This window comes from Symphodus melops (genome assembly GCF_947650265.1).
Source record: "Symphodus melops genome assembly, chromosome: 5".
Classification (NCBI taxonomy): domain Eukaryota; kingdom Metazoa; phylum Chordata; class Actinopteri; order Labriformes; family Labridae; genus Symphodus; species Symphodus melops.
Window position 1 is genome coordinate 8,752,881 of NC_136695.1, and position 72,089 is coordinate 8,824,969.

The following is a 72,089-nucleotide window of genomic DNA, read 5'->3' on the forward strand; positions in this document are numbered from 1 at the left end:
ACCACGTGGATCAGCCTTCGCGGTCCACGGAGGACGTGCCTTCGTGGACCGCGAAGGCCACGCCCTCCGAAGGCTGCAACCTCTGGAATGGGACACAGCTAAAGTGTGGTGAATTATCTTATTTTGGTAACTTTATAAAAGTTTAAGAGCGCTCTGTGGACACCTGCTGGACATGCTTCATACAGATATTATAGACAAGTTGAGTCAAATATCCTGAACATTTCAACCAAAAATGGAAATAAAGAAAAAAAAACAAAAGAAAACTTTTTTGTCTGATAAATCATTTATCACACGTCCTGAATCGAGGATTCAAGAAAGGCTAACACACTACATGAACCCTCAGAGTCTTTACTTTCTCCTGATGATATGAACATGTGTCTGCCTTGTAACATCCAATCAGCATAAACAAACTAAAACTGTTACATCGAGAGGCAAAAATATATGGTAATGTAAAGAATGTCAACATGTTAAGATGCACTCTGAAAGAAAAAAGAAAATATATAAAGTTAGAGAATGTGTGTGATGTTATTAGCATGACATATAGAGCAGATATGCTTCATGTTCAGACTATGAAAGTAACATTTTATCCAGTAATATTAAATCATCTAAAATCTGAATACAAAGCTTCAGTCTCTGACTTTATAAACCAGCTGAAGCTGCAGCAGGAGAGAGGAGACTTGTTTGTAATAAGAGTCAAAGAGTCGGATGCTGGTGGACAAGTGGTTAGTTTGAACTCCACATGTACACAGGCTTTAGTCCTTGAAGCAGGTGGACCAGATTCAAACCCAACCTGTGGCATCTTTCCTCTCTCTCTGTCTGTCTGTCTCTCTCTCTCTCCCCAATGTTCCCTTAAAAACTGGTCTGGATGTTCTCCTTGGTGCTGAGGGAACACGGTAACACAGCATAACTGTCTTCTTTCACCGTCATTTGAACTGAAACACAAACATGAGAGTGAATCAGTTCGTTTCCATGAAAACAGTAAAGTCAGTGAATGGAGCATCAACATGTTGTAGTGCTGGGTATACAGTCTTGATATGCGTTTAGTTGAGAGAGCTGTCCTCCACAGTTAGTAGAAGCTGAAAGTAGTCCAGGTTTGATGAGGAGCTGATGTTTCTAGAGACCCTTGTGCCAATGAGAAGTCAACGCTATGACAAAGCCCAAAGCAATCAATTTGACTGCCTGAGCATATCAGAGCATGTACGGAAGTTAACCGTTACGTAACGTGAGCAACAGTGGGACATAAACGAATCACAAAAACTTGATTTAAATATTTGTAGAGGTGTAAGTAATTTATAAAAACTGTATAAAATGTATTTAAATTACAAACATTTATTTTTAAAGGCAGAATCAAAGACTTTCACACATTTTAAATCACTTTTTGTTGATTCAAAGGCTGTGTCCCATTCCAGAGGTTGCAGCCTTCGTGGGCTGCATTTTTTTATTTTTACAGTCTATGTTTAAGACCGATTACGTCACATCGGCGCGACAACTGCTGTCCCAATTCAGCTTCACTCTGACCTGAGTCTGAGCACGCTAAAACAAAGACACATTTAATTATTATGAAGGAGAATCTCACCTTGGATGTACACATATACTCAACAAAAATATAAACGCAACACTTTTGTTTTTGCTCCCATTTGTCATGAGATGGACTCAAAGATCTAAAATTCATTCCAGATACACAATATTACCATTTCTCTCAAACATTGTTCATAAATCTGTCTAAATGTGTGATAGTGAGCACTTTTGCTTTGCTGAGACAATCCATCCCACCTCACAGGTGTGCCACATCAAGATGCTCATCAGACACCATGATTAGTGCATAGGTGTACCTTAGACTGTCCACAATAAAAGGCCACCCTGAAATGTGCAGTTTTGTCTCACAGCAAAATGCCACAGATGGCGCAAGCATTGAGGGAGCGTGCAATTGGCATGCTGACAGCAGGAATGTCAACCAGATCTGTTGCTCGGGCATTGAATGTTCATTTCTCCACCATAAGCCGTCTCCAAAGGCGTTTCAGAGAATATGGCAGTACATCCAACCGGCCTCACAACCGCAGACCACGTGTAACCACACCAGCCCAGGACCTCCACATCCAGCAGGTTCACCTCCAAGATCGTCTGAGACCAGCTACTCAGACAGCTGCTGAAACAATTGGTTTGCATAACCAAAGAATTTCTGCACAAACTGTCAGAAACCGTCTCAGGGAAGCTCAACTGCATGCTCGTCGTCCTCATCGGGGTCTTAACCTGACTCCAGATCGTCGCCGTAACAGACTTGAGTGGGCAAATGCTCACATTCGATGGCGTCTGGCACGTTGGAGAGGTGTTCTCTTCACGGATGAATCTCGGTTTACATTGTTCAGGGCAGATGGCAGACAGCGTGTGTGGCGTCGTGTGGGTGAGCGCTTTGCTGATGTCAATGTTGTGGATCGAGTGGCCCATGGTGGTGGTGGGGTTATGGTATGGGCAGGCATCTGTTATGGACGAAGAACACAGGTGCATTTTATTGATGGCATTTTGAATGCACAGAGATACCGTGATGAGATCCTGAGGCCCATTGTTGTGCCATACATCCATGAACATCACCTCATGTTTCAGCAAGATAATGCACGGCCCCATGTTGCAAGGATCTGTACACAATTCTTGGAAGCTGAAAATGTCCCAGTTCTTGCATGGCCAGCATACTCACCGGACATGTCACCCATTGAGCATGTTTGGGATGTGCTTGACCGGCGTATACGACAGCGCGTACCAGTTCCCACTAATATCCAGCAACTTCGCACAGCCATTGAAGAGGAGTGGACCAACATTCCACAGGCCACAATTGACAATCTGATAAACTCTATGCGAAGAAGATGTGTTGCACTGCATGAGGCAAATGGTGGTCACACCAGATACTGACTGGTTCTGAGTCCCCAGACCCTCAATAAAGCAAAAACTGCACATTTCAGGGTGGCCTTTTATTGTGGACAGTCTAAGGTACACCTATGCACTAATCATGGTGTCTGATGAGCATCTTGATGTGGCACACCTGTGAGGTGGGATGGATTGTCTCAGCAAAGCAAAAGTGCTCACTATCACACATTTAGACAGATTTATGAACAATGTTTGAGAGAAATGGTAATATTGTGTATCTGGAATGAATTTTAGATCTTTGAGTCCATCTCATGACAAATGGGAGCAAAAACAAAAGTGTTGCGTTTATATTTTTGTTGAGTGTAGTTGCTAGAGTTGATCTGATGACAGATGGCGTCCTGTGTGACCACACAGCTGTAGGTGTCGGTCTTGGTCACAGTCGTTTGGAGGATGATGTGGTAGCTGCCATCTTCATTTTTAGTGACTTGTGGTTCTTCAGCATGAAGGATGTTTCCAGAACTGTCCCTCCACTCCACTTTAGGTTCAGGAGAAGCTCCTGAACGGCTCGGCTCTCGACATGCAACTGTGAACAGGGAATAAATAAGAAATTATTCAGGTTCTTTACAGCATCAGAAATGTAATCATGTGAATCCTCTGGTCATCACATATCTGATTAAAGAGGTTTATAAAAGGAGGAATAGAGAAGCTAAATTCATGTCTCAATGATATATCAGATTATTTGTCCCAGCAGGCTGACATGTTGAAGGACCCTGTAGACCACCTGACCTGAACCCCCTTCATCAGAGCTGCTAGGTGTGGTGGTTATATTAACGTACAAAAAGCTTTGATTGATTCCTTTAAACTGACGTGTTGCGAGTCTTTACGTCACAAACTGAAGAATAATGTCCACTGAAGTGAATTAGAAATACTTTAAATATTCCTGAGTGGCATCAGGTCTGTGGGGTCAACCTGAGCGCGTGACAGGCAGAGGGTGACATCATCAGGACTCACCTGGTTCCTCCGATGTTCTGTCCTTTAAGATGCACTCTGAAAGAAAAAAGAAAATATATAAAGTTAGAGAATGTGTGTGATGTTATTAACATGACATATAGAGCAGATATGCTTCATGTTCAGACTATGAAAGTAACATTTTATCCAGTTATATTAAATCATCTAAAATCTGAATACAAAGCTTCAGTCTCTGACTTTATGAACCAGCTGAAGCTGCAGCAGGAGAGAGGAGACTTGTTTGTAATAAGAGTCAAAGAGCCGGATGCTGGTGGATAAGTGGTTAGTTTGAACTCCACATGTACACAGGCTTTAGTCCTTGAAGCAGGTGGACCAGATTCAAACCCGACCTGTGGCATCTGTCCTCTCTCTGTCTGTCTGTCTGTCTGTCTGTCTGTCTGTCTGTCTGTCTGTCTGTCTGTCTGTCTGTCTGTCTGTCTCTCTCTCTCTCCCCAATGTTCCCTTAAAAACTCCCTGAATCACGTCACATCTCGTTTGTGCAGAAAATAAATAAAGTTCATCAGTGACTCTTAAACCTGTCATCTTACTAACAATGCTTTTAAATATAATAAAAAAATAAAAATAAAAAAAACTCACCAACAACCAGCTCAATGGTGAACTGCTGAGGAGGATGAGATGAGATCAGATGACGAAAAATACAGGTGTAGACTCCACTGTCGGCCACCTTCGTCTTCCTGATCTTGAGGCGTTACCGTTCTTCAGCTCCTCGTTAAAATGTGACACTCGACCTTCAAGCTGACTGTTAAAATCTCTTCCATTGTAAAAGAACACATCCTGACCGCCTTTCTTCCAGTCAAAGACCGTGGTCTGGATGTTCTCTTTGGTGCTGAGGGAACACGGTAACACAGCATAACTGTCTTCTTTCACCGTCACTTGAACTGAAACACAAACATGAGAGTGAATCAGTTCGTTTCCATGAAAACAGTAAAGTCAGTGAATGGAGCATCAACATGTTGTAGTGCTGGGTATACAGTCTTGATATGTGTTTAATTGAGAGAGCTGTCCTCCACAGTGAGTAGAAGCTGAAAGTAGTCCAGGTTTGATGAGGAGCTGATGTTTCTAAAGACCCTTTTCCATCAAAGATCCCCAGAACTAAAAGGTTCAGGGACTTCTCTTCAGGAACTAAAAGGTTCAGGGACATCTCTTCAGGAACTAAAAGGTTCAGGGACTTCTCTTCCAAGAACTAAAAGGTTCAGGGACTTCTCTTCCAAGAACTAAAAGGTTCAGGGACTTCTCTTCATAGAACTAAAAGGTTCAGGGACTTCTCTTCATAGAACTAAAAGGTTCAGGGACTTCTCTTCATAGAACTAAAAGGTTCAGGGACATGATGGAGAGCATTTTGTCCAGAGTCCTCCTCTCTACCACTGTCACCAGTGAGTCCAGCTCTGTACCCACCACAGAGCCGGCCCTCCTCACCAGTCTGTCCAGGCGTGCTGCGTCCCTCTTCTTGCAGCTTCCTCCCCAGCACACCACGGCGTAGAAGAGGACGCTGGACACCACAGACTGGTAGAACATCTGCAGCAGCTTTTTGCAGATGTTGAAGGACCCCAGCCTTCTCAGGAAGTACAGACGACTCTGTCCCTTCCTGCAGGTAGTGTCCATGTTAGGCGACCAGTCCAGCTTGTCATCCAGTTGCAGCCCCAGATACCCGTAGGTCCTGACCACCTCCACGTCGACCCCCCCGATGGAAACAGGTTCTAGATGTGGTTTGTTCCTTCGGAAGTCCACCACCATCTCTTTGGTCTTGGAGGTGTTTAGTTGCAGATGGTTGGCACTGCACCACGTCACAAAGTCCTCGATCAGGCTCCTGTACTCCTCCTCCTGTCCATCCCTGACACAACCAACTATCGCAGTGTCGTCCGAGTATTTCTGCATGTGGCAGAGCTCAGAGTTATACTGGAAGTCAGAGGTATACAGGGTGAACAGGACAGCGGAGGGAAAGGCGCCATCAAACAAATAAAATATATTACCGTAAATTCCGGACTATAAGCCGCTACTTTTTTGTCACGTTTTGAACACTGCGGCTTTTACAACGATGCGGCTTATTTATGGATTTTTCTTGCGGGACAATGAGCTCCTGCCGCAAAAACATTTGACCTCGTCACATCGGATCTTAATATCAGTCATTTTGCGCTTCATGCACGCACCCTCATCATGGAAAACACACGGAGAAATACATATGATGCAGCTTTCACGTTAAAGGCGATCGACCTGGCTGTCAAAGAAGCTCATAGAGCTGCTGCACGTAGAGTTAACACTTACAGCGACAACAGAGACTGAGGAAGTGAGTGATGAAGTCATTCTTTGTCACTGAATGGATGGACTTTTTCTTGTGAAATGTATTACTGTATTACGGTAATCTTTTTCATCAGCCGTGTTACAGACACTGTTTGATAAAGGCTTTGTATTTGCGGATGTTACCGGTAGCCTACGTATTTAATTAAAAGTTAAAACAATGTTTTTGTGTCACGTCTTTCCGTGTAAATAGCTCTTGTTATAACGTGAACACCTGCGGCTTATAATCAAGTGCGGCTTATATATGTACAAATACATTTATTTACTTATTTTTAGCCGGTGCGGCTTATATCCAGGTGCGCTCAATAGTCCGGAATTTACGGTATTTTTTTCTATAAAAAGTATTTACAGTTTTCATTAAAAACAGATTTGGATCTGGTTACGTTTCATACAAACTGTCTTGTGTGAAGCTCGATTCTCAAACATTCAGCAGTGAATCGTCTGTAGCCAATCAGACGTTTCTGTTCTATTCAGACAAGATCTGTGAACCTAATTGATGTGAGGTTTTTTTTTTTATTGATATGAAATAATTACTATTGTGCAACATATTTTGTAGACAGTCATTTATATATATACCGTAAATTCCGGACTATTGAGCGCACCTGGATATAAGCCGCACCGGCTAATAATAAGTAAATAAATGTATTTGAACATATATAAGCTGCACTTGATTATAAGCCGAAGGTGTCCACATTGTAACAGAGCTATTTACACGGAAAGACGTGACACAAAAACATTGTTTTAACTTTTAATTAAATACATAGGCTAACGGTAACATCTGCAAATACGAAGCCTACTGGACATCCTTTATCGAACATGTCTGTAACACGGCTGACGAAAAAGATTACCTTAATACAGTAATACATTTCACAAGAAAAAGTCCATCCATTCACTGCCTCAGAATGACTTCATTACTCACTTCCTCAGTCTCTTTTTTGTTGTCGCTGTCAATGTCAACTTTACGTGCAGCAGCTCTATTTCCTTTGACAGCCAGGTCAATCGCCTTTAACTTGAAAGCTGCATCATATGTATTTCTCCATGTGTTTTCCATGATGATGGTGCGTGCATGAACGCAAAATGACTGATATTAAGATCCGACGTGACGAAGTGAAATGTTCTTGCGGCAGAAGCTCATTGTCCCCCAACAAAAATCCATAAATAAGCCGCATCCTTGTAAAAGCTGCAGTGTTCAAAATGTGACAAAAAAGTAGCGGCTTATAGTCCGGAATTTACGGTATATATAGATATATTCACTACAGCTCACTGGGACTTTGGTGATTTCTCAATGGTCCCAGTTCATTATCTCTCCTGTCACTGGTGATTCATCAAACAGAGTCCCAGTTTAGATTTGAACGTTGCTCTCAGGTGGACACATTTACCTGATGGCTCAATGGGACTGAATCCCTGTATACACTGCTTTGAGCTGAATCACTCTGACCTGAGTCTGAGCACGCTAAAACAAAGACACATTTAATTATTATGAAGGAGAATCTCACCTTGGATGTACACATAGTTGCTAGAGTTGATCTGATGACAGATGGCGTCCTGTGTGACCACACAGCTGTAGGTGTCGGTCTTGGTCACAGTCGTTTGGAGGATGATGTCGTAGCTGCCATCTTCATTTTTAGTGACTTGTGGTTCTTCAGCATGAAGGATGTTTCCAGAACTGTCCCTCCACTCCACTTTAGGTTCAGGAGAAGCTCCTGAACGGCTCGGCTCGGCTCTCGACATGCAACTGTGAACAGGGAATAAATAAGAAATTATTCAGGTTCTTTACAGCATCAGAAATGTAATCATGTGAATCCTCTGGTCATCACATATCTGATTAAAGAGGTTTATAAAAGCAGGAATAGAGAAGCTAAATTCATGTCTCAATGATAAATCCGATTATTTGTCCCAGCAGGCTGACATGTTGAAGGACCCTGTAGACCACCTGACCTGAACCCCCTTCATCAGAGCTGCTAGGTGTGGTGGTTATATTAACGTACAAAAAGCTTTGATTGATTCCTTTAAACTGACGTGTTGTGAGTCTTTACGTCACAAACTGAAGAATAATGTCCACTGAAGTGAATTAGAAATACTTTAAATATTCCTGAGTGGTATCAGGTCTGTGGGGTCAACCTGAGCGCGTGACAGGCAGAGGGTGACATCATCAGGACTCACCTGGTTCCTCCGATGTTCTGTCCTTTAAGATGCACTCTGAAAGAAAAAAGAAAATATATAAAGTTAGAGAATGTGTGTGATGTTATTAACATGACATATAGAGCAGATATGCTTCATGTTCAGACTATGAAAGTAACATTTTATCCAGTTATATTAAATCATCTAAAATCTGAATACAAAGCTTCAGTCTCTGACTTTATAAACCAGCTGAAGCTGCAGCAGGAGAGAGGAGACTTGTTTGTAATAAGAGTCAAAGAGCCGGATGCTGGTGGACAAGTGGTTAGTTTGAACTCCACATGTACACAGGCTTTAGTCCTTGAAGCAGGTGGACCAGATTCAAACCCGACCTGTGGCATCTTTCCTCTCTCTCTGTCTGTCTGTCTGTCTCTCTCTCTCTCCCCAATGTTCCCTTAAAAACTCCCTGAATCACGTCACATCTCGTTTGTGCAGAAAATAAATAAAGTTCATCAGTGACTCTTAAACCTGTCATCTTACTAACAATGCTTTTAAATATAATAAAAAAATAAAAATAAAAAAAACTCACCAACAACCAGCTCAATGGTGAACTGCTGAGGAGGATGAGATGAGATCAGATGACGAAAAATACAGGTGTAGACTCCACTGTCGGCCACCTTCGTCTTCCTGATCTTTATGGAGGCGTTACCGTTCTTCAGCTCCTCGTTAAAATGTGACACTCGACCTTCAAGCTGACTGTTAAAATCTCTTCCATTGTAAAAGAACACATCCTGACCGCCTTTCTTCCAGTCAAAGACCGTGGTCTGGATGTTCTCCTTGGTGCTGAGGGAACACGGTAACACAGCATAACTGTCTTCTTTCACCGTCACTTGAAATGAAACACAAACATGAGAGTGAATCAGTTCGTTTCCATGAAAACAGTAAAGTCAGTGAATGGAGCATCAACATGTTGTAGTGCTGGGTATACAGTCTTGATATGTGTTTAGTTGGGAGAGCTGTCCTCCACAGTGAGTAGAAGCTGAAAGTAGTCCAGGTTTGATGAGGAGCTGATGTTTCTAAAGACCCTTTTCCATCAAAGATCCCCAGAACTAAAAGGTTCAGGGACTTCTCTTCAGGAACTAAAAGGTTCAGGGACATCTCTTCAGGAACTAAAAGGTTCAGGGACTTCTCTTCCAAGAACTAAAAGGTTCAGGGACTTCTCTTCCAAGAACTAAAAGGTTCAGGGACTTCTCTTCATAGAACTAAAAGGTTCAGGGACTTCTCTTCATAGAACTAAAAGGTTCAGGGACTTCTCTTCATAGAACTAAAAGGTTCAGGGACGTGATGGAGAGCATTTTGTCCAGAGTCCTCCTCTCTACCACTGTCACCAGTGAGTCCAGCTCTGTACCCACCACAGAGCCGGCCCTCCTCACCAGTCTGTCCAGGCGTGCTGCGTCCCTCTTCTTGCAGCTTCCTCCCCAGCACACCACGGCGTAGAAGAGGACGCTGGACACCACAGACTGGTAGAACATCTGCAGCAGCTTTTTGCAGATGTTGAAGGACCCCAGCCTTCTCAGGAAGTACAGACGACTCTGTCCCTTCCTGCAGGTAGTGTCCATGTTAGGCGACCAGTCCAGCTTGTCATCCAGTTGCAGCCCCAGATACCCGTAGGTTCTGACCACCTCCACGTCGAACCCCCCGATGGAAACAGGTTCTAGATGTGGTTTGTTCCTTCGGAAGTCCACCACCATCTCTTTGGTCTTGGAGGTGTTTAGTTGCAGATGGTTGGCACTGCACCACGTCACAAAGTCCTCGATCAGGCTCCTGTACTCCTCCTCCTGTCCATCCCTGACACAACCAACTATCGCAGTGTCGTCCGAGTATTTCTGCATGTGGCAGAGCTCAGAGTTATACTGGAAGTCAGAGGTATACAGGGTGAACAGGACAGGGGAGGGAAAGGCGCCATCAAACAAATAAAATATATTATTTTTTTCTATAAAAAGTATTTACAGTTTTCATTAAAAACAGATTTGGATCTGGTTACGTTTCATACAAACTGTCTTGTGTGAAGCTCGATTCTCAAACATTCAGCAGTGAATCGTCTGTAGCCAATCAGACGTTTCTGTTCTATTCAGACAAGATCTGTGAACCTAATTGATGTGAGGTTTTTTTTTTATTGATATGAAATAATTAATATTGTGCAACATATTTTGTAGACAGTCATTTATATATATACCGTAAATTCCAGACTATTGAGCGCACCTGGATATAAGCCGCACCGGCTAATAATAAGTAAATAAATGTATTTGAACATATATAAGCTGCACTTGATTATAAGCCGAAGGTGTCCACATTGTAACAGAGCTATTTACACGGAAAGACGTGACACAAAAACATTGTTTTAACTTTTAATTAAATACATAGGCTAACGGTAACATCTGCAAATACGAAGCCTACTGGAAATCCTTTATCGAACATGTCTGTAACACGGCTGACGAAAAAGATTACCTTAATACAGTAATACATTTCACAAGAAAAAGTCCATCCATTCACTGCCTCAGAATGACTTCATTACTCACTTCCTCAGTCTCTTTTTTGTTGTCGCTGTCAATGTCAACTTTACGTGCAGCAGCTCTATTTCCTTTGACAGCCAGGTCAATCGCCTTTAACTTGAAAGCTGCATCATATGTATTTCTCCATGTGTTTTCCATGATGATGGTGCGTGCATGAACGCAAAATGACTGATATTAAGATCCGACGTGACGAAGTGAAATGTTCTTGCGGCAGAAGCTCATTGTCCCCCAACAAAAATCCATAAATAAGCCGCATCCTTGTAAAAGCTGCAGTGTTCAAAATGTGACAAAAAAGTAGCGGCTTATAGTCCGGAATTTACGGTATATATAGATATATTCACTACAGCTCACTGGGACTTTGGTGATTTCTCAATGGTCCCAGTTCATTATCTCTCCTGTCACTGGTGATTCATCAAACAGAGTCCCAGTTTAGATTTGAACGTTGCTCTCAGGTGGACACATTTACCTGATGGCTCAATGGGACTGAATCCCTGTATACACTGCTTTGAGCTGAATCACTCTGACCTGAGTCTGAGCACGCTAAAACAAAGACACATTTAATTATTATGAAGGAGAATCTCACCTTGGATGTACACATAGTTGCTAGAGTTGATCTGATGACAGATGGCGTCCTGTGTGACCACACAGCTGTAGGTGTCGGTCTTGGTCACAGTCGTTTGGAGGATGATGTGGTAGCTGCCATCTTCATTTTTAGTGACTTGTGGTTCTTCAGCATGAAGGATGTTTCCAGAACTGTCCCTCCACTCCACTTTAGGTTCAGGAGAAGCTCCTGAACGGCTCGGCTCGGCTCTCGACATGCAACTGTGAACAGGGAATAAATAAGAAATTATTCAGGTTCTTTACAGCATCAGAAATGTAATCATGTGAATCCTCTGGTCATCACATATCTGATTAAAGAGGTTTATAAAAGGAGGAATAGAGAAGCTAAATTCATGTCTCAATGATAAATCCGATTATTTGTCCCAGCAGGCTGACATATTGAAGGACCCTGTAGACCACCTGACCTGAACCCCCTTCATCAGAGCTGCTAGGTGTGGTGGTTATATTAACGTACAAAAAGCTTTGATTGATTCCTTTAAACTGACGTGTTGTGAGTCTTTACGTCACAAACTGAAGAATAATGTCCACTGAAGTGAATTAGAAATACTTTAAATATTCCTGAGTGGTATCAGGTCTGTGGGGTCAACCTGAGCGCGTGACAGGCAGAGGGTGACATCATCAGGACTCACCTGGTTCCTCCGATGTTCTGTCCTTTAAGATGCACTCTGAAAGAAAAAAGAAAATATATAAAGTTAGAGAATGTGTGTGATGTTATTAACATGACATATAGAGCAGATATGCTTCATGTTCAGACTATGAAAGTAACATTTTATCCAGTTATATTAAATCATCTAAAATCTGAATACAAAGCTTCAGTCTCTGACTTTATAAACCAGCTGAAGCTGCAGCAGGAGAGAGGAGACTTGTTTGTAATAAGAGTCAAAGAGCCGGATGCTGGTGGACAAGTGGTTAGTTTGAACTCCACATGTACACAGGCTTTAGTCCTTGAAGCAGGTGGACCAGATTCAAACCCGACCTGTGGCATCTTTCCTCTCTCTCTGTCTGTCTGTCTGTCTCTCTCTCTCTCCCCAATGTTCCCTTAAAAACTCCCTGAATCACGTCACATCTCGTTTGTGCAGAAAATAAATAAAGTTCATCAGTGACTCTTAAACCTGTCATCTTACTAACAATGCTTTTAAATATAATAAAAAAATAAAAATAAAAAAAACTCACCAACAACCAGCTCAATGGTGAACTGCTGAGGAGGATGAGATGAGATCAGATGACGAAAAATACAGGTGTAGACTCCACTGTCGGCCACCTTCGTCTTCCTGATCTTTATGGAGGCGTTACCGTTCTTCAGCTCCTCGTTAAAATGTGACACTCGACCTTCAAGCTGACTGTTAAAATCTCTTCCATTGTAAAAGAACACATCCTGACCACCTTTCTTCCAGTCAAAGACCGTGGTCTGGATGTTCTCCTTGGTGCTGAGGGAACACGGTAACACAGCATAACTGTCTTCTTTCACCGTCACTTGAAATGAAACACAAACATGAGAGTGAATCAGTTCGTTTCCATGAAAACAGTAAAGTCAGTGAATGGAGCATCAACATGTTGTAGTGCTGGGTATACAGTCTTGATATGTGTTTAGTTGGGAGAGCTGTCCTCCACAGTGAGTAGAAGCTGAAAGTAGTCCAGGTTTGATGAGGAGCTGGTGTTTCTAAAGACCCTTTTCCATCAAAGATCCCCAGAACTAAAAGGTTCAGGGACTTCTCTTCAGGAACTAAAAGGTTCAGGGACATCTCTTCAGGAACTAAAAGGTTCAGGGACTTCTCTTCCAAGAACTAAAAGGTTCAGGGACTTCTCTTCCAAGAACTAAAAGGTTCAGGGACTTCTCTTCATAGAACTAAAAGGTTCAGGGACTTCTCTTCATAGAACTAAAAGGTTCAGGGACGTGATGGAGAGCATTTTGTCCAGAGTCCTCCTCTCTACCACTGTCACCAGTGAGTCCAGCTCTGTACCCACCACAGAGCCGGCCCTCCTCACCAGTCTGTCCAGGCGTGCTGCGTCCCTCTTCTTGCAGCTTCCTCCCCAGCACACCACGGCGTAGAAGAGGACGCTGGACACCACAGACTGGTAGAACATCTGCAGCAGCTTTTTGCAGATGTTGAAGGACCCCAGCCTTCTCAGGAAGTACAGACGACTCTGTCCCTTCCTGCAGGTAGTGTCCATGTTAGGCGACCAGTCCAGCTTGTCATCCAGTTGCAGCCCCAGATACCCGTAGGTCCTGACCACCTCCACGTCGACCCCCCCGATGGAAACAGGTTCTAGATGTGGTTTGTTCCTTCGGAAGTCCACCACCATCTCTTTGGTCTTGGAGGTGTTTAGTTGCAGATGGTTGGCACTGCACCACGTCACAAAGTCCTCGATCAGGCTCCTGTACTCCTCCTCCTGTCCATTCCTGACACAACCAACTATCGCAGTGTCGTCCGAGTATTTCTGCATGTGGCAGAGCTCAGAGTTATACTGGGAGTCAGAGGTATACAGGGTGAACAGGACAGGGGAGGGAAAGGCGCCATCAAACAAATAAAATATCTTATTTTTTTCTATAAAAAGTATTTACAGTTTTCATTAAAAACAGATTTGGATCTGGTTACGTTTCATACAAACTGTCTTGTGTGAAGCTCGATTCTCAAACATTCAGCAGTGAATCGTCTGTAGCCAATCAGACGTTTCTGTTCTATTCAGACAAGATCTGTGAACCTAATTGATGTGAGTTTTTTTTTTTTTATTGATATGAAATAATTAATATTGTACAACATATTTTGTAGACAGTCATTTATATATATACCGTAAATTCCGGACTATTGAGCGCACCTGGATATAAGCCGCACCGGCTAATAATAAGTAAATAAATGTATTTGAACATATATAAGCTGCACTTGATTATAAGCCGAAGGTGTCCACATTGTAACAGAGCTATTTACACGGAAAGACGTGACACAAAAACATTGTTTTAACTTTTAATTAAATACATAGGCTAACGGTAACATCTGCAAATACGAAGCCTACTGGACATCCTTTATCGAACATGTCTGTAACACGGCTGACGAAAAAGATTACCTTAATACAGTAATACATTTCACAAGAAAAAGTCCATCCATTCACTGCCTCAGAATGACTTCATTACTCACTTCCTCAGTCTCTTTTTTGTTGTCGCTGTCAATGTCAACTTTACGTGCAGCAGCTCTATTTCCTTTGACAGCCAGGTCAATCGCCTTTAACTTGAAAGCTGCATCATATGTATTTCTCCATGTGTTTTCCATGATGATGGTGCGTGCATGAACGCAAAATGACTGATATTAAGATCCGACGTGACGAAGTGAAATGTTCTTGCGGCAGAAGCTCATTGTCCCCCAACAAAAATCCATAAATAAGCCGCATCCTTGTAAAAGCTGCAGTGTTCAAAATGTGACAAAAAAGTAGCGGCTTATAGTCCGGAATTTACGGTATATATAGATATATTCACTACAGCTCACTGGGACTTTGGTGATTTCTCAATGGTCCCAGTTCATTATCTCTCCTGTCACTGGTGATTCATCAAACAGAGTCCCAGTTTAGATTTGAACGTTGCTCTCAGGTGGACACATTTACCTGATGGCTCAATGGGACTGAATCCCTGTATACACTGCTTTGAGCTGAATCACTCTGACCTGAGTCTGAGCACGCTAAAACAAAGACACATTTAATTATTATGAAGGAGAATCTCACCTTGGATGTACACATAGTTGCTAGAGTTGATCTGATGACAGATGGCGTCCTGTGTGACCACACAGCTGTAGGTGTCGGTCTTGGTCACAGTCGTTTGGAGGATGATGTGGTAGCTGCCATCTTCATTTTTAGTGACTTGTGGTTCTTCAGCATGAAGGATGTTTCCAGAACTGTCCCTCCACTCCACTTTAGGTTCAGGAGAAGCTCCTGAACGGCTCGGCTCGGCTCTCGACATGCAACTGTGAACAGGGAATAAATAAGAAATTATTCAGGTTCTTTACAGCATCAGAAATGTAATCATGTGAATCCTCTGGTCATCACATATCTGATTAAAGAGGTTTATAAAAGGAGGAATAGAGAAGCTAAATTCATGTCTCAATGATAAATCCGATTATTTGTCCCAGCAGGCTGACATGTTGAAGGACCCTGTAGACCACCTGACCTGAACCCCCTTCATCAGAGCTGCTAGGTGTGGTGGTTATATTAACGTACAAAAAGCTTTGATTGATTCCTTTAAACTGACGTGTTGTGAGTCTTTACGTCACAAACTGAAGAATAATGTCCACTGAAGTGAATTAGAAATACTTTAAATATTCCTGAGTGGTATCAGGTCTGTGGGGTCAACCTGAGCGCGTGACAGGCAGAGGGTGACATCATCAGGACTCACCTGGTTCCTCCGATGTTCTGTCCTTTAAGATGCACTCTGAAAGAAAAAAGAAAATATATAAAGTTAGAGAATGTGTGTGATGTTATTAACATGACATATAGAGCAGATATGCTTCATGTTCAGACTATGAAAGTAACATTTTATCCAGTTATATTAAATCATCTAAAATCTGAATACAAAGCTTCAGTCTCTGACTTTATAAACCAGCTGAAGCTGCAGCAGGAGAGAGGAGACTTGTTTGTAATAAGAGTCAAAGAGCCGGATGCTGGTGGACAAGTGGTTAGTTTGAACTCCACATGTACACAGGCTTTAGTCCTTGAAGCAGGTGGACCAGATTCAAACCCGACCTGTGGCATCTTTCCTCTCTCTCTGTCTGTCTGTCTGTCTCTCTCTCTCTCCCCAATGTTCCCTTAAAAACTCCCTGAATCACGTCACATCTCGTTTGTGCAGAAAATAAATAAAGTTCATCAGTGACTCTTAAACCTGTCATCTTACTAACAATGCTTTTAAATATAATAAAAAAATAAAAATAAAAAAAACTCACCAACAACCAGCTCAATGGTGAACTGCTGAGGAGGATGAGATGAGATCAGATGACGAAAAATACAGGTGTAGACTCCACTGTCGGCCACCTTCGTCTTCCTGATCTTTATGGAGGCGTTACCGTTCTTCAGCTTCTCGTTAAAATGTGACACTCGACCTTCAAGCTGACTGTTAAAATCTCTTCCATTGTAAAAGAACACATCCTGACCGCCTTTCTTCCAGTCAAAGACCGTGGTCTGGATGTTCTCCTTGGTGCTGAGGGAACACGGTAACACAGCATAACTGTCTTCTTTCACCGTCACTTGAAATGAAACACAAACATGAGAGTGAATCAGTTCGTTTCCATGAAAACAGTAAAGTCAGTGAATGGAGCATCAACATGTTGTAGTGCTGGGTATACAGTCTTGATATGTGTTTAGTTGAGAGAGCTGTCCTCCACAGTGAGTAGAAGCTGAAAGTAGTCCAGGTTTGATGAGGAGCTGATGTTTCTAAAGACCCTTTTCCATCAAAGATCCCCAGAACTAAAAGGTTCAGGGACTTCTCTTCAGGAACTAAAAGGTTCAGGGACTTCTCTTCAGGAACTAAAAGGTTCAGGGACTTCTCTTCCAAGAACTAAAAGGTTCAGGGACTTCTCTTCATAGAACTAAAAGGTTCAGGGACTTCTCTTCCAAGAACTAAAAGGTTCAGGGACTTCTCTTCCAAGAACTAAAAGGTTCAGGGACTTCTCTTCATAGAACTAAAAGGTTCAGGGACTTCTCTTCATAGAACTAAAAGGTTCAGGGACTTCTCTTCATAGAACTAAAAGGTTCAGGGACGTGATGGAGAGCATTTTGTCCAGAGTCCTCCTCTCTACCACTGTCACCAGTGAGTCCAGCTCTGTACCCACCACAGAGCCGGCCCTCCTCACCAGTCTGTCCAGGCGTGCTGCGTCCCTCTTCTTGCAGCTTCCTCCCCAGCACACCACGGCGTAGAAGAGGACGCTGGACACCACAGACTGGTAGAACATCTGCAGCAGCTTTTTGCAGATGTTGAAGGACCCCAGCCTTCTCAGGAAGTACAGACGACTCTGTCCCTTCCTGCAGGTAGTGTCCATGTTAGGCGACCAGTCCAGCTTGTCATCCAGTTGCAGCCCCAGATACCCGTAGGTCCTGACCACCTCCACGTCGACCCCCCCGATGGAAACAGGTTCTAGATGTGGTTTGTTCCTTCGGAAGTCCACCACCATCTCTTTGGTCTTGGAGGCGTTTAGTTGCAGATGGTTGGCACTGCACCACGTCACAAAGTCCTCGATCAGGCTCCTGTACTCCTCCTCCTGTCCATTCCTGACACAACCAACTATCGCAGTGTCGTCCGAGTATTTCTGCATGTGGCAGAGCTCAGAGTTATACTGGGAGTCAGAGGTATACAGGGTGAACAGGACAGGGGAGGGAAAGGCGCCATCAAACAAATAAAATATATTATTTTTTTCTATAAAAAGTATTTACAGTTTTCATTAAAAACAGATTTGGATCTGGTTACGTTTCATACAAACTGTCTTGTGTGAAGCTCGATTCTCAAACATTCAGCAGTGAATCGTCTGTAGCCAATCAGACGTTTCTGTTCTATTCAGACAAGATCTGTGAACCTAATTGATGTGAGTTTTTTTTTTTTTATTGATATGAAATAATTAATATTGTGCAACATATTTTGTAGACAGTCATTTATATATATACCGTAAATTCCGGACTATTGAGCGCACCTGGATATAAGCCGCACCGGCTAATAATAAGTAAATAAATGTATTTGAACATATATAAGCTGCACTTGATTATAAGCCGAAGGTGTCCACATTGTAACAGAGCTATTTACACGGAAAGACGTGACACAAAAACATTGTTTTAACTTTTAATTAAATACATAGGCTAACGGTAACATCTGCAAATACGAAGCCTACTGGACATCCTTTATCGAACATGTCTGTAACACGGCTGACGAAAAAGATTACCTTAATACAGTAATACATTTCACAAGAAAAAGTCCATCCATTCACTGCCTCAGAATGACTTCATTACTCACTTCCTCAGTCTCTTTTTTGTTGTCGCTGTCAATGTCAACTTTACGTGCAGCAGCTCTATTTCCTTTGACAGCCAGGTCAATCGCCTTTAACTTGAAAGCTGCATCATATGTATTTCTCCATGTGTTTTCCATGATGATGGTGCGTGCATGAACGCAAAATGACTGATATTAAGATCCGACGTGACGAAGTGAAATGTTCTTGCGGCAGAAGCTCATTGTCCCCCAACAAAAATCCATAAATAAGCCGCATCCTTGTAAAAGCTGCAGTGTTCAAAATGTGACAAAAAAGTAGCGGCTTATAGTCCGGAATCTACGGTATATATAGATATATTCACTACAGCTCACTGGGACTTTGGTGATTTCTCAATGGTCCCAGTTCATTATCTCTCCTGTCACTGGTGATTCATCAAACAGAGTCCCAGTTTAGATTTGAACGTTGCTCTCAGGTGGACACATTTACCTGATGGCTCAATGGGACTGAATCCCTGTATACACTGCTTTGAGCTGAATCACTCTGACCTGAGTCTGAGCACGCTAAAACAAAGACACATTTAATTATTATGAAGGAGAATCTCACCTTGGATGTACACATAGTTGCTAGAGTTGATCTGATGACAGATGGCGTCCTGTGTGACCACACAGCTGTAGGTGTCGGTCTTGGTCACAGTCGTTTGGAGGATGATGTGGTAGCTGCCATCTTCATTTTTAGTGACTTGTGGTTCTTCAGCATGAAGGATGTTTCCAGAACTGTCCCTCCACTCCACTTTAGGTTCAGGAGAAGCTCCTGAACGGCTCGGCTCGGCTCTCGACATGCAACTGTGAACAGGGAATAAATAAGAAATTATTCAGGTTCTTTACAGCATCAGAAATGTAATCATGTGAATCCTCTGGTCATCACATATCTGATTAAAGAGGTTTATAAAAGGAGGAATAGAGAAGCTAAATTCATGTCTCAATGATAAATCCGATTATTTGTCCCAGCAGGCTGACATGTTGAAGGACCCTGTAGACCACCTGACCTGAACCCCCTTCATCAGAGCTGCTAGGTGTGGTGGTTATATTAACGTACAAAAAGCTTTGATTGATTCCTTTAAACTGACGTGTTGTGAGTCTTTACGTCACAAACTGAAGAATAATGTCCACTGAAGTGAATTAGAAATACTTTAAATATTCCTGAGTGGTATCAGGTCTGTGGGGTCAACCTGAGCGCGTGACAGGCAGAGGGTGACATCATCAGGACTCACCTGGTTCCTCCGATGTTCTGTCCTTTAAGATGCACTCTGAAAGAAAAAAGAAAATATATAAAGTTAGAGAATGTGTGTGATGTTATTAACATGACATATAGAGCAGATATGCTTCATGTTCAGACTATGAAAGTAACATTTTATCCAGTTATATTAAATCATCTAAAATCTGAATACAAAGCTTCAGTCTCTGACTTTATAAACCAGCTGAAGCTGCAGCAGGAGAGAGGAGACTTGTTTGTAATAAGAGTCAAAGAGCCGGATGCTGGTGGACAAGTGGTTAGTTTGAACTCCACATGTACACAGGCTTTAGTCCTTGAAGCAGGTGGACCAGATTCAAACCCGACCTGTGGCATCTTTCCTCTCTCTCTGTCTGTCTGTCTGTCTCTCTCTCTCTCCCCAATGTTCCCTTAAAAACTCCCTGAATCACGTCACATCTCGTTTGTGCAGAAAATAAATAAAGTTCATCAGTGACTCTTAAACCTGTCATCTTACTAACAATGCTTTTAAATATAATAAAAAAATAAAAATAAAAAAAACTCACCAACAACCAGCTCAATGGTGAACTGCTGAGGAGGATGAGATGAGATCAGATGACGAAAAATACAGGTGTAGACTCCACTGTCGGCCACCTTCGTCTTCCTGATCTTTATGGAGGCGTTACCGTTCTTCAGCTCCTCGTTAAAATGTGACACTCGACCTTCAAGCTGACTGTTAAAATCTCTTCCATTGTAAAAGAACACATCCTGACCGCCTTTCTTCCAGTCAAAGACCGTGGTCTGGATGTTCTCCTTGGTGCTGAGGGAACACGGTAACACAGCATAACTGTCTTCTTTCACCGTCACTTGAACTGAAACACAAACATGAGAGTGAATCAGTTCGTTTCCATGAAAACAGTAAAGTCAGTGAATGGAGCATCAACATGTTGTAGTGCTGGGTATACAGTCTTGATATGCGTTTAGTTGAGAGAGCTGTCCTCCACAGTGAGTAGAAGCTGAAAGTAGTCCAGGTTTGATGAGGAGCTGATGTTTCTAAAGACCCTTTTCCATCAAAGATCCCCAGAACTAAAAGGTTCAGGGACTTCTCTTCAGGAACTAAAAGGTTCAGGGACATCTCTTCAGGAACTAAAAGGTTCAGGGACTTCTCTTCATAGAACTAAAAGGTTCAGGGACTTCTCTTCATAGAACTAAAAGGTTCAGGGACGTGATGGAGAGCATTTTGTCCAGAGTCCTCCTCTCTACCACTGTCACCAGTGAGTCCAGCTCTGTACCCACCACAGAGCCGGCCCTCCTCACCAGTCTGTCCAGGCGTGCTGCGTCCCTCTTCTTGCAGCTTCCTCCCCAGCACACCACGGCGTAGAAGAGGACGCTGGACACCACAGACTGGTAGAACATCTGCAGCAGCTTTTTGCAGATGTTGAAGGACCCCAGCCTTCTCAGGAAGTACAGACGACTCTGTCCCTTCCTGCAGGTAGTGTCCATGTTAGGCGACCAGTCCAGCTTGTCATCCAGTTGCAGCCCCAGATACCCGTAGGTCCTGACCACCTCCACGTCGACCCCCCCGATGGAAACAGGTTCTAGATGTGGTTTGTTCCTTCGGAAGTCCACCACCATCTCTTTGGTCTTGGAGGTGTTTAGTTGCAGATGGTTGGCACTGCACCACGTCACAAAGTCCTCGATCAGGCTCCTGTACTCCTCCTCCTGTCCATCCCTGACACAACCAACTATCGCAGTGTCGTCCGAGTATTTCTGCATGTGGCAGAGCTCAGAGTTATACTGGAAGTCAGAGGTATACAGGGTGAACAGGACAGGGGAGGGAAAGGCGCCATCAAACAAATAAAATATATTATTTTTTTCTATAAAAAGTATTTACAGTTTTCATTAAAAACAGATTTGGATCTGGTTACGTTTCATACAAACTGTCTTGTGTGAAGCTCGATTCTTAAACATTCAGCAGTGAATCGTCTGTAGCCAATCAGACGTTTCTGTTCTATTCAGACAAGATCTGTGAACCTAATTGATGTGAGTTTTTTTTTTTTATTGATATGAAATAATTAATATTGTGCAACATATTTTGTAGACAGTCATTTATATATATACCGTAAATTCCAGACTATTGAGCGCACCTGGATATAAGCCGCACCGGCTAATAATAAGTAAATAAATGTATTTGAACATATATAAGCTGCACTTGATTATAAGCCGAAGGTGTCCACATTGTAACAGAGCTATTTACACGGAAAGACGTGACAAAAAAACATTGTTTTAACTTTTAATTAAATACATAGGCTAACGGTAACATCTGCAAATACGAAGCCTACTGGACATCCTTTATCGAACATGTCTGTAACACGGCTGACGAAAAAGATTACCTTAATACAGTAATACATTTCACAAGAAAAAGTCCATCCATTCACTGCCTCAGAATGACTTCATTACTCACTTCCTCAGTCTCTTTTTTGTTGTCGCTGTCAATGTCAACTTTACGTGCAGCAGCTCTATTTCCTTTGACAGCCAGGTCAATCGCCTTTAACTTGAAAGCTGCATCATATGTATTTCTCCATGTGTTTTCCATGATGATGGTGCGTGCATGAACGCAAAATGACTGATATTAAGATCCGACGTGACGAAGTGAAATGTTCTTGCGGCAGAAGCTCATTGTCCCCCAACAAAAATCCATAAATAAGCCGCATCCTTGTAAAAGCTGCAGTGTTCAAAATGTGACAAAAAAGTAGCGGCTTATAGTCCGGAATTTACGGTATATATAGATATATTCACTACAGCTCACTGGGACTTTGGTGATTTCTCAATGGTCCCAGTTCATTATCTCTCCTGTCACTGGTGATTCATCAAACAGAGTCCCAGTTTAGATTTGAACGTTGCTCTCAGGTGGACACATTTACCTGATGGCTCAATGGGACTGAATCCCTGTATACACTGCTTTGAGCTGAATCACTCTGACCTGAGTCTGAGCACGCTAAAACAAAGACACATTTAATTATTATGAAGGAGAATCTCACCTTGGATGTACACATAGTTGCTAGAGTTGATCTGATGACAGATGGCGTCCTGTGTGACCACACAGCTGTAGGTGTCGGTCTTGGTCACAGTCGTTTGGAGGATGATGTGGTAGCTGCCATCTTCATTTTTAGTGACTTGTGGTTCTTCAGCATGAAGGATGTTTCCAGAACTGTCCCTCCACTCCACTTTAGGTTCAGGAGAAGCTCCTGAACGGCTCGGCTCGGCTCTCGACATGCAACTGTGAACAGAGAATAAATAAGAAATTATTCAGGTTCTTTACAGCATCAGAAATGTAATCATGTGAATCCTCTGGTCATCACATATCTGATTAAAGAGGTTTATAAAAGGAGGAATAGAGAAGCTAAATTCATGTCTCAATGATAAATCCGATTATTTGTCCCAGCAGGCTGACATGTTGAAGGACCCTGTAGACCACCTGACCTGAACCCCCTTCATCAGAGCTGCTAGGTGTGGTGGTTATATTAACGTACAAAAAGCTTTGATTGATTCCTTTAAACTGACGTGTTGTGAGTCTTTACGTCACAAACTGAAGAATAATGTCCACTGAAGTGAATTAGAAATACTTTAAATATTCCTGAGTGGTATCAGGTCTGTGGGGTCAACCTGAGCGCGTGACAGGCAGAGGGTGACATCATCAGGACTCACCTGGTTCCTCCGATGTTCTGTCCTTTAAGATGCACTCTGAAAGAAAAAAGAAAATATATAAAGTTAGAGAATGTGTGTGATGTTATTAACATGACATATAGAGCAGATATGCTTCATGTTCAGACTATGAAAGTAACATTTTATCCAGTTATATTAAATCATCTAAAATCTGAATACAAAGCTTCAGTCTCTGACTTTATAAACCAGCTGAAGCTGCAGCAGGAGAGAGGAGACTTGTTTGTAATAAGAGTCAAAGAGCCGGATGCTGGTGGACAAGTGGTTAGTTTGAACTCCACATGTACACAGGCTTTAGTCCTTGAAGCAGGTGGACCAGATTCAAACCCGACCTGTGGCATCTTTCCTCTCTCTCTGTCTGTCTGTCTGTCTGTCTCTCTCTCTCTCCCCAATGTTCCCTTAAAAACTCCCTGAATCACGTCACATCTCGTTTGTGCAGAAAATAAATAAAGTTCATCAGTGACTCTTAAACCTGTCATCTTACTAACAATGCTTTTAAATATAATAAAAAAATAAAAATAAAAAAAAACTCACCAACAACCAGCTCAATGGTGAACTGCTGAGGAGGATGAGATGAGATCAGATGACGAAAAATACAGGTGTAGACTCCACTGTCGGCCACCTTCGTCTTCCTGATCTTTATGGAGGCGTTACCGTTCTTCAGCTCCTCGTTAAAATGTGACACTCGACCTTCAAGCTGACTGTTAAAATCTCTTCCATTGTAAAAGAACACATCCTGACCGCCTTTCTTCCAGTCAAAGACCGTGGTCTGGATGTTCTCCTTGGTGCTGAGGGAACACGGTAACACAGCATAACTGTCTTCTTTCACCGTCACTTGAAATGAAACACAAACATGAGAGTGAATCAGTTCGTTTCCATGAAAACAGTAAAGTCAGTGAATGGAGCATCAACATGTTGTAGTGCTGGGTATACAGTCTTGATATGTGTTTAGTTGGGAGAGCTGTCCTCCACAGTGAGTAGAAGCTGAAAGTAGTCCAGGTTTGATGAGGAGCTGATGTTTCTAAAGACCCTTTTCCATCAAAGATCCCCAGAACTAAAAGGTTCAGGGACTTCTCTTCATAGAACTAAAAGGTTCAGGGACATCTCTTCAGGAACTAAAAGGTTCAGGGACATCTCTTCAGGAACTAAAAGGTTCAGGGACTTCTCTTCCAAAAACTAAAAGGTTCAGGGACTTCTCTTCCAAGAACTAAAAGGTTCAGGGACTTCTCTTCATAGAACTAAAAGGTTCAGGGACTTCTCTTCATAGAACTAAAAGGTTCAGGGACTTCTCTTAATAGAACTAAAAGGTTCAGGGACGTGATGGAGAGCAGTTTGTCCAGAGTCCTCCTCTCTACCACTGTCACCAGTGAGTCCAGCTCTGTACCCACCACAGAGCCGGCCCTCCTCACCAGTCTGTCCAGGCGTGCTGCGTCCCTCTTCTTGCAGCTTCCTCCCCAGCACACCACGGCGTAGAAGAGGACGCTGGACACCACAGACTGGTAGAACATCTGCAGCAGCTTTTTGCAGATGTTGAAGGACCCCAGCCTTCTCAGGAAGTACAGACGACTCTGTCCCTTCCTGCAGGTAGTGTCCATGTTAGGCGACCAGTCCAGCTTGTCATCCAGTTGCAGCCCCAGATACCCGTAGGTCCTGACCACCTCCACGTCGACCCCCCCGATGGAAACAGGTTCTAGATGTGGTTTGTTCCTTCGGAAGTCCACCACCATCTCTTTGGTCTTGGAGGTGTTTAGTTGCAGATGGTTGGCACTGCACCACGTCACAAAGTCCTCGATCAGGCTCCTGTACTCCTCCTCCTGTCCATCCCTGACACAACCAACTATCGCAGTGTCGTCCGAGTATTTCTGCATGTGGCAGAGCTCAGAGTTATACTGGAAGTCAGAGGTATACAGGGTGAACAGGACAGGGGAGGGAAAGGCGCCATCAAACAAATAAAATATATTATTTTTTTCTATAAAAAGTATTTACAGTTTTCATTAAAAACAGATTTGGATCTGGTTACGTTTCATACAAACTGTCTTGTGTGAAGCTCGATTCTTAAACATTCAGCAGTGAATCGTCTGTAGCCAATCAGACGTTTCTGTTCTATTCAGACAAGATCTGTGAACCTAATTGATGTGAGTTTTTTTTTTTTATTGATATGAAATAATTAATATTGTGCAACATATTTTGTAGACAGTCATTTATATATATACCGTAAATTCCAGACTATTGAGCGCACCTGGATATAAGCCGCACCGGCTAATAATAAGTAAATAAATGTATTTGAACATATATAAGCTGCACTTGATTATAAGCCGAAGGTGTCCACATTGTAACAGAGCTATTTACACGGAAAGCCGTGACAAAAAAACATTGTTTTAACTTTTAATTAAATACATAGGCTAACGGTAACATCTGCAAATACGAAGCCTACTGGACATCCTTTATCGAACATGTCTGTAACACGGCTGACGAAAAAGATTACCTTAATACAGTAATACATTTCACAAGAAAAAGTCCATCCATTCACTGCCTCAGAATGACTTCATTACTCACTTCCTCAGTCTCTTTTTTGTTGTCGCTGTCAATGTCAACTTTACGTGCAGCAGCTCTATTTCCTTTGACAGCCAGGTCAATCGCCTTTAACTTGAAAGCTGCATCATATGTATTTCTCCATGTGTTTTCCATGATGATGGTGCGTGCATGAACGCAAAATGACTGATATTAAGATCCGACGTGACGAAGTGAAATGTTCTTGCGGCAGAAGCTCATTGTCCCCCAACAAAAATCCATAAATAAGCCGCATCCTTGTAAAAGCTGCAGTGTTCAAAATGTGACAAAAAAGTAGCGGCTTATAGTCCGGAATTTACGGTATATATAGATATATTCACTACAGCTCACTGGGACTTTGGTGATTTCTCAATGGTCCCAGTTCATTATCTCTCCTGTCACTGGTGATTCATCAAACAGAGTCCCAGTTTAGATTTGAACGTTGCTCTCAGGTGGACACATTTACCTGATGGCTCAATGGGACTGAATCCCTGTATACACTGCTTTGAGCTGAATCACTCTGACCTGAGTCTGAGCACGCTAAAACAAAGACACATTTAATTATTATGAAGGAGAATCTCACCTTGGATGTACACATAGTTGCTAGAGTTGATCTGATGACAGATGGCGTCCTGTGTGACCACACAGCTGTAGGTGTCGGTCTTGGTCACAGTCGTTTGGAGGATGATGTGGTAGCTGCCATCTTCATTTTTAGTGACTTGTGGTTCTTCAGCATGAAGGATGTTTCCAGAACTGTCCCTCCACTCCACTTTAGGTTCAGGAGAAGCTCCTGAACGGCTCGGCTCGGCTCTCGACATGCAACTGTGAACAGGGAATAAATAAGAAATTATTCAGGTTCTTTACAGCATCAGAAATGTAATCATGTGAATCCTCTGGTCATCACATATCTGATTAAAGAGGTTTATAAAAGCAGGAATAGAGAAGCTAAATTCATGTCTCAATGATAAATCCGATTATTTGTCCCAGCAGGCTGACATGTTGAAGGACCCTGTAGACCACCTGACCTGAACCCCCTTCATCAGAGCTGCTAGGTGTGGTGGTTATATTAACGTACAAAAAGCTTTGATTGATTCCTTTAAACTGACGTGTTGTGAGTCTTTACGTCACAAACTGAAGAATAATGTCCACTGAAGTGAATTAGAAATACTTTAAATATTCCTGAGTGGTATCAGGTCTGTGGGGTCAACCTGAGCGCGTGACAGACAGAGGGTGACATCATCAGGACTCACCTGGTTCCTCCGATGTTCTGTCCTTTAAGATGCACTCTGAAAGAAAAAAGAAAATATATAAAGTTAGAGAATGTGTGTGATGTTATTAACATGACATATAGAGCAGATATGCTTCATGTTCAGACTATGAAAGTAACATTTTATCCAGTTATATTAAATCATCTAAAATCTGAATACAAAGCTTCAGTCTCTGACTTTATAAACCAGCTGAAGCTGCAGCAGGAGAGAGGAGACTTGTTTGTAATAAGAGTCAAAGAGCCGGATGCTGGTGGACAAGTGGTTAGTTTGAACTCCACATGTACACAGGCTTTAGTCCTTGAAGCAGGTGGACCAGATTCAAACCCGACCTGTGGCATCTTTCCTCTCTCTCTGTCTGTCTGTCTGTCTCTCTCTCTCTCCCCAATGTTCCCTTAAAAACTCCCTGAATCACGTCACATCTCGTTTGTGCAGAAAATAAATAAAGTTCATCAGTGACTCTTAAACCTGTCATCTTACTAACAATGCTTTTAAATATAATAAAAAAATAAAAATAAAAAAAACTCACCAACAACCAGCTCAATGGTGAACTGCTGAGGAGGATGAGATGAGATCAGATGACGAAAAATACAGGTGTAGACTCCACTGTCGGCCACCTTCGTCTTCCTGATCTTTATGGAGGCGTTACCGTTCTTCAGCTCCTCGTTAAAATGTGACACTCGACCTTCAAGCTGACTGTTAAAATCTCTTCCATTGTAAAAGAACACATCCTGACCGCCTTTCTTCCAGTCAAAGACCGTGGTCTGGATGTTCTCCTTGGTGCTGAGGGAACACGGTAACACAGCATAACTGTCTTCTTTCACCGTCACTTGAAATGAAACACAAACATGAGAGTGAATCAGTTCGTTTCCATGAAAACAGTAAAGTCAGTGAATGGAGCATGAACATGTTGTAGTGCTGGGTATACAGTCTTGATATGTGTTTAGTTGGGAGAGCTGTCCTCCACAGTGAGTAGAAGCTGAAAGTAGTCCAGGTTTGATGAGGAGCTGATGTTTCTAAAGACCCTTTTCCATCAAAGATCCCCAGAACTAAAAGGTTCAGGGACATCTCTTCAGGAACTAAAAGGTTCAGGGACTTCTCTTCCAAGAACTAAAAGGTTCAGGGACTTCTCTTCCAAGAACTAAAAGGTTCAGGGACTTCTCTTCATAGAACTAAAAGGTTCAGGGACTTCTCTTCATAGAACTAAAAGGTTCAGGGACTTCTCTTCATAGAACTAAAAGGTTCAGGGACGTGATGGAGAGCATTTTGTCCAGAGTCCTCCTCTCTACCACTGTCACCAGTGAGTCCAGCTCTGTACCCACCACAGAGCCGGCCCTCCTCACCAGTCTGTCCAGGCGTGCTGCGTCCCTCTTCTTGCAGCTTCCTCCCCAGCACACCACGGCGTAGAAGAGGACGCTGGACACCACAGACTGGTAGAACATCTGCAGCAGCTTTTTGCAGATGTTGAAGGACCCCAGCCTTCTCAGGAAGTACAGACGACTCTGTCCCTTCCTGCAGGTAGTGTCCATGTTAGGCGACCAGTCCAGCTTGTCATCCAGTTGCAGCCCCAGATACCCGTAGGTTCTGACCACCTCCACGTCGAACCCCCCGATGGAAACAGGTTCTAGATGTGGTTTGTTCCTTCGGAAGTCCACCACCATCTCTTTGGTCTTGGAGGTGTTTAGTTGCAGATGGTTGGCACAGCACCACGTCACAAAGTCCTCGATCAGGCTCCTGTACTCCTCCTCCTGTCCATCCCTGACACAACCAACTATCGCAGTGTCGTCCGAGTATTTCTGCATGTGGCAGAGCTCAGAGTTATACTGGAAGTCAGAGGTATACAGGGTGAACAGGACAGGGGAGGGAAAGGCGCCATCAAACAAATAAAATATATTATTTTTTTCTATAAAAAGTATTTACAGTTTTCATTAAAAACAGATTTGGATCTGGTTACGTTTCATACAAACTGTCTTGTGTGAAGCTCGATTCTCAAACATTCAGCAGTGAATCGTCTGTAGCCAATCAGACGTTTCTGTTCTATTCAGACAAGATCTGTGAACCTAATTGATGTGAGGTTTTTTTTTTATTGATATGAAATAATTAATATTGTGCAACATATTTTGTAGACAGTCATTTATATATATACCGTAAATTCCAGACTATTGAGCGCACCTGGATATAAGCCGCACCGGCTAATAATAAGTAAATAAATGTATTTGAACATATATAAGCTGCACTTGATTATAAGCCGAAGGTGTCCACATTGTAACAGAGCTATTTACACGGAAAGACGTGACACAAAAACATTGTTTTAACTTTTAATTAAATACATAGGCTAACGGTAACATCTGCAAATACGAAGCCTACTGGAAATCCTTTATCGAACATGTCTGTAACACGGCTGACGAAAAAGATTACCTTAATACAGTAATACATTTCACAAGAAAAAGTCCATCCATTCACTGCCTCAGAATGACTTCATTACTCACTTCCTCAGTCTCTTTTTTGTTGTCGCTGTCAATGTCAACTTTACGTGCAGCAGCTCTATTTCCTTTGACAGCCAGGTCAATCGCCTTTAACTTGAAAGCTGCATCATATGTATTTCTCCATGTGTTTTCCATGATGATGGTGCGTGCATGAACGCAAAATGACTGATATTAAGATCCGACGTGACGAAGTGAAATGTTCTTGCGGCAGAAGCTCATTGTCCCCCAACAAAAATCCATAAATAAGCCGCATCCTTGTAAAAGCTGCAGTGTTCAAAATGTGACAAAAAAGTAGCGGCTTATAGTCCGGAATTTACGGTATATATAGATATATTCACTACAGCTCACTGGGACTTTGGTGATTTCTCAATGGTCCCAGTTCATTATCTCTCCTGTCACTGGTGATTCATCAAACAGAGTCCCAGTTTAGATTTGAACGTTGCTCTCAGGTGGACACATTTACCTGATGGCTCAATGGGACTGAATCCCTGTATACACTGCTTTGAGCTGAATCACTCTGACCTGAGTCTGAGCACGCTAAAACAAAGACACATTTAATTATTATGAAGGAGAATCTCACCTTGGATGTACACATAGTTGCTAGAGTTGATCTGATGACAGATGGCGTCCTGTGTGACCACACAGCTGTAGGTGTCGGTCTTGGTCACAGTCGTTTGGAGGATGATGTGGTAGCTGCCATCTTCATTTTTAGTGACTTGTGGTTCTTCAGCATGAAGGATGTTTCCAGAACTGTCCCTCCACTCCACTTTAGGTTCAGGAGAAGCTCCTGAACGGCTCGGCTCTCGACATGCAACTGTGAACAGGGAATAAATAAGAAATTATTCAGGTTCTTTACAGCATCAGAAATGTAATCATGTGAATCCTCTGGTCATCACATATCTGATTAAAGAGGTTTATAAAAGGAGGAATAGAGAAGCTAAATTCATGTCTCAATGATAAATCCGATTATTTGTCCCAGCAGGCTGACATGTTGAAGGACCCTGTAGACCACCTGACCTGAACCCCCTTCATCAGAGCTGCTAGGTGTGGTGGTTATATTAACGTACAAAAAGCTTTGATTGATTCCTTTAAACTGACGTGTTGTGAGTCTTTACGTCACAAACTGAAGAATAATGTCCACTGAAGTGAATTAGAAATACTTTAAATATTCCTGAGTGGTATCAGGTCTGTGGGGTCAACCTGAGCGCGTGACAGGCAGAGGGTGACATCATCAGGACTCACCTGGTTCCTCCGATGTTCTGTCCTTTAAGATGCACTCTGAAAGAAAAAAGAAAATATATAAAGTTAGAGAATGTGTGTGATGTTATTAACATGACATATAGAGCAGATATGCTTCATGTTCAGACAATGAAAGTAACATTTTATCCAGTTATATTAAATCATCTAAAATCTGAATACAAAGCTTCAGTCTCTGACTTTATAAACCAGCTGAAGCTGCAGCAGGAGAGAGGAGACTTGTTTGTAATAAGAGTCAAAGAGCCGGATGCTGGTGGACAAGTGGTTAGTTTGAACTCCACATGTACACAGGCTTTAGTCCTTGAAGCAGGTGGACCAGATTCAAACCCGACCTGTGGCATCTTTCCTCTCTCTCTGTCTGTCTGTCTGTCTGTCTGTCTGTCTGTCTGTCTGTCTGTCTGTCTGTCTGTCTGTCTGTCTGTCTGTCTGTCTGTCTGTCTCTCTCTCTCTCCCCAATGTTCCCTTAAAAACTCCCTGAATCACGTCACATCTCGTTTGTGCAGAAAATAAATAAAGTTCATCAGTGACTCTTAAACCTGTCATCTTACTAACAATGCTTTTAAATATAATAAAAAAATAAAAATAAAAAAAACTCACCAACAACCAGCTCAATGGTGAACTGCTGAGGAGGATGAGATGAGATCAGATGACGAAAAATACAGGTGTAGACTCCACTGTCGGCCACCTTCGTCTTCCTGATCTTTATGGAGGCGTTACCGTTCTTCAGCTCCTCGTTAAAATGTGACACTTGACCTTCAAGCTGACTGTTAAAATCTCTTCCATTGTAAAAGAACACATCCTGACCGCCTTTCTTCCAGTCAAAGACCGTGGTCTGGATGTTCTCCTTGGTGCTGAGGGAACACGGTAACACAGCATAACTGTCTTCTTTCACCGTCACTTGAAATGAAACACAAACATGAGAGTGAATCAGTTCGTTTCCATGAAAACAGTAAAGTCAGTGAATGGAGCATCAACATGTTGTAGTGCTGGGTATACAGTCTTGATATGTGTTTAGTTGGGAGAGCTGTCCTCCACAGTGAGTAGAAGCTGAAAGTAGTCCAGGTTTGATGAGGAGCTGATGTTTCTAAAGACCCTTTTCCATCAAAGATCCCCAGAACTAAAAGGTTCAGGGACTTCTCTTCAGGAACTAAAAGGTTCAGGGACATCTCTTCAGGAACTAAAAGGTTCAGGGACTTCTCTTCCAAGAACTAAAAGGTTCAGGGACTTCTCTTCCAAGAACTAAAAGGTTCAGGGACTTCTCTTCATAGAACTAAAAGGTTCAGGGACTTCTCTTCATAGAACTAAAAGGTTCAGGGACTTCTCTTCATAGAACTAAAAGGTTCAGGGACTTCTCTTCATAGAACTAAAAGGTTCAGGGACGTGATGGAGAGCATTTTGTCCAGAGTCCTCCTCTCTACCACTGTCACCAGTGAGTCCAGCTCTGTACCCACCACAGAGCCGGCCCTCCTCACCAGTCTGTCCAGGCGTGCTGCGTCCCTCTTCTTGCAGCTTCCTCCCCAGCACACCACGGCGTAGAAGAGGACGCTGGACACCACAGACTGGTAGAACATCTGCAGCAGCTTTTTGCAGATGTTGAAGGACCCCAGCCTTCTCAGGAAGTACAGACGACTCTGTCCCTTCCTGCAGGTAGTGTCCATGTTAGGCGACCAGTCCAGCTTGTCATCCAGTTGCAGCCCCAGATACCCGTAGGTTCTGACCACCTCCACGTCGACCCCCCCGATGGAAACAGGTTCTAGATGTGGTTTGTTCCTTCGGAAGTCCACCACCATCTCTTTGGTCTTGGAGGTGTTTAGTTGCAGATGGTTGGCACTGCACCACGTCACAAAGTCCTCGATCAGGCTCCTGTACTCCTCCTCCTGTCCATCCCTGACACAACCAACTATCGCAGTGTCGTCCGAGTATTTCTGCATGTGGCAGAGCTCAGAGTTATACTGGAAGTCAGAGGTATACAGGGTGAACAGGACAGGGGAGGGAAAGGCGCCATCAAACAAATAAAATATATTATTTTTTTCTATAAAAAGTATTTACAGTTTTCATTAAAAACAGATTTGGATCTGGTTACGTTTCATACAAACTGTCTTGTGTGAAGCTCGATTCTCAAACATTCAGCAGTGAATCGTCTGTAGCCAATCAGACGTTTCTGTTCTATTCAGACAAGATCTGTGAACCTAATTGATGTGAGGTTTTTTTTTTATTGATATGAAATAATTAATATTGTGCAACATATTTTGTAGACAGTCATTTATATATATACCGTAAATTCCAGACTATTGAGCGCACCTGGATATAAGCCGCACCGGCTAATAATAAGTAAATAAATGTATTTGAACATATATAAGCTGCACTTGATTATAAGCCGAAGGTGTCCACATTGTAACAGAGCTATTTACACGGAAAGACGTGACACAAAAACATTGTTTTAACTTTTAATTAAATACATAGGCTAATGGTAACATCTGCAAATACGAAGCCTACTGGAAATCCTTTATCGAACATGTCTGTAACACGGCTGACGAAAAAGATTACCTTAATACAGTAATACATTTCACAAGAAAAAGTCCATCCATTCACTGCCTCAGAATGACTTCATTACTCACTTCCTCAGTCTCTTTTTTGTTGTCGCTGTCAATGTCAACTTTACGTGCAGCAGCTCTATTTCCTTTGACAGCCAGGTCAATCGCCTTTAACTTGAAAGCTGCATCATATGTATTTCTCCATGTGTTTTCCATGATGATGGTGCGTGCATGAACGCAAAATGACTGATATTAAGATCCGACGTGACGAAGTGAAATGTTCTTGCGGCAGAAGCTCATTGTCCCCCAACAAAAATCCATAAATAAGCCGCATCCTTGTAAAAGCTGCAGTGTTCAAAATGTGACAAAAAAGTAGCGGCTTATAGTCCGGAATTTACGGTATATATAGATATATTCACTACAGCTCACTGGGACTTTGGTGATTTCTCAATGGTCCCAGTTCATTATCTCTCCTGTCACTGGTGATTCATCAAACAGAGTCCCAGTTTAGATTTGAACGTTGCTCTCAGGTGGACACATTTACCTGATGGCTCAATGGGACTGAATCCCTGTATACACTGCTTTGAGCTGAATCACTCTGACCTGAGTCTGAGCACGCTAAAACAAAGACACATTTAATTATTATGAAGGAGAATCTCACCTTGGATGTACACATAGTTGCTAGAGTTGATCTGATGACAGATGGCGTCCTGTGTGACCACACAGCTGTAGGTGTCGGTCTTGGTCACAGTCGTTTGGAGGATGATGTGGTAGCTGCCATCTTCATTTTTAGTGACTTGTGGTTCTTCAGCATGAAGGATGTTTCCAGAACTGTCCCTCCACTCCACTTTAGGTTCAGGAGAAGCTCCTGAACGGCTCGGCTCGGCTCTCGACATGCAACTGTGAACAGGGAATAAATAAGAAATTATTCAGGTTCTTTACAGCATCAGAAATGTAATCATGTGAATCCTCTGGTCATCACATATCTGATTAAAGAGGTTTATAAAAGGAGGAATAGAGAAGCTAAATTCATGTCTCAATGATAAATCCGATTATTTGTCCCAGCAGGCTGACATGTTGAAGGACCCTGTAGACCACCTGACCTGAACCCCCTTCATCAGAGCTGCTAGGTGTGGTGGTTATATTAACGTACAAAAAGCTTTGATTGATTCCTTTAAACTGACGTGTTGTGAGTCTTTACGTCACAAACTGAAGAATAATGTCCACTGAAGTGATTTAGAAATACTTTAAATATTCCTGAGTGGTATCAGGTCTGTGGGGTCAACCTGAGCGCGTGACAGGCAGAGGGTGACATCATCAGGACTCACCTGGTTCCTCCGATGTTCTGTCCTTTAAGATGCACTCTGAAAGAAAAAAGAAAATATATAAAGTTAGAGAATGTGTGTGATGTTATTAACATGACATATAGAGCAGATATGCTTCATGTTCAGACAATGAAAGTAACATTTTATCCAGTTATATTAAATCATCTAAAATCTGAATACAAAGCTTCAGTCTCTGACTTTATAAACCAGCTGAAGCTGCAGCAGGAGAGAGGAGACTTGTTTGTAATAAGAGTCAAAGAGCCGGATGCTGGTGGACAAGTGGTTAGTTTGAACTCCACATGTACACAGGCTTTAGTCCTTGAAGCAGGTGGACCAGATTCAAACCCGACCTGTGGCATCTTTCCTCTCTCTCTGTCTGTCTGTCTGTCTGTCTGTCTGTCTGTCTGTCTGTCTGTCTGTCTGTCTCTCTCTCTCTCCCCAATGTTCCCTTAAAAACTCCCTGAATCACGTCACATCTCGTTTGTGCAGAAAATAAATAAAGTTCATCAGTGACTCTTAAACCTGTCATCTTACTAACAATGCTTTTAAATATAATAAAAAAATAAAAATAAAAAAAACTCACCAACAACCAGCTCAATGGTGAACTGCTGAGGAGGATGAGATGAGATCAGATGACGAAAAATACAGGTGTAGACTCCACTGTCGGCCACCTTCGTCTTCCTGATCTTTATGGAGGCGTTACCGTTCTTCAGCTCCTCGTTAAAATGTGACACTCGACCTTCAAGCTGACTGTTAAAATCTCTTCCATTGTAAAAGAACACATCCTGACCGCCTTTCTTCCAGTCAAAGACCGTGGTCTGGATGTTCTCCTTGGTGCTGAGGGAACACGGTAACACAGCATAACTGTCTTCTTTCACCGTCACTTGAAATGAAACACAAACATGAGAGTGAATCAGTTCGTTTCCATGAAAACAGTAAAGTCAGTGAATGGAGCATCAACATGTTGTAGTGCTGGGTATACAGTCTTGATATGTGTTTAGTTGGGAGAGCTGTCCTCCACAGTGAGTAGAAGCTGAAAGTAGTCCAGGTTTGATGAGGAGCTGATGTTTCTAAAGACCCTTTTCCATCAAAGATCCCCAGAACTAAAAGGTTCAGGGACTTCTCTTCAGGAACTAAAAGGTTCAGGGACATCTCTTCAGGAACTAAAAGGTTCAGGGACTTCTCTTCCAAGAACTAAAAGGTTCAGGGACTTCTCTTCCAAGAACTAAAAGGTTCAGGGACTTCTCTTCATAGAACTAAAAGGTTCAGGGACTTCTCTTCATAGAACTAAAAGGTTCAGGGACTTCTCTTCATAGAACTAAAAGGTTCAGGGACTTCTCTTCATAGAACTAAAAGGTTCAGGGACTTCTCTTCATAGAACTAAAAGGTTCAGGGACGTGATGGAGAGCATTTTGTCCAGAGTCCTCCTCTCTACCACTGTCACCAGTGAGTCCAGCTCTGTACCCACCACAGAGCCGGCCCTCCTCACCAGTCTGTCCAGGCGTGCTGCGTCCCTCTTCTTGCAGCTTCCTCCCCAGCACACCACGGCGTAGAAGAGGACGCTGGACACCACAGACTGGTAGAACATCTGCAGCAGCTTTTTGCAGATGTTGAAGGACCCCAGCCTTCTCAGGAAGTACAGACGACTCTGTCCCTTCCTGCAGGTAGTGTCCATGTTAGGCGACCAGTCCAGCTTGTCATCCAGTTGCAGCCCCAGATACCCGTAGGTTCTGACCACCTCCACGTCGACCCCCCCGATGGAAACAGGTTCTAGATGTGGTTTGTTCCTTCGGAAGTCCACCACCATCTCTTTGGTCTTGGAGGTGTTTAGTTGCAGATGGTTGGCACTGCACCACGTCACAAAGTCCTCGATCAGGCTCCTGTACTCCTCCTCCTGTCCATCCCTGACACAACCAACTATCGCAGTGTCGTCCGAGTATTTCTGCATGTGGCAGAGCTCAGAGTTATACTGGAAGTCAGAGGTATACAGGGTGAACAGGACAGGGGAGGGAAAGGCGCCATCAAACAAATAAAATATATTATTTTTTTCTATAAAAAGTATTTACAGTTTTCATTAAAAACAGATTTGGATCTGGTTACGTTTCATACAAACTGTCTTGTGTGAAGCTCGATTCTCAAACATTCAGCAGTGAATCGTCTGTAGCCAATCAGACGTTTCTGTTCTATTCAGACAAGATCTGTGAACCTAATTGATGTGAGGTTTTTTTTTTATTGATATGAAATAATTAATATTGTGCAACATATTTTGTAGACAGTCATTTATATATATACCGTAAATTCCAGACTATTGAGCGCACCTGGATATAAGCCGCACCGGCTAATAATAAGTAAATAAATGTATTTGAACATATATAAGCTGCACTTGATTATAAGCCGAAGGTGTCCACATTGTAACAGAGCTATTTACACGGAAAGACGTGACACAAAAACATTGTTTTAACTTTTAATTAAATACATAGGCTAATGGTAACATCTGCAAATACGAAGCCTACTGGAAATCCTTTATCGAACATGTCTGTAACACGGCTGACGAAAAAGATTACCTTAATACAGTAATACATTTCACAAGAAAAAGTCCATCCATTCACTGCCTCAGAATGACTTCATTACTCACTTCCTCAGTCTCTTTTTTGTTGTCGCTGTCAATGTCAACTTTACGTGCAGCAGCTCTATTTCCTTTGACAGCCAGGTCAATCGCCTTTAACTTGAAAGCTGCATCATATGTATTTCTCCATGTGTTTTCCATGATGATGGTGCGTGCATGAACGCAAAATGACTGATATTAAGATCCGACGTGACGAAGTGAAATGTTCTTGCGGCAGAAGCTCATTGTCCCCCAACAAAAATCCATAAATAAGCCGCATCCTTGTAAAAGCTGCAGTGTTCAAAATGTGACAAAAAAGTAGCGGCTTATAGTCCGGAATTTACGGTATATATAGATATATTCACTACAGCTCACTGGGACTTTGGTGATTTCTCAATGGTCCCAGTTCATTATCTCTCCTGTCACTGGTGATTCATCAAACAGAGTCCCAGTTTAGATTTGAACGTTGCTCTCAGGTGGACACATTTACCTGATGGCTCAATGGGACTGAATCCCTGTATACACTGCTTTGAGCTGAATCACTCTGACCTGAGTCTGAGCACGCTAAAACAAAGACACATTTAATTATTATGAAGGAGAATCTCACCTTGGATGTACACATAGTTGCTAGAGTTGATCTGATGACAGATGGCGTCCTGTGTGACCACACAGCTGTAGGTGTCGGTCTTGGTCACAGTCGTTTGGAGGATGATGTGGTAGCTGCCATCTTCATTTTTAGTGACTTGTGGTTCTTCAGCATGAAGGATGTTTCCAGAACTGTCCCTCCACTCCACTTTAGGTTCAGGAGAAGCTCCTGAACGGCTCGGCTCGGCTCTCGACATGCAACTGTGAACAGGGAATAAATAAGAAATTATTCAGGTTCTTTACAGCATCAGAAATGTAATCATGTGAATCCTCTGGTCATCACATATCTGATTAAAGAGGTTTATAAAAGGAGGAATAGAGAAGCTAAATTCATGTCTCAATGATAAATCCGATTATTTTTTTCACTGCAGGCTGACATGTTGAAGGACCCTGTAGACCACCTGACCCCCCTTCATCAGAGCTGCTAGGTGTGGTGGTTATATTAACGTACAAAAAGCTTTGATTGATTCCTTTAAACTGACGTGTTGTGAGTCTTTACGTCACAAACTGAAGAATAATGTCCACTGAAGTGAATTAGAAATACTTTAAATATTCCTGAGTGGTATCAGGTCTGTGGGGTCAACCTGAGCGCGTGACAGGCAGAGGGTGACATCATCAGGACTCACCTGGTTCCTCCGTTGTTCTGTCCTTTAATCTTTTAACACACGGAGGATGCGCGCGACCCCAAATACAAACGTTCAGACTAATTAACTATAAAATACGTTTTTTCTTATGACTGTAAACATAACTACAAACATATTATATATAGTTTGAAAGCTCAGGTTTTCGTTTTTACGGAGGAATTAAAAATGACTGTTAAAGGGTTAAATAATTTAAACAATGACGTCATACTTTACCGTTTTAAACCCTTAGCATCTCAGAAGCTCTCGCGACGAGCCACCGTTCAAATGTATTTATAGACTGAAAACCAGACATTTTAAACAAACTCAGGCTCATTTCACTAAAAAAACATTCCGCTGATCAAAAACAGCTGCTTTGTGTTAAAGTAGAATAACAAATTCATTAAAGAATAGTCCATCGTGTCCTCCGGTTAGTTTCACGCTCGCTTGTCAATCTACCGAAACAGCTTATTTCTGTCAACAAACTTTGGACCAATCATGTTCGGTATCTCTGCCATCAGTAAACGCCCAGCAACCAAACAAACCAATCAGCGTCTTTCTTGAACTGGAGCCGCGAGCCTGTCGGACTTTCATCTGAATCAGCCAATTAAACCATTGCATCTATACTCGTGCGCTCCTTAACTTTTGATTGACAGCTAGCTTGTGCCAATGAGAAGTCAACGCTATGACAAAGCCCAAAGCAATCAATTTGACTGCCTGAGCATATCAGAGCATATACGGAAGTTAACCGTTACGTAACGTGAGCAACAGTGGGACATAAACGAATCACAAAAACTTGATTTAAATATTTGTAGAGGTGTAAGTAATTTATAAAAACTGTATAAAATGTATTTAAATTACAAACATTTATTTTTAAAGGCAGAATCAAAGACTTTCACACATTTTAAATCACTTTTTGTTGATTCAAAGGCTGTGTCCCATTCCAGAGGTTGCAGCCTTCGTGGGCTGCATTTTTTTATTTTTACAGTCTATGTTTAAGACCGATTACGTCACACCGGCGCGACAACTGCTGTCCCAATTCAGCGGCTACTTCGAATGCAGCCTTCCTTTCCCCGATTTTGGAGGCTTCAACGGTTGGATCCTTTGCAGCCTTCCCTTCCCAAGATGCATTGCGCGCAACGGTAAACATCAACAATGGCATCCACGGCAAACCCAACCCAGACCTGCGCATACCTGGGGTACGTCTCACTTTCCTTATTTGCAGTCTCCTCGGTCCTCGGTCCTCGGCCGAACCGGAAGTAGTTTCAAAGCCGCCATGTTGAGGATCGTCCCAAAGCTCTAATAGCGAACGGAGGAGAGAGGAGGCTGATCCGAGGAGCGATGACCGAGGAGACATGAGAGCTGACTTCACGGAAGTCTTTTCACTGACAGACACGCCCCCTTCTCGTATATCACTCACTGATTGGACGCTGCAGCAGATCAGACTTCAGTGAAACTTCTCAACATGAGCAGAGTTTAATACGGGAGAAAAGAGGGACATTAAAAAGAGGCTAAACGGAGCATGGGACATTTAAACAGATGATGAACATCAGTGAGTTTGTAAAGAGTCGCTCTGTGATGAGCTGGGATTAAAAAGAGTGATGAAGAGGAGTCCGTTTTATATTCTCACTTATTTATCTTCTGAACGTTTCATCATTTAGATTCTAATCAATCATTTTCAGTATCCTGACACATAAATATCCGTTTATAAAATACAAAGTTTGTTGTCTAAATACAGGCTAGGTTAAGTCCAAACTGTTTAATAATAATCAATAATTATAGACAATTCAAAATGAAAACTTTTAGTCAGTAGAAACTGTCCTTTTGGTTATGAGTAGACTGCAGGTTGTTCTTCAGGTGTTTTATCAGGTAAAGACACTAAACACTGTAACTGTGTGTGTTTGATGAGAAATAATACAGTGTGTGTGTTTGATGAGAAATAATACAGTGTGTGTGTTTGATGAGAAATAATACAGTGCGTGTTTGTGTGGACATAAACAGCTGTTCGGCTGATTGACAGCTGAACGTGATCAGCTGATGTCGCGTCATGTGACGCTGTCGAGGAAACGACGTCTCGTGTGTTAAAGCTGATTTCCTCGGTCCTCTCTCCTCGGCTTCGTTTCCTCCGTGCATCTGTGGTGGGCGGGACTAAGACGCAAGTGGAGGAGACAACTCGGAGGACACTCGGTGCAAATAAGGGAACTGAGAAAGGCCCCTGGTATGCCCTGCGACCTGTTGATTCCTGCTCACTGATGATGCGGGAGCTGTAACGTTAATACTGTAAGGTTGGCTACGTTAGATAACGTTAAACTATCAACTCGACCTAACGATTGTTGAGATAACATTAGTTTATTTTACTTTGCATCTCTTAACATTAGTTTAACTTGCTTTGTTTTTAGTTCAGTTAACAGACACGCACACAAATGGTCAAGTTAAAAACATTTAGACAGGTTGTGAACTCTGGTTTTCAGTTGAATATTACTCCAGTAGCCAAACGGTTTTTAAACGTTTGGCTCAAACGTTTGTTAGAGTGAAGCATAATTTAATGTTATTTTTGCTTAAACATTTTTCAACGTTTGGCTCAAACGTTTGTTAGAGTGAAGCATAATTTAACGTTATTTTTGCTTAAACTTTTTTCAACGTTTAGATCAAACGTTTGGTAGTGTTGTATTAATGAAACATGTTTGTCCCTCAACACTTACCATAGTCCAGGCGGAAGTAGCAATGCATGCTGGGTATTGTAGTTCGGATGACGATATACAATGGAACGTGATGGCGACAGTGAACGGTAATAAAGGGCAACGTGAATCTCCACAAAGTTGTCATTATTAATGCAACAGAGAACATTACATGGTGTCAGAGACTCGTCGGACTGTACGCTTCTAAAAAGAGCCCAGGATGAATCTGTCGGGAGTGCCTACACCGCAGATGGATTGGGATTCGGCAAACCTACCCGACGCATGGCGGCGATTCGTGCAGCACGTAAAGCTCATGTTTTCGGGATTTGCGAGATACAAGTTTAATGAGAGGCTGCAAGGCGAGGGCGAGCCCTTTGAACATTTTGTTACTGAGTTGAAGCTACTCGTGAAGCAATGCGGGTATGCTAACAGTGAAGAGATGGTGCGCGACAGGATCGTGTTCGCCACTAACTCGCCTCATGTGAGGGAGAAGTTGCTAAATCAAGGCTCAGACCTTACGCTGGAGAAAGCTATTGACATTGCATGCTCATATGAAATAGCACAGGACCAGTTAAAGACTATGGTAGCCCCACGTCCAAGTCCCCAAGCACCTATGGCAGCACATGCAAAGACTGATAGCAGTAGCTACCCCAAGAAAACGTGCGGGAGGTGTGCGCTGCAGCACGGCGATAAAGAGGAGTGTCCTGCTAAAGGGCGAAAATGCAAAAAGTGTCAAAAGATGAATCACTTCGCCAAGGTTTGTCAGTCATCACAATACAGGTTCAACAAAGTGCACACAGTTGAGCAACACGATTCAAGTGGCACAGATGAGCTGTTTATTGATTCTATCACTAAAACAAATGAAGGGGAAAACAACGAACAAGCTTTTGCAGATGTGCAGGTAGGCTCACAGTCACACAGTATCCGATTTAAAGTAGACACTGGAGCTACCACCAACGTTATCCCTGTTCGGCTCTTCAATAGACTTTTCAAGCATATCAAACTGAGACCAGCCACATGCGCTCTATCAGGCTATGGTGGAGAGAGACTAGACGTCAAAGGCACATGTGAGCTGAAATGCAGCAGAAAAGGCAGTCACCATACATTCTCATTTGACATCGTAAACACAGCAGCCCCTCCAGTTCTAGGGCTACGGGCATGCCTTGACTTTAACCTTGTCAAGTTAGTCATGTCAATAGAACCCACTAGTGCCACCGAGAGCATCATGGAGGAATTTGCTGATGTTTTCAAAGGGATAGGAAAATTCCCAGGTGAATATAGTCTGCATGTAGACCCCACAGCTGTTCCAGTCGTGTATCCCCCACGGAGAATACCGTTCATGTTAAAAGACCGTCTGAAACAGGAGCTGGACGACATGGAACGAAACGGCATCATCACTAAAGTAAATGAGCCTACCGAATGGGTCAACGGACTTGTTGTCGCAGAGAAACGGCACAGTGGGAAGCTCAGAGTTTGTCTTGACCCTCGTGATCTAAACAAAGCAATCAAAAGACCATACTACCCTCTTCCCACATTGGACGACGTTACCCCGAAACTAGCCGGAGCACAATACTTCAGCGTGATGGACGCACGTTCAGGATATTGGAACATCAAACTGACGCACGAATCTTCCCTGCTCACTACCTTTAACACCATTTTCGGCAGATACCGTTTTCTCCGTCTGACCCTTTGGAATTACATCCGCTCAAGACATCTTCCAGAGGATGATAGATGAGACGTACAGTGGTCTTAATGATGTTTCAGCTATTGTTGATGACATTTTGGTGTTCGGCAGGACTAAAGAGGAACACGATGCCAACCTCAGAGCCATGCTGGAACGTACAAGGGAGCGCGGAGTGCGTCTGAACCCAGAGAAAAGTGTCATAAGCGTAACAGAGGTGAGCTACTTTGGACACAAACTGACACGTGACGGCATCCAGCCTGATCCAAAGAAAGTGCAGGCAATCAAAGACATGCCGCCACCTGAAAACAAAAACGAGCTTGAAACTGTCCTAGGCATGGCAAACTACCTGTCCAGGTTTGCTCCAGGCCTGTCCGAAGTCAACGCTCCACTGCGCCAACTACTGAAACAGGATGTTGAATTTGTTTGGGACCAGAACCACGAAATGGCATTCCAACAAATGAAAGAGCTCATTACCAGGGAACCAGGCCCAGTACTGAGTTACTTCGACACTAAAAAGGAAGTGCGCTTACAGGTGGACGCGTCAAAACACGGGTTGGGAGCTGTGTTATTGCAGGAAGGCCGACCGATCGCAAATGCCTCCAAGTCACACACCCCAACCGAGGTTAACTATGCGCAGATTGAGAAGGAGCTTTTAGCAGTGCTCTTCGGGTGCAAGAGGTTTCACACCTACATTTACGGCAGAAATGTTGTTGTCGAGTCTGACCATAAGCCTTTGGAATCGATACTAAAGAAACCCATCTCTTGTGCACCTGCTCGACTTCAGCGTATGCTTCTGCAGCTACAAAGATACGACATCAGCATCCTGCATCGTCCTGGCAAAGATATTCCCGTGGCTGACACGCTGTCCCGTAAGCCGCTACAGGATTACGATCACACACTCAGTGAAGGCATGGACGAACAGGTCCATTCGGTGATGAAAAGCTTGCCCGTCAGTGACAATAAACTTTCAGAAATACGCACAGCTACCGAAAATGACTCACTGCTCCAAATGCTGAAACAAACTGTATTGTCAGGCTGGCCTGAGGACCGAAACAAATGTCCAGCAACACTTATTGACTTTTGGAACTTCAGAGATGCGAGAGCACTACGAAGGCATCTTGTTCAAAAGTGACAAAATCATTGTACCTGCAGCACTCAGACCAAACAGGTTGGAAAGGATCCATACTGGACACATGGGAATTGAGAGGAGCAAACAAAGAGCCAGGGACGCCCTCTTCTGGCCAGGAATGGGTAAAGATATCACTGCAACGGTTGAAAAGTGCTCCATCTGCCAGGAAAGGCGTTCCTCAAACACCAAAGAACCTCTCATATCTCACCAAATTCCGGAAAGGCCCTGGCAGGTCGTCGCCTCTGATCTTTTCACGTGGAAGGGAGAAGAGTACATGATTGTTGTGGACTATTACAGCCGCTACTTTGAGCTAGATAGACTCCAGTCCACCACTTCAGGCTCCATCATCAAGAAAATTTAGGCTGCGTTTGCTCGACATGGTGTTCCTGAAAAACTTATCTCTGATAATGGCCCACAGTACAGCTCACAGGACTTTAAAACATTTGCTGCTTCATGGGACTTCGAGCATGTTACATCTAGCCCCCATTATCCGCAGAGTAACGGGCTCGCAGAGAGAACAGTGAGAACAGCCAAGACTATATTAGACAAAGCTCATGCTCAGAAAACTGACCCATACTTGTCCACCTTAGAGCACCGGAACACGGCTGTCGATGGATTCAAGTCACCAGCACAACTTCTCATGAGCCGACGTCTACGCTCTGTACTCCCAGTCACAACTCGACACTTAAGACCCCGTGTTACAGACTGGAGAGCAGTACAGGCAACGAGGAGAAGAGAACAAGTCACGCAAAAACTGTACTATGACCACGGTGCTAAACCACTTTCCCCACTACAGCGAGGAGATCATGTCCGATACCAGCAAGATACTGGCAGGTGGAAACCAGCTGTCATCCTCCAACCAGCCGATACCAAACGCTCGTACATCATCCGCACGGATGAAGGAAAGACCTTAAGCCGCAATCGACGACACTTGACAAGCAACCAGGCACAACCACCAGCCATTGAACCAACGTGTGACCAACCTATAACTCCAGAGCAGTCACAACCAGAACCAACTGTAAAAGAGACTAGCACACCACACACCAACGAGAACTCTCCGGCAACTACTCGATCAGGTCGTGTTATAAAGCCCAGAAGTATTCTTGACCTGTGAATTGTGAAGGGTGTAGGCGGATCGATGCCCTCAGGTTGCCCATTGTTACACAATGCCATGTTTTACATGTGTCGTTAAAGAAATGTTGAGACTACATTTTATGGTGTTTATAAGCTAACTAGAAAAAAAAAAAAAAGTTTGTTATTACACTATGTGATATGAGGTACTGTCCGTACATATCATAATCATTTGCTGTTTATTGCATAAGGAGTTAATGTTGAAGACATCTGTTTTGGGTGGATGTGATTTACACAATACATATGTGCTGTGTTGAAAAAAAAAAAAAAAAGGGAGATGTTGTATTAATGAAACATGTTTGTCCCTCAACACTTACCGTAGTCCAGGCGGAAATAACAATGCATGCTGGGTATTGTAGTTCGGATGACGATATACAATGGAACGTGATGGCGACAGTGAACGGTAATAAAGGGCAACGTGAATCTCCACAAAGTTGTCATTATTAATGCAACAGAGAACATTACAGGTAGAGTGAAGCATAATTTAACGTTATTTTTGTTAAACATTTTTCGTTTGATTTCAGGGAGCAAGGAGCATACTGCTCAGTTCATGCAGCTGCGGGGGAAACCGATCACCTTTTCACAGGAGCCAAACACACAGCCAGCTTTGCTTGGAGGTAATTAAGAAAAACAACGGGCAGTATTATCACCATTGTACTTGTACTTAAAGCTGTAATCGGTCCTCATCATAAAGGCCACAATAATAAGGCACCCAGTAAATAATGAAAACTGATGACTTTTTAAATCTAAAATAATGTCAGAGGGATGTGTGCGAGTTTTCACCCCTGTGCTAACATGATTTCTTTTTTCTGTTATCTCTGTATTAAGAACTATTTTACAGACAATGGGCCTGGATGGCAGTGTGTCACCTATGCAGGCAAAAAAGAAATGGGACAACCTGGAAAAGAAATACAAAGTATGTAATCTATGCATTGAAATGTAATTTATATTTGTTCTATCCATACAAATTGATAACATTTGTGTTTACTGCTGTTATTGTTGTTGTAGTCAACTGCCATGATTGATTTCCTCTGCCTTAGGATTGCAAGTGTCCAGGGTCAGGTGAGGGCGTGAGTGGGAAACCCACTGCCACAACTTGGCCCTGGTTTGTCCTCATGGATGAGGTGTTGGGACAGAAGCATTCCACTTCACCCCCAGTCCTAATCGCCTCCATCCCTGAGGACACTTCAGGGCCCAGCGCGGCAGTGGGAGACCAGGAGGAGGAGCCGCTGATCATAGTTTCTCACAGGACAACAAGGTAAGGATATCTTGAAGCATCTGCGTTTTCACTTAATCCAATCCTCAGAGCTTCCGTATAAAATACCACACTTAGTCTGGCACTACAGGGAAATGGACTTTCTGATTGTGATCTTTCTGATCAAAACCATGATTCTTGTATCCGTATGAAGAGTATTATTGTAACCATGTTTCACAGTATTATACTGTCCAAAATGTAACCTCTATTGTGTCAATTATCAACATGAACTGGTATAGCTACAATGAAAACCACCAGCAGAATATAAATTGAACTTTGATTTATTAATAAATAAAAAAAACAAAAGTAAAATCAATGTAATTTAAAATCTTAATATCAATATATTATGTACATTAATCTGTTATTTACATTTATTTTGATTAAAAACAAAATGTATACTACAGGATAAACCTGGCTCTGCCTGTGCTGGACAGCCGGAAACACGGCCTGATTTTAATGCTGCTGGGCCTTCTACCAGGAAATGGAGACACTCTTCTGGCTGGCAAGTGGTGGTCTCCAGAGTGTTTGGGATTCTACACTGTCCACCGCATCGTCCAATGACCGGGTTTGCAGGACTGACTCGATTGACGGCTGCCATGTCACAAATATTGGTGGTCTGGTGGTACCTCCTCCAGGGCAGACATCTCTGCAGACAGCTGGTCCCGCCAGGGAGCACCACTGACTGCCTCCAAACCGTCCTCCCCCTCATCCTCTGCCCCATCCTCCTCAGCCTCATCCTCTGGGGCCACGATGTCACCTGCCCCGAGGCAGATGTTGTGGAGGATGGCACATGCTGTTATGACCTGAAATAGTAAATGATAAATAAAGGAAAAGATTATAGCACCTGAAAAATAAATCCTCCCGTTTGATTTATTGTTATTAACAATTGTAAAATATCCTATTAAATGATTACTTACATGTGGTACAAAGGTGTGGTGCACCTCCAGCGCTTGCAGGAAGATGGCACGGAACCTCGTCTTCATCATCCCAAAAGCATGCTCTATAATGGAGCGTGCCCTGGAGTGACAGACGTTGAAGCGCTGGGCTCCCACACCTCGTACAGGCTGTTTGTAGGGAGTGATGAGGGGAAGTGGGTGTTGGAGGCACGGGTACCCCCCGTCTGCCAGGATGAACTGCCCTGGAGGAGGGTAGAGTCCACGCCTATAGAGTGGGCTGTGCCTGAGCACTCGTGCATCATGCACAGACCCAGGCCAGCCCACATACGTGTCCTTGAAACGGCCCTGATGGTCACAAACAGCCTGCAGGATGATGGAAGGGAATAGTTTTCTGTTCCCATAGCACTGACCATCAGGGCCACCCGGTGGCTTGATGCGGACATGGTAGCCGTCTATCGCTCCAGCTGCTCCTCTGAAGGCCCTGTGTCTCGCCAGCCCTGCAAACCCACGGGAAACTGCCTCCAGGTCTTGAGGAGTGGTGGGGAAGTGGATGACCTGGTGGCGAATGGCCACCACCTCCTCAGTCATCCTGTGAACGATGCGGTGGACAGTGGAACGAGGAATCCCAAAGGCTCTGGAGACCACTCTGTACGATGTTCCACTTGCCAGCCAGAAGAGGAACACCAGGGTCTCAATTGTAGCACCCCATCCGTGTCTCTGATCCTGGTAGAGAAGGCCCAGCAGCACTTGCAGAGCCTCCCTGCTAAGCCGGAAATCAGGCCGTGTGTCTTCCTGCTGGTTGAAAAACCTGTCCAGCACAGGTATGCTCAGGTTTATCCTGCAGTATGTACGAGGATTAGCCTATTGGGAAAACACAGAGAAGGAAATTCATTATAAACAATAACTTGATTAAATGTGGAAAAGCTGAGATACCTGCTTTTTGTCTTTAGATAGCGCTAGAGATAACACTTGTGAATTAATTGGCACTATACAACTAAAGGTTTATTGATTGATAAGCCATATAAACTACGTTTGTTGTTGTTGTTGTTGTTAACTAACTAAGCTTAAAGTTAAGGATCAAATTAAAGCTAAAGTACAAACATGTTAACCAATCTGAAGGTAAACTCACCTGTCCATGGTGCTGACTCAGCCGGAGATAAAGCACACGTCGGCGCATATAATTCTCCCTCTCTCTCTTTTTCAGAATCATAAAAAACTGTACTATCAAAACAAATAAATTCATTGTATCTCCTGGCTCCATTGTATATATAAAATAAATATAAATATAAAAATTAGGTGTTTGCGGTTGAGTTGTGTTGATGAAATGGTACAATCAAAAAACGGACACTCTCAGGGTTGCTAGGAGACCGAACAGTTAGTGACGCAAGTAGGAAGACCAGACCGTCTCATTTCGGAGACCACGTGGATAAGCCTTCGCGGTCCACGGAGGACGTGCCTTCGTGGACCGCGAAGGCCACGCCCTCCGAAGGCTGCAACCTCTGGAATGGGACACAGCTAAAGTGTGGTGAATTATCTTATTTTGGTAACTTTATAAAAGTTTAAGAGCGCTCTGTGGACACCTGCTGGACATGCTTCATACAGATATTATAGACAAGTTGAGTCAAATATCCTGAACATTTCAACCAAAAATGGAAATAAAGAAAAAAAAAACAAAAGAAAACTTTTTTTTTTTTTAAAGGTTTATTTTTGGCCTTTTTTGCCTTTATTGATAGGACAGTGGATAGAGTAGGAAACAGGGAGAGAGTGGGGAGAGACATGCGGGAAAGTGGCCACAGGCCGGACGCGAACCCGGGCTGCACGCGTGAGGAGCAAAAGCCTCGCAACATGGTGCGCGCGCTGCCGCTGCGCTATCGGCGCCACCAAAAGAAAACTTTTTTGTCTGATAAATCATTTATCACACGTCCTGAATCGAGGATTCAAGAAAGGCTAACACACTACATGAACCCTCAGAGTCTTTACTTTCTCCTGATGATATGAACATGTGTCTGCCTTGTAACATCCAATCAGCATAAACAAACTAAAACTGTTACATCGAGAGGCAAAAATATATGGTAATGTAAAGAATGTCAACATGTTAAGATGCACTCTGAAAGAAAAAAGAAAATATATAAAGTTAGAGAATGTGTGTGATGTTATTAGCATGACATATAGAGCAGATATGCTTCATGTTCAGACTATGAAAGTAACATTTTATCCAGTTATATTAAATCATCTAAAATCTGAATACAAAGCTTCAGTCTCTGACTTTATAAACCAGCTGAAGCTGCAGCAGGAGAGAGGAGACTTGTTTGTAATAAGAGTCAAAGAGTCGGATGCTGGTGGACAAGTGGTTAGTTTGAACTCCACATGTACACAGGCTTTAGTCCTTGAAGCAGGTGGACCAGATTCAAACCCAACCTGTGGCATCTTTCCTCTCTCTGTCTGTCCGTCCGTCCGTCCGTCCGTCCGTCCGTCTCTCTCTCTCTCTCCCCAATGTTCCCTTAAAAACTCCCTGAATCACGTCACATCTGTAGTGATATGAGTAATTACTGTGTTAAGCCACTAGGTGTTGTCAGGATTATGTTTAGACCTGTGAGCGATGTGTGTAGAAGAAGACTACGGTGATGGCTGTACGTGTTGTCTATCTGATTCACAGACACATTAAAAGTTGGTGTTCAACAAACCCAAGTATATTCTTTATGTTTTAAACAAAACATAACATGGTACCAGGAGTGCTCTAGTCACGAAAAAGTCATGGAAAGTGTGAAGCCGCCTGACGCTGTGAACTGGACGGGAAATGTGGACTGTGAATGGAGGACGTTTAAGCAGCGTTTCACGCTGTACCTGCAGGCTCTGGGGCTCGAGAGTAAGCCTGATGCACGGAAGATAGCATTGCTTCTTACCATCGCGGGACCGCAGGCAGTGGAAGTGTACAACACCTTTGTGTACAGCGGCAATGACGATAAAGAAAAGTTCGACACCGTTGTGCAGAAATTTGATGAACATTGTTCGCCTTAGAAAAATGAAACTTTTGAGCGGTATGTGTTTCGGTCACGCATGCAGCAGCCTGGTGAGAGCTTTGATGTTTTTCTGACTGACCTGAAGCTGAAAGCAAAAACGTGCAACTTTGGAGTATTGCAGGAATCCATGGTCCGAGACCAAATTGTGTTTGGAATAAAAGACAAAAAGGTGAGGGAGAGATTATTGAGAGAGACTGAGCTAACCTTACATGGTGCTGTGAAGATGTGTCATGCAAGTGAATTAGCCATGCAGCATGCTAAAACATTCAGTGAGACCGCTGACAAAGATGGCGCAGCAGTAGCCACAGTATCAATGCGGACACACAAGCTGAGAGCAACTGAGGCTAAATGGAAAAATGGCTCAGACAACTTTAACTGCAAACGATGTGGCACTAAACATGCATCCAGAAATTGCCCTGCCTATGGAAAAGTCTGCAACAAATGTAAAGGAAAAAACCATTATGCAAAACAATGCTTCTCCAAAGTCAAGCCAAGCCAAGGTGAGCGTGTACACACTGTTGAAGAAACTGCTCTTTGTGACACATTTTTTGTGGGCATGGTGACACAGGAAGAATCTACAGAGACTGTTCAAACTACTGTAAACAGAGTTGAGCATGACAAGTGGATACAACCACTGCATGTTAATGGAGCAGTTGTTACCTTCAAACTGGACACAGGAGCAAAGGCTAATTTGGTGAGTGAGCTCGACATAAAGGCAATGAAAGTGAAGCCACACATCCATCCAAATAATAACCCACTTAAAGCCTACAATGGACAGCCTATCAACACTACAGGTAAATGCAGACTGACAGTAAAAGCTAAAAGGTAAAGAGCATAACATTGCATTTGTGGTAGTACCTGAGGGTCACGAGTCACTGCTAGGTGATGCAGCATGTGAAAAGCTAGGCTTAGTTAAAAGGGTGTACCACATCAACAAGCATGTACAAGATGGCGTGGACTCCATAGTCAACCAGTATACGGACATCTTTAAAGGCTTTGGTGTCCTACCATTCACCTACAAGATACAGTTGAAAGATGATGCTAAGCCTGTAATTCATGCACCGCGGCGGGTACCAGCACCGCTTCGAGACAAGCTCAAACAAGAACTTAACCGAATGTTGTCACTGGGAGTAATAAAGAAAGTGGAGGAGCCCACAGAATGGGTTAACTCAATGGTGTGTGTCAAGAAACCAACTGGAGATCTACGGGTGTGTATGGATCCAAAAGATCTTAATGCCAACATAAAAAGAGAGCATTACCAGATTCCTACCAGAGATGAGATTACAAGTGAAATGGCAGATGGAAAGTTCTTCAGTAAGTTGGATGCATCCCAGGGATTCTGGCAGCTGAAACTACATGAAGAAAGCACCAAATACTGTACATTTAACACTCCATTTGGCCGCTACTCCTTCCAGAGAATGCCCTTTGGTATCTCCTCAGCTCCCGAGGTATTTCCCCGTACCATGGAGCACATCATAGAAGGTCTTGAAGGGGTCAGAGTGTACGTGGATGACATTGTGCTGTGGGGAACTACTCAGGAACAGCACAATGAAAGACTCCATAAAGTGCTGCAACGCATTCAGAAATATGGACTGAAGCTTAACAGAGCAAAATGTCAGTTTGGTGTAACTGAAATCACTTTTCTCGGAGACAAACTGTCTGGAGCAGGTGTCGAGCCAGATAAAGAAAAAGTGAAAGCAATCGTTGAGATGCCAAGGCCTGAGGATAAGAAAGGTGTGTTAAGAGCTTGGGATGATTAATTTCATTGGTAAATTCATTCCAAACCTATCCTCAAAGACAGTGCATTTGAGACAGCTGATGCATGATGGTAGCGAGTTTAAGTGGACCGACAGTCATGAAGAGGAGTGGACAAAGCTTAAAAATACTCTTACAACAGAACCAGTCCTAGCTTACTTTGATCCATCCAAACAGACAAAGATTTCCACAGACTCATCAAAAAATGGCATAGGAGCTGTGCTACTGCAAGCTGATGAAGAAGATTGGAGACCAGTTGCTTATGCTTCAAGAACAATGACTGCAGCTGAATGCCGATACGCTCAAATTGAAAAAGAGTGTTTAGGACTTGTTTATGGGTTTGAAAAATTCCATAGTTATGTCTATGGTCTTCCAACGTTTGTGGCTGAGACAGACCACAAGCCATTAATCTCCATCATCAAGAAAAATCTCAGCGAGATGTCACCACGGATTCAAAGACTAATGATGAAGCTTCAGCGCTATGACTTCGACCTGATCTACACACCAGGTAAGCACATTGTGCTTGCTGATGCATTGTCGAGAGCCACAACACTGAGTGAGAGCTCCACAGAGACTGATGTTAATCTCCATGTGAACCTAATTGCTGAATCACTTCCAGTTTCAGACATGAAGTCCAAGCAGATTAAAGCTGAAACTGACAAAGACGTCTGTTTGCAAAGAGTGATCAAAAACCTGCATGAAGGATGGCCAAAAGGAGACTGTAAAATGTACTATAATGTCAGAGCAGATCTGAGTGTTGTCAATGGACTTCTTCTCAGAAAGAACAGAATCATCATTCCAAAATCACTGAGACCTGAGATGTTAAAGAGATTGCACGAGGGTCATCTGGGAATGGAAAAATGTAAGAGGAGAGCAAGAACTGCTGTTTATTGGCCAGGTATAAATGCTGACATTGACAGAATGATCTCAAGCTGTGAAACCTGCCTCAAGCATCAAGCGAAACAACCAAAAGAGCCAATGGTTGTTACAGAAATACCAGATGAGCCTTGGCAGAAAGTTGGAACAGATTTGTTTCACCTTGATGGAAAAAATTACCTGCTGGTTATTGACTATCTATCAAACTATCCAGAGATGGCGCTACTTTCCAGCATGTCTGCTACATGTGTCATTCAACACATGAAATCCATATTTGCTAGACAGGGAATCCCTCAGGTTGTCTACAGTGACAATGGACCTTGTTACAGTTGCAGAGAGTTTCAGGACTTTGCTAAGGAGTATGACTTTCGACATGTGACTTCAAGTCCTCTGTATGCCCAGTCAAACGGTAAAGCAGAAAAAGGAGTTCACATTGTCAAGCAGTTATTGAAAAAAGCGAAAGACAGTAGCTCAGACCCTTACTTAGCTCTACTGAGTTACAGAGCTTCACCACTGGAACATGGCAAGTCTCCTGCTGAGCTTCTGATGGGACGTAAGCTACGCACAACTCTTCCCTACGTGACATCACAAAAGAAACATGGTGAAGTGAGACGTAAGCTACAGCATCTGCAACAGAGACAGAAAGTAAACTATGACAAGACATCAAGAAGTCTTCCCCCGTTGGCCAGACATGACACTGTAAGAGTGGAAGATTCCAACGTCTGGAGCAAGAAAGCAACAGTTTTGGAGGAAGTCAATCCAAAGTCTTACACAGTTTTAACAGAGGATGGTCAGATCCTGAGAAGGAATCGTAGGAACTTGCTTAAAACACAAGAGACACTGCAAGAGCATGCAGATGAAAAAGATCCACAGGAGATCGTCTCAGCTGACCCACCATCAACTGTACTGGATAATACAGATTCAGCTGAGAAGGACCATACATTAACAGTGTTAAGAAGATCTGCACGGAGTATTAGAGCACCTGACAGACTTAATCTTTAAACAGTGAAAATTGAACCTGAAAGAGAATAATGTTATAATGGTTTGACATAACCTGTTTATTTTCTTTTATGCAGGTCCTGGAGTTTAAGATTCATGAATACAGTTTAAGGTTACTAATCCTGCAGTATATTTGATCATCTAAAAGAGAGGGGATGTAGTGATATGAGTAATTACCGTGTTAAGCCACTAGGCGGTGTCAGGATTATGTTTAGACCTGTGAGCGATGTGTGTAGAAGAAGACTATGGTGATGGCTGTACGTGTTGTCTAACTGATTCACAGACACATTAAAAGTTGGTGTTCAACAAACCCAAGTATATTTTTTATGTTTTAAACAAAACATAACATCTCGTTTGTGCAGAAAATAAATAAAGTTCTTCAGTGACTCTTAAACCTGTCATCTTACTAACAATGCTTTTAAATATAATAAAAAAATAAAAATAAAAAAAACTCACCAACAACCAGCTCAATGGTGAACTGCTGAGGAGGATGAGATGAGATCAGATGACGAAAAATACAGGTGTAGACTCCACTGTCGGCCACCTTCGTCTTCCTGATCTTTATGGAGGCGTTACCGTTCTTCAGCTCCTCGTTAAAATGTGACACTCGACCTTCAAGCTGACTGTTAAAATCTCTTCCATTGTAAAAGAACACATCCTGACCGCCTTTCTTCCAGTCAAAGACCGTGGTCTGGATGTTCTCCTTGGTGCTGAGGGAACACGGTAACACAGCATAACTGTCTTCTTTCACCGTCACTTGAACTGAAACACAAACATGAGAGTGAATCAGTTCGTTTCCATGAAAACAGTAAAGTCAGTGAATGGAGCATCAACATGTTGTAGTGCTGGGTATACAGTCTTGATATGCGTTTAGTTGAGAGAGCTGTCCTCCACAGTGAGTAGAAGCTGAAAGTAGTCCAGGTTTGATGAGGAGCTGATGTTTCTAAAGACCCTTTTCCATCAAAGATCCCCAGAACTAAAAGGTTCAGGGACTTCTCTTCAGGAACTAAAAGGTTCAGGGACATCTCTTCAGGAACTAAAAGGTTCAGGGACTTCTCTTCATAGAACTAAAAGGTTCAGGGACTTCTCTTCATAGAACTAAAAGGTTCAGGGACGTGATGGAGAGCATTTTGTCCAGAGTCCTCCTCTCTACCACTGTCACCAGTGAGTCCAGCTCTGTACCCACCACAGAGCCGGCCCTCCTCACCAGTCTGTCCAGGCGTGCTGCGTCCCTCTTCTTGCAGCTTCCTCCCCAGCACACCACGGCAGAGAAGAGGACGCTGGACACCACAGACTGGTAGAACATCTGCAGCAGCTTTTTGCAGATGTTGAAGGACCCCAGCCTTCTCAGGAAGTACAGACGACTCCGTCCCTTCCTGCAGGTAGTGTCCATGTTAGGCGACCAGTCCAGCTTGTCATCCAGTTGCAGCCCCAGATACCCGTAGGTCCCCCCGATGGAAACAGGTTCTAGATGTGGTTTGTTCCTTCGGAAGTCCACCACCATCTCTTTGGTCTTGGAGGTGTTTAGTTGCAGATGGTTGGCACTGCACCACGTCACAAAGTCCTCGATCAGGCTCCTGTACTCCTCCTCCTGTCCATCCCTGACACAACCAACTATCGCAGTGTCGTCCGAGTATTTCTGCATGTGGCAGAGCTCAGAGTTATACTGGAAGTCAGAGGTATACAGGGTGAACAGGACAGGGGAGGGAAAGGCGCCATCAAACAAATAAAATATATTGTTTTTTTCTATAAAAAGTATTTACAGTTTTCATTAAAAACAGATTTGGATCTGGTTACGTTTCATACAAACTGTCTTGTGTGAAGCTCGATTCTCAAACATTCAGCAGTGAATCGTCTGTAGCCAATCAGACGTTTCTGTTCTATTCAGACAAGATCTGTGAACCTAACTGATGTCAGTTTTTTTTTTTATTGATATGAAATAATTAATATTGTGCAACATATTTTGTAGACAGTCATTTATATATATACCGTAAATTCCGGACTATTCAGCGCACCTGGATATAAGCCGCACCGGCTAAAAATAAGTAAATAAATGTATTTGTACATATATAAGCCGCACTTGATTATAAGCCGCAGGTGTCCACGCTATAACAAGAGCTATTTACACAGACGTAGGCTACCGGTAACATCCGCAAATACTGTAGCGTCCGTACGGACGTTAAAGGACGACGAGAGCGTTCAAATCATAACTTTTAATAACCCGATCACTGTCGGCCGTGACCACGCCGTTTACAGCAGAGAGCAACACATAACTTGCCGTAACAATCCAACTCTCTCCCCCAGCGTTCTCTCATACAGCCACTCAACACGTTCTCGCTGGTGCATTCACTGACTCTCCACATAATCGGAATTATGAACACATTATCAACTACTGACTTTACAACATGAACCGTTACAATACGAAGCCTAGCCGACGGTGTCTGTAACACGGCTGATGAAAAAGATGACGTAATATATTTCACAAGAAAAAGTCCATCCATTCACTGCCTTAGAATGACTTCATTACTCACTTCCTCAGTCTCTGTTGTCGCTGTCAGTGTCATCTTAACGTGCAGCAGCTCTGTTAGCTTCTTTGACAGCCAGGTCGATCGCCTTTAACTTGAAAGCTGCATCATATGTATTTCTCCATGTGTTTTCCATGATGATGGTGCGTGCATGAACGCAAAATGACTGATATTAAGATCCGACGTGACGAAGTGAAATGTTCTTGCGGCAGAAGCTCATTGTCCCCCAACAAAAATCCATAAATAAGCCGCATCCTTGTAAAAGCTGCAGTGTTCAAAATGTGACAAAAAAGTAGCGGCTTATAGTCCGGAATTTACGGTATATATAGATATATTCACTACAGCTCACTGGGACTTTGGTGATTTCTCAATGGTCCCAGTTCATTATCTCTCCTGTCACTGGTGATTCATCAAACAGAGTCCCAGTTTAGATTTGAACGTTGCTCTCAGGTGGACACATTTACCTGATGGCTCAATGGGACTGAATCCCTGTATACACTGCTTTGAGCTGAATCACTCTGACCTGAGTCTGAGCACGCTAAAACAAAGACACATTTAATTATTATGAAGGAGAATCTCACCTTGGATGTACACATAGTTGCTAGAGTTGATCTGATGACAGATGGCGTCCTGTGTGACCACACAGCTGTAGGTGTCGGTCTTGGTCACAGTCGTTTGGAGGATGATGTGGTAGCTGCCATCTTCATTTTTAGTGACTTGTGGTTCTTCAGCATGAAGGATGTTTCCAGAACTGTCCCTCCACTCCACTTTAGGTTCAGGAGAAGCTCCTGAACGGCTCGGCTCGGCTCTCGACATGCAACTGTGAACAGGGAATAAATAAGAAATTATTCAGGTTCTTTACAGCATCAGAAATGTAATCATGTGAATCCTCTGGTCATCACATATCTGATTAAAGAGGTTTATAAAAGGAGGAATAGAGAAGCTAAATTCATGTCTCAATGATAAATCCGATTATTTGTCCCAGCAGGCTGACATGTTGAAGGACCCTGTAGACCACCTGACCTGAACCCCCTTCATCAGAGCTGCTAGGTGTGGTGGTTATATTAACGTACAAAAAGCTTTGATTGATTCCTTTAAACGACGTGTTGTGAGTCTTTACGTCACAAACTGAAGAATAAAGTCCACTGAAGTGAATTAGAAATACTTTAAATATTCCTGAGTGGTATCAGGTCTGTGGGGTCAACCTGAGCGCGTGACAGGCAGAGGGTGACATCATCAGGACTCACCTGGTTCCTCCGATGTTCTGTCCTTTAAGATGCACTCTGAAAGAAAAAAGAAAATATATGAAGTTAGAGAATGTGTGTGATGTTATTAACATGACATATAGAGCAGATATGCTTCATGTTCAGACTATGAAAGTAACATTTTATCCAGTTATATTAAATCATCTAAAATCTGAATACAAAGCTTCAGTCTCTGACTTTATAAACCAGCTGAAGCTGCAGCAGGAGAGAGGAGACTTGTTTGTAATAAGAGTCAAAGAGCCGGATGCTGGTGGACAAGTGGTTAGTTTGAACTCCACATGTACACAGGCTTTAGTCCTTGAAGCAGGTGGACCAGATTCAAACCCGACCTGTGGCATCTTTCCTCTCTCTCTGTCTGTCTGTCTGTCTCTCTCTCTCTCCCCAATGTTCCCTTAAAAACTCCCTGAATCACGTCACATCTCGTTTGTGCAGAAAATAAATAAAGTTCATCAGTGACTCTTAAACCTGTCATCTTACTAACAATGCTTTTAAATATAATAAAAAAATAAAAATAAAAAAAACTCACCAACAACCAGCTCAATGGTGAACTGCTGAGGAGGATGAGATGAGATCAGATGACGAAAAATACAGGTGTAGACTCCACTGTCGGCCACCTTCGTCTTCCTGATCTTTATGGAGGCGTTACCGTTCTTCAGCTTCTCGTTAAAATGTGACACTCGACCTTCAAGCTGACTGTTAAAATCTCTTCCATTGTAAAAGAACACATCCTGACCGCCTTTCTTCCAGTCAAAGACCGTGGTCTGGATGTTCTCCTTGGTGCTGAGGGAACACGGTAACACAGCATAACTGTCTTCTTTCACCGTCACTTGAAATGAAACACAAACATGAGAGTGAATCAGTTCGTTTCCATGAAAACAGTAAAGTCAGTGAATGGAGCATCAACATGTTGTAGTGCTGGGTATACAGTCTTGATATGTGTTTAGTTGAGAGAGCTGTCCTCCACAGTGAGTAGAAGCTGAAAGTAGTCCAGGTTTGATGAGGAGCTGATGTTTCTAAAGACCCTTTTCCATCAAAGATCCCCAGAACTAAAAGGTTCAGGGACTTCTCTTCAGGAACTAAAAGGTTCAGGGACATCTCTTCCAAGAACTAAAAGGTTCAGGGACTTCTCTTCATAGAACTAAAAGGTTCAGGGACTTCTCTTCCAAGAACTAAAAGGTTCAGGGACTTCTCTTCCAAGAACTAAAAGGTTCAGGGACTTCTCTTCATAGAACTAAAAGGTTCAGGGACTTCTCTTCATAGAACTAAAAGGTTCAGGGACTTCTCTTCATAGAACTAAAAGGTTCAGGGACGTGATGGAGAGCATTTTGTCCAGAGTCCTCCTCTCTACCACTGTCACCAGTGAGTCCAGCTCTGTACCCACCACAGAGCCGGCCCTCCTCACCAGTCTGTCCAGGCGTGCTGCGTCCCTCTTCTTGCAGCTTCCTCCCCAGCACACCACGGCGTAGAAGAGGACGCTGGACACCACAGACTGGTAGAACATCTGCAGCAGCTTTTTGCAGATGTTGAAGGACCCCAGCCTTCTCAGGAAGTACAGACGACTCTGTCCCTTCCTGCAGGTAGTGTCCATGTTAGGCGACCAGTCCAGCTTGTCATCCAGTTGCAGCCCCAGATACCCGTAGGTCCTGACCACCTCCACGTCGACCCCCCCGATGGAAACAGGTTCTAGATGTGGTTTGTTCCTTCGGAAGTCCACCACCATCTCTTTGGTCTTGGAGGTGTTTAGTTGCAGATGGTTGGCACTGCACCACGTCACAAAGTCCTCGATCAGGCTCCTGTACTCCTCCTCCTGTCCATCCCTGACACAACCAACTATCGCAGTGTCGTCCGAGTATTTCTGCATGTGGCAGAGCTCAGAGTTATACTGGAAGTCAGAGGTATACAGGGTGAACAGGACAGGGGAGGGAAAGGCGCCATCAAACAAATAAAATATATTATTTTTTTCTATAAAAAGTATTTACAGTTTTCATTAAAAACAGATTTGGATTTGGTTACGTTTCATACAAACTGTCTTGTGTGAAGCTCGATTCTCAAACATTCAGCAGTGAATCGTCTGTAGCCAATCAGACGTTTCTGTTCTATTCAGACAAGATCTGTGAACCTAATTGATGTGAGGTTTTTTTTTTATTGATATGAAATAATTAATATTGTGCAACATATTTTGTAGACAGTCATTTATATATATACCGTAAATTCCAGACTATTGAGCGCACCTGGATATAAGCCGCACCGGCTAATAATAAGTAAATAAATGTATTTGAACATATATAAGCTGCACTTGATTATAAGCCGAAGGTGTCCACATTGTAACAGAGCTATTTACACGGAAAGACGTGACACAAAAACATTGTTTTAACTTTTAATTAAATACATAGGCTAACGGTAACATCTGCAAATACGAAGCCTACTGGACATCCTTTATCGAACATGTCTGTAACACGGCTGACGAAAAAGATTACCTTAATACAGTAATACATTTCACAAGAAAAAGTCCATCCATTCACTGCCTCAGAATGACTTCATTACTCACTTCCTCAGTCTCTTTTTTGTTGTCGCTGTCAATGTCAACTTTACGTGCAGCAGCTCTATTTCCTTTGACAGCCAGGTCAATCGCCTTTAACTTGAAAGCTGCATCATATGTATTTCTCCATGTGTTTTCCATGATGATGGTGCGTGCATGAACGCAAAATGACTGATATTAAGATCCGACGTGACGAAGTGAAATGTTCTTGCGGCAGAAGCTCATTGTCCCCCAACAAAAATCCATAAATAAGCCGCATCCTTGTAAAAGCTGCAGTGTTCAAAATGTGACAAAAAAGTAGCGGCTTATAGTCCGGAATCTACGGTATATATAGATATATTCACTACAGCTCACTGGGACTTTGGTGATTTCTCAATGGTCCCAGTTCATTATCTCTCCTGTCACTGGTGATTCATCAAACAGAGTCCCAGTTTAGATTTGAACGTTGCTCTCAGGTGGACACATTTACCTGATGGCTCAATGGGACTGAATCCCTGTATACACTGCTTTGAGCTGAATCACTCTGACCTGAGTCTGAGCACGCTAAAACAAAGACACATTTAATTATTATGAAGGAGAATCTCACCTTGGATGTACACATAGTTGCTAGAGTTGATCTGATGACAGATGGCGTCCTGTGTGACCACACAGCTGTAGGTGTCGGTCTTGGTCACAGTCGTTTGGAGGATGATGTGGTAGCTGCCATCTTCATTTTTAGTGACTTGTGGTTCTTCAGCATGAAGGATGTTTCCAGAACTGTCCCTCCACTCCACTTTAGGTTCAGGAGAAGCTCCTGAACGGCTCGGCTCGGCTCTCGACATGCAACTGTGAACAGGGAATAAATAAGAAATTATTCAGGTTCTTTACAGCATCAGAAATGTAATCATGTGAATCCTCTGGTCATCACATATCTGATTAAAGAGGTTTATAAAAGGAGGAATAGAGAAGCTAAATTCATGTCTCAATGATAAATCCGATTATTTGTCCCAGCAGGCTGACATGTTGAAGGACCCTGTAGACCACCTGACCTGAACCCCCTTCATCAGAGCTGCTAGGTGTGGTGGTTATATTAACGTACAAAAAGCTTTGATTGATTCCTTTAAACTGACGTGTTGTGAGTCTTTACGTCACAAACTGAAGAATAATGTCCACTGAAGTGAATTAGAAATACTTTAAATATTCCTGAGTGGTATCAGGTCTGTGGGGTCAACCTGAGCGCGTGACAGGCAGAGGGTGACATCATCAGGACTCACCTGGTTCCTCCGATGTTCTGTCCTTTAAGATGCACTCTGAAAGAAAAAAGAAAATATATAAAGTTAGAGAATGTGTGTGATGTTATTAACATGACATATAGAGCAGATATGCTTCATGTTCAGACTATGAAAGTAACATTTTATCCAGTTATATTAAATCATCTAAAATCTGAATACAAAGCTTCAGTCTCTGACTTTATAAACCAGCTGAAGCTGCAGCAGGAGAGAGGAGACTTGTTTGTAATAAGAGTCAAAGAGCCGGATGCTGGTGGACAAGTGGTTAGTTTGAACTCCACATGTACACAGGCTTTAGTCCTTGAAGCAGGTGGACCAGATTCAAACCCGACCTGTGGCATCTTTCCTCTCTCTCTGTCTGTCTGTCTGTCTGTCTGTCTCTCTCTCTCTCCCCAATGTTCCCTTAAAAACTCCCTGAATCACGTCACATCTCGTTTGTGCAGAAAATAAATAAAGTTCATCAGTGACTCTTAAACCTGTCATCTTACTAACAATGCTTTTAAATATAATAAAAAAATAAAAATAAAAAAAAACTCACCAACAACCAGCTCAATGGTGAACTGCTGAGGAGGATGAGATGAGATCAGATGACGAAAAATACAGGTGTAGACTCCACTGTCGGCCACCTTCGTCTTCCTGATCTTTATGGAGGCGTTACCGTTCTTCAGCTCCTCGTTAAAATGTGACACTCGACCTTCAAGCTGACTGTTAAAATCTCTTCCATTGTAAAAGAACACATCCTGACCGCCTTTCTTCCAGTCAAAGACCGTGGTCTGGATGTTCTCCTTGGTGCTGAGGGAACACGGTAACACAGCATAACTGTCTTCTTTCACCGTCACTTGAAATGAAACACAAACATGAGAGTGAATCAGTTCGTTTCCATGAAAACAGTAAAGTCAGTGAATGGAGCATCAACATGTTGTAGTGCTGGGTATACAGTCTTGATATGTGTTTAGTTGGGAGAGCTGTCCTCCACAGTGAGTAGAAGCTGAAAGTAGTCCAGGTTTGATGAGGAGCTGATGTTTCTAAAGACCCTTTTCCATCAAAGATCCCCAGAACTAAAAGGTTCAGGGACTTCTCTTCAGGAACTAAAAGGTTCAGGGACTTCTCTTCCAAGAACTAAAAGGTTCAGGGACTTCTCTTCCAAGAACTAAAAGGTTCAGGGACTTCTCTTCATAGAACTAAAAGGTTCAGGGACTTCTCTTCATAGAACTAAAAGGTTCAGGGACGTGATGGAGAGCATTTTGTCCAGAGTCCTCCTCTCTACCACTGTCACCAGTGAGTCCAGCTCTGTACCCACCACAGAGCCGGCCCTCCTCACCAGTCTGTCCAGGCGTGCTGCGTCCCTCTTCTTGCAGCTTCCTCCCCAGCACACCACGGCGTAGAAGAGGACGCTGGACACCACAGACTGGTAGAACATCTGCAGCAGCTTTTTGCAGATGTTGAAGGACCCCAGCCTTCTCAGGAAGTACAGACGACTCTGTCCCTTCCTGCAGGTAGTGTCCATGTTAGGCGACCAGTCCAGCTTGTCATCCAGTTGCAGCCCCAGATACCCGTAGGTCCTGACCACCTCCACGTCGACCCCCCCGATGGAAACAGGTTCTAGATGTGGTTTGTTCCTTCGGAAGTCCACCACCATCTCTTTGGTCTTGGAGGTGTTTAGTTGCAGATGGTTGGCACTGCACCACGTCACAAAGTCCTCGATCAGGCTCCTGTACTCCTCCTCCTGTCCATTCCTGACACAACCAACTATCGCAGTGTCGTCCGAGTATTTCTGCATGTGGCAGAGCTCAGAGTTATACTGGAAGTCAGAGGTATACAGGGTGAACAGGACAGGGGAGGGAAAGGCGCCATCAAACAAATAAAATATCTTATTTTTTTCTATAAAAAGTATTTACAGTTTTCATTAAAAACAGATTTGGATCTGGTTACGTTTCATACAAACTGTCTTGTGTGAAGCTCGATTCTCAAACATTCAGCAGTGAATCGTCTGTAGCCAATCAGACGTTTCTGTTCTATTCAGACAAGATCTGTGAACCTAATTGATGTGAGTTTTTTTTTTTTTATTGATATGAAATAATTAATATTGTGCAACATATTTTGTAGACAGTCATTTATATATATACCGTAAATTCCGGACTATTGAGCGCACCTGGATATAAGCCGCACCGGCTAATAATAAGTAAATAAATGTATTTGAACATATATAAGCTGCACTTGATTATAAGCCGAAGGTGTCCACATTGTAACAGAGCTATTTACACGGAAAGACGTGACACAAAAACATTGTTTTAACTTTTAATTAAATACATAGGCTAATGGTAACATCTGCAAATACGAAGCCTACTGGAAATCCTTTATCGAACATGTCTGTAACACGGCTGACGAAAAAGATTACCTTAATACAGTAATACATTTCACAAGAAAAAGTCCATCCATTCACTGCCTCAGAATGACTTCATTACTCACTTCCTCAGTCTCTTTTTTGTTGTCGCTGTCAATGTCAACTTTACGTGCAGCAGCTCTATTTCCTTTGACAGCCAGGTCAATCGCCTTTAACTTGAAAGCTGCATCATATGTATTTCTCCATGTGTTTTCCATGATGATGGTGCGTGCATGAACGCAAAATGACTGATATTAAGATCCGACGTGACGAAGTGAAATGTTCTTGCGGCAGAAGCTCATTGTCCCCCAACAAAAATCCATAAATAAGCCGCATCCTTGTAAAAGCTGCAGTGTTCAAAATGTGACAAAAAAGTAGCGGCTTATAGTCCGGAATCTACGGTATATATAGATATATTCACTACAGCTCACTGGGACTTTGGTGATTTCTCAATGGTCCCAGTTCATTATCTCTCCTGTCACTGGTGATTCATCAAACAGAGTCCCAGTTTAGATTTGAACGTTGCTCTCAGGTGGACACATTTACCTGATGGCTCAATGGGACTGAATCCCTGTATACACTGCTTTGAGCTGAATCACTCTGACCTGAGTCTGAGCACGCTAAAACAAAGACACATTTAATTATTATGAAGGAGAATCTCACCTTGGATGTACACATAGTTGCTAGAGTTGATCTGATGACAGATGGCGTCCTGTGTGACCACACAGCTGTAGGTGTCGGTCTTGGTCACAGTCGTTTGGAGGATGATGTGGTAGCTGCCATCTTCATTTTTAGTGACTTGTGGTTCTTCAGCATGAAGGATGTTTCCAGAACTGTCCCTCCACTCCACTTTAGGTTCAGGAGAAGCTCCTGAACGGCTCGGCTCGGCTCTCGACATGCAACTGTGAACAGGGAATAAATAAGAAATTATTCAGGTTCTTTACAGCATCAGAAATGTAATCATGTGAATCCTCTGGTCATCACATATCTGATTAAAGAGGTTTATAAAAGGAGGAATAGAGAAGCTAAATTCATGTCTCAATGATAAATCCGATTATTTGTCCCAGCAGGCTGACATGTTGAAGGACCCTGTAGACCACCTGACCTGAAGCCCCTTCATCAGAGCTGCTAGGTGTGGTGGTTATATTAACGTACAAAAAGCTTTGATTGATTCCTTTAAACTGACGTGTTGTGAGTCTTTACGTCACAAACTGAAGAATAATGTCCACTGAAGTGAATTAGAAATACTTTAAATATTCCTGAGTGGTATCAGGTCTGTGGGGTCAACCTGAGCGCGTGACAGGCAGAGGGTGACATCATCAGGACTCACCTGGTTCCTCCGATGTTCTGTCCTTTAAGATGCACTCTGAAAGAAAAAAGAAAATATATAAAGTTAGAGAATGTGTGTGATGTTATTAACATGACATATAGAGCAGATATGCTTCATGTTCAGACTATGAAAGTAACATTTTATCCAGTTATATTAAATCATCTAAAATCTGAATACAAAGCTTCAGTCTCTGACTTTATAAACCAGCTGAAGCTGCAGCAGGAGAGAGGAGACTTGTTTGTAATAAGAGTCAAAGAGCCGGATGCTGGTGGACAAGTGGTTAGTTTGAACTCCACATGTACACAGGCTTTAGTCCTTGAAGCAGGTGGACCAGATTCAAACCCGACCTGTGGCATCTTTCCTCTCTCTCTGTCTGTCTGTCTGTCTGTCTGTCTCTCTCTCTCTCCCCAATGTTCCCTTAAAAACTCCCTGAATCACGTCACATCTCGTTTGTGCAGAAAATAAATAAAGTTCATCAGTGACTCTTAAACCTGTCATCTTACTAACAATGCTTTTAAATATAATAAAAAAATAAAAATAAAAAAAAACTCACCAACAACCAGCTCAATGGTGAACTGCTGAGGAGGATGAGATGAGATCAGATGACGAAAAATACAGGTGTAGACTCCACTGTCGGCCACCTTCGTCTTCCTGATCTTTATGGAGGCGTTACCGTTCTTCAGCTCCTCGTTAAAATGTGACACTCGACCTTCAAGCTGACTGTTAAAATCTCTTCCATTGTAAAAGAACACATCCTGACCGCCTTTCTTCCAGTCAAAGACCGTGGTCTGGATGTTCTCCTTGGTGCTGAGGGAACACGGTAACACAGCATAACTGTCTTCTTTCACCGTCACTTGAAATGAAACACAAACATGAGAGTGAATCAGTTCGTTTCCATGAAAACAGTAAAGTCAGTGAATGGAGCATCAACATGTTGTAGTGCTGGGTATACAGTCTTGATATGTGTTTAGTTGGGAGAGCTGTCCTCCACAGTGAGTAGAAGCTGAAAGTAGTCCAGGTTTGATGAGGAGCTGATGTTTCTAAAGACCCTTTTCCATCAAAGATCCCCAGAACTAAAAGGTTCAGGGACTTCTCTTCAGGAACTAAAAGGTTCAGGGACTTCTCTTCCAAGAACTAAAAGGTTCAGGGACTTCTCTTCCAAGAACTAAAAGGTTCAGGGACTTCTCTTCATAGAACTAAAAGGTTCAGGGACTTCTCTTCATAGAACTAAAAGGTTCAGGGACGTGATGGAGAGCATTTTGTCCAGAGTCCTCCTCTCTACCACTGTCACCAGTGAGTCCAGCTCTGTACCCACCACAGAGCCGGCCCTCCTCACCAGTCTGTCCAGGCGTGCTGCGTCCCTCTTCTTGCAGCTTCCTCCCCAGCACACCACGGCGTAGAAGAGGACGCTGGACACCACAGACTGGTAGAACATCTGCAGCAGCTTTTTGCAGATGTTGAAGGACCCCAGCCTTCTCAGGAAGTACAGACGACTCTGTCCCTTCCTGCAGGTAGTGTCCATGTTAGGCGACCAGTCCAGCTTGTCATCCAGTTGCAGCCCCAGATACCCGTAGGTCCTGACCACCTCCACGTCGACCCCCCCGATGGAAACAGGTTCTAGATGTGGTTTGTTCCTTCGGAAGTCCACCACCATCTCTTTGGTCTTGGAGGTGTTTAGTTGCAGATGGTTGGCACTGCACCACGTCACAAAGTCCTCGATCAGGCTCCTGTACTCCTCCTCCTGTCCATTCCTGACACAACCAACTATCGCAGTGTCGTCCGAGTATTTCTGCATGTGGCAGAGCTCAGAGTTATACTGGAAGTCAGAGGTATACAGGGTGAACAGGACAGGGGAGGGAAAGGCGCCATCAAACAAATAAAATATATTATTTTTTTCTATAAAAAGTATTTACAGTTTTCATTAAAAACAGATTTGGATCTGGTTACGTTTCATACAAACTGTCTTGTGTGAAGCTCGATTCTCAAACATTCAGCAGTGAATCGTCTGTAGCCAATCAGACGTTTCTGTTCTATTCAGACAAGATCTGTGAACCTAATTGATGTGAGTTTTTTTTTTTTTATTGATATGAAATAATTAATATTGTGCAACATATTTTGTAGACAGTCATTTATATATATACCGTAAATTCCGGACTATTGAGCGCACCTGGATATAAGCCGCACCGGCTAATAATAAGTAAATAAATGTATTTGAACATATATAAGCTGCACTTGATTATAAGCCGAAGGTGTCCACATTGTAACAGAGCTATTTACACGGAAAGACGTGACACAAAAACATTGTTTTAACTTTTAATTAAATACATAGGCTAATGGTAACATCTGCAAATACGAAGCCTACTGGAAATCCTTTATCGAACATGTCTGTAACACGGCTGACGAAAAAGATTACCTTAATACAGTAATACATTTCACAAGAAAAAGTCCATCCATTCACTGCCTCAGAATGACTTCATTACTCACTTCCTCAGTCTCTTTTTTGTTGTCGCTGTCAATGTCAACTTTACGTGCAGCAGCTCTATTTCCTTTGACAGCCAGGTCAATCGCCTTTAACTTGAAAGCTGCATCATATGTATTTCTCCATGTGTTTTCCATGATGATGGTGCGTGCATGAACGCAAAATGACTGATATTAAGATCCGACGTGACGAAGTGAAATGTTCTTGCGGCAGAAGCTCATTGTCCCCCAACAAAAATCCATAAATAAGCCGCATCCTTGTAAAAGCTGCAGTGTTCAAAATGTGACAAAAAAGTAGCGGCTTATAGTCCGGAATTTACGGTATATATAGATATATTCACTACAGCTCACTGGGACTTTGGTGATTTCTCAATGGTCCCAGTTCATTATCTCTCCTGTCACTGGTGATTCATCAAACAGAGTCCCAGTTTAGATTTGAACGTTGCTCTCAGGTGGACACATTTACCTGATGGCTCAATGGGACTGAATCCCTGTATACACTGCTTTGAGCTGAATCACTCTGACCTGAGTCTGAGCACGCTAAAACAAAGACACATTTAATTATTATGAAGGAGAATCTCACCTTGGATGTACACATAGTTGCTAGAGTTGATCTGATGACAGATGGCGTCCTGTGTGACCACACAGCTGTAGGTGTCGGTCTTGGTCACAGTCGTTTGGAGGATGATGTGGTAGCTGCCATCTTCATTTTTAGTGACTTGTGGTTCTTCAGCATGAAGGATGTTTCCAGAACTGTCCCTCCACTCCACTTTAGGTTCAGGAGAAGCTCCTGAACGGCTCGGCTCGGCTCTCGACATGCAACTGTGAACAGGGAATAAATAAGAAATTATTCAGGTTCTTTACAGCATCAGAAATGTAATCATGTGAATCCTCTGGTCATCACATATCTGATTAAAGAGGTTTATAAAAGGAGGAATAGAGAAGCTAAATTCATGTCTCAATGATAAATCCGATTATTTGTCCCAGCAGGCTGACATGTTGAAGGACCCTGTAGACCACCTGACCTGAAGCCCCTTCATCAGAGCTGCTAGGTGTGGTGGTTATATTAACGTACAAAAAGCTTTGATTGATTCCTTTAAACTGACGTGTTGTGAGTCTTTACGTCACAAACTGAAGAATAATGTCCACTGAAGTGAATTAGAAATACTTTAAATATTCCTGAGTGGTATCAGGTCTGTGGGGTCAACCTGAGCGCGTGACAGGCAGAGGGTGACATCATCAGGACTCACCTGGTTCCTCCGATGTTCTGTCCTTTAAGATGCACTCTGAAAGAAAAAAGAAAATATATAAAGTTAGAGAATGTGTGTGATGTTATTAACATGACATATAGAGCAGATATGCTTCATGTTCAGACTATGAAAGTAACATTTTATCCAGTTATATTAAATCATCTAAAATCTGAATACAAAGCTTCAGTCTCTGACTTTATAAACCAGCTGAAGCTGCAGCAGGAGAGAGGAGACTTGTTTGTAATAAGAGTCAAAGAGCCGGATGCTGGTGGACAAGTGGTTAGTTTGAACTCCACATGTACACAGGCTTTAGTCCTTGAAGCAGGTGGACCAGATTCAAACCCGACCTGTGGCATCTTTCCTCTCTCTCTGTCTGTCTGTCTGTCTGTCTGTCTGTCTCTCTCTCTCTCCCCAATGTTCCCTTAAAAACTCCCTGAATCACGTCACATCTCGTTTGTGCAGAAAATAAATAAAGTTCATCAGTGACTCTTAAACCTGTCATCTTACTAACAATGCTTTTAAATATAATAAAAAAATAAAAATAAAAAAAAACTCACCAACAACCAGCTCAATGGTGAACTGCTGAGGAGGATGAGATGAGATCAGATGACGAAAAATACAGGTGTAGACTCCACTGTCGGCCACCTTCGTCTTCCTGATCTTTATGGAGGCGTTACCGTTCTTCAGCTCCTCGTTAAAATGTGACACTCGACCTTCAAGCTGACTGTTAAAATCTCTTCCATTGTAAAAGAACACATCCTGACCGCCTTTCTTCCAGTCAAAGACCGTGGTCTGGATGTTCTCCTTGGTGCTGAGGGAACACGGTAACACAGCATAACTGTCTTCTTTCACCGTCACTTGAAATGAAACACAAACATGAGAGTGAATCAGTTCGTTTCCATGAAAACAGTAAAGTCAGTGAATGGAGCATCAACATGTTGTAGTGCTGGGTATACAGTCTTGATATGTGTTTAGTTGGGAGAGCTGTCCTCCACAGTGAGTAGAAGCTGAAAGTAGTCCAGGTTTGATGAGGAGCTGATGTTTCTAAAGACCCTTTTCCATCAAAGATCCCCAGAACTAAAAGGTTCAGGGACTTCTCTTCAGGAACTAAAAGGTTCAGGGACTTCTCTTCCAAGAACTAAAAGGTTCAGGGACTTCTCTTCCAAGAACTAAAAGGTTCAGGGACTTCTCTTCATAGAACTAAAAGGTTCAGGGACTTCTCTTCATAGAACTAAAAGGTTCAGGGACGTGATGGAGAGCATTTTGTCCAGAGTCCTCCTCTCTACCACTGTCACCAGTGAGTCCAGCTCTGTACCCACCACAGAGCCGGCCCTCCTCACCAGTCTGTCCAGGCGTGCTGCGTCCCTCTTCTTGCAGCTTCCTCCCCAGCACACCACGGCGTAGAAGAGGACGCTGGACACCACAGACTGGTAGAACATCTGCAGCAGCTTTTTGCAGATGTTGAAGGACCCCAGCCTTCTCAGGAAGTACAGACGACTCTGTCCCTTCCTGCAGGTAGTGTCCATGTTAGGCGACCAGTCCAGCTTGTCATCCAGTTGCAGCCCCAGATACCCGTAGGTCCTGACCACCTCCACGTCGACCCCCCCGATGGAAACAGGTTCTAGATGTGGTTTGTTCCTTCGGAAGTCCACCACCATCTCTTTGGTCTTGGAGGTGTTTAGTTGCAGATGGTTGGCACTGCACCACGTCACAAAGTCCTCGATCAGGCTCCTGTACTCCTCCTCCTGTCCATTCCTGACACAACCAACTATCGCAGTGTCGTCCGAGTATTTCTGCATGTGGCAGAGCTCAGAGTTATACTGGAAGTCAGAGGTATACAGGGTGAACAGGACAGGGGAGGGAAAGGCGCCATCAAACAAATAAAATATATTATTTTTTTCTATAAAAAGTATTTACAGTTTTCATTAAAAACAGATTTGGATCTGGTTACGTTTCATACAAACTGTCTTGTGTGAAGCTCGATTCTCAAACATTCAGCAGTGAATCGTCTGTAGCCAATCAGACGTTTCTGTTCTATTCAGACAAGATCTGTGAACCTAATTGATGTGAGTTTTCTTTTTTTTATTGATATGAAATAATTAATATTGTGCAACATATTTTGTAGACAGTCATTTATATATATACCGTAAATTCCGGACTATTGAGCGCACCTGGATATAAGCCGCACCGGCTAATAATAAGTAAATAAATGTATTTGAACATATATAAGCTGCACTTGATTATAAGCCGAAGGTGTCCACATTGTAACAGAGCTATTTACACGGAAAGACGTGACACAAAAACATTGTTTTAACTTTTAATTAAATACATAGGCTAATGGTAACATCTGCAAATACGAAGCCTACTGGAAATCCTTTATCGAACATGTCTGTAACACGGCTGACGAAAAAGATTACCTTAATACAGTAATACATTTCACAAGAAAAAGTCCATCCATTCACTGCCTCAGAATGACTTCATTACTCACTTCCTCAGTCTCTTTTTTGTTGTCGCTGTCAATGTCAACTTTACGTGCAGCAGCTCTATTTCCTTTGACAGCCAGGTCAATCGCCTTTAACTTGAAAGCTGCATCATATGTATTTCTCCATGTGTTTTCCATGATGATGGTGCGTGCATGAACGCAAAATGACTGATATTAAGATCCGACGTGACGAAGTGAAATGTTCTTGCGGCAGAAGCTCATTGTCCCCCAACAAAAATCCATAAATAAGCCGCATCCTTGTAAAAGCTGCAGTGTTCAAAATGTGACAAAAAAGTAGCGGCTTATAGTCCGGAATCTACGGTATATATAGATATATTCACTACAGCTCACTGGGACTTTGGTGATTTCTCAATGGTCCCAGTTCATTATCTCTCCTGTCACTGGTGATTCATCAAACAGAGTCCCAGTTTAGATTTGAACGT